This window comes from Pinus tabuliformis, chromosome 2_2 (genome assembly GCF_031772625.1).
Source record: "Pinus tabuliformis cultivar Carrire ecotype Pingquan chromosome 2_2, CPIR1, whole genome shotgun sequence".
NCBI lineage: Eukaryota > Viridiplantae > Streptophyta > Pinopsida > Pinales > Pinaceae > Pinus > Pinus tabuliformis.
Window position 1 is genome coordinate 1,034,778,939 of NC_142300.1, and position 72,089 is coordinate 1,034,851,027.

At 34.8% G+C, this 72,089-nt stretch overlaps 1 pseudogene; it reads left to right on the forward strand.

Annotated features, from left to right (window-relative positions):
* The first annotated feature begins 25,271 nt into the window (after positions 1-25,271).
* Positions 25,272-50,993, forward strand: LOC149196892 (potassium channel AKT1-like; annotated as a pseudogene).
* Positions 50,994-72,089: the final 21,096 nt, after the last annotated feature.

The following is a 72,089-nucleotide window of genomic DNA, read 5'->3' on the forward strand; positions in this document are numbered from 1 at the left end:
TAATTGTTTGAGATAAGAAAAGATGTTGAGAAATATTTTAATCACGTTAAATAAGCTATAAAAGTCATAAATATGGAATAAGTCATAAATATGGAATATGGTTGTAAATATTAGAGACTTGTAAATATTGTAAATTAAGACAAGAGTACCAAGTTTAATTTAGGAATTTTGTAAGGTAAAAAAAACCAAGAAGAAAGAATAATATATAGTAATTATGAATGAAAAATATGTTATTATGGATAGATACTAAATAACTTATAAGAAATAATATTTTGGACATTCCAAAAGTTGTTTTGAATATATTAGGATTTTTTATATAACATCGAACCTTATGTAAAATTGATATTATACTTGTTGAAAAAAGAGACTATGAATAGTGTAGGATCCCTAAAATAGATTATACGGAAAAATATGAACAAGCATAACAAATTACTTTCGAGACTCTCATTATTATTTACCTTGATTTTTCCAAATTTCACGACTTACGGAACCACTCTATTCTTACTATTGATGCTAAAAAATGTCAGGAAATTACATCTTTAGTGAGATTTACATACTCCCAAGATCATTAGTTTTATTAAATCTATAAAAAGGAAAGAAACAAGCATATGAAAAAAAACACTTACTAAAAAAGAAGATTTTCATGTTCAATAACAAAAATTCATCAGAACTTTTACGTCTCTCTATCCTTCAGGCTTATCGACACTTATTAGATATTGAAACTTTTAAAGGTTCCTCACTTTAAGAAGTTTTTGTATTTTTATCCGAGAGGTCGATGTTCCGATACACCGATCTCTGGGATTCCCATATCCTCCAAAATCCGATACAACCTACTCTGATGTATCGAACCTCTAATATTTCAATATCACTGATATGTTGACATTTGACATTTTGATGCGTTTATATGTTGATCTCCTGGGTTCTGAGATCCTAATGCACTGATACATCAATCTCTGAGGTTCTGATATCTTGATGCACTGATACATTGACCTCCCATATTTTGAAGTGTTGATATGTTGGACTTTTGACATTGCACTCTTCGATATGCCGATATGTTGGACCTTTGACATTGTGCTCTTCAATATGCCGATATGTTGGACCTCTAACTTTTCGATCTCCAACTTTCCAATCTAGGATATATTGATACATCAATGTTCTAATCTTCGATATTCAGATACTTCAATCTCTAGGGTTTAGATATCAGGTCTCAATGGGCTCCAACCTCTGATATTTCAACCTTGTCAGGACTTCATGCCCCATAACATCAGCAAGCCAATTTTTTTTATCTAGAAGTCCATTTTGGACTTCCATATATCATTGGAAATATTATTCAGAGAACTTTCCAATGGAGAGGGTCTTATGTAGGCTTTCAGCCCATTTACTACCGACAAAATTATTGCAAAATCTCTTCCCCTCAATTATGCAGACAGTTGAACTCACAACCACTAAGGTGATCATTCTATGGCTTCTTTAGTAAGCTTGCTACTGTGATGATTCTCTACATGAAACCTGTAGCTAGCATGAGATTCCTCCTGGGCCATCACTACCAACATCTACTGTGACAAGCATCCAAGCTAGTCTAGTTGACATCGATGCCAATGCTCCTACAAACAGTTAGGCAATTTGAACTGTACAACACATCTTCCCAGCATGACTATTGAAATCAATTCCAAAACACTTGCAGATATATTCACTAGGCCACTGGCCATCTAGACAATGCCAATTGTCCAAGGCACCAACAGTAGCCCACAAAGTCGAGGATCGAGAGAGATATCCTAGCGTATGGGTCACCAGTAGTAGCCCACCAAGTGGGAGATCCGATGAACCTCCTAGCCTCCCGAGCACTAGCAGTAGCCCCTAAGGTGGTGGACCAGGCGGAGGAAGCTCATCATGTCCTTTGCATGCATTGAAACTGGGAGCATGCATTGATTTGTTGGGAAGGTTGGTGCACTTAGGCATTGGCAACCCTGTTGTCAACCATTGCTTCACATTCATACAAGGTATTGCAATCTACAAATTTCATTATCATTAGTAACATCGAAAGATTCACTTTTATCTACAAAAAACAACGATGATTTAACAAAGAAATTTTACTCTCACTTTCATACCTCATAGTAGACAAGGATTCAAGTTGTCTCCTAGGTATGCTTCCAGTAGGTTTGTGTGAGCTAAAAGAATAACCAAAATTAGGAATGTACACCAAAGCCATGATTAGTTAAACAAATTTTAAAAAAAGACTCTACATATAAAATCTATATGTGGCCCTCCTTCTAGCGCCAAAAAATTTGATGGCGAAAAATTACCAAAATCAACATTGAGGAGACCACCCAATTAAGAGTCTCTTCAGTTTGGACTTGTGGTTCCAACTGGTTGTATTGGGTTCAATTAAACCCACCTCCTTCTTGTTGCCTTATTATGTCCCTAATTACTCATCACCAAAAAGAGAAATATCAGATATACCCTCTTGCATAACTCTCACGAGAAAGAAACCCTTAAACTAGAACAAGGGCTTAGCCAAGGTACACTGGAATTTTCTCCCGCATACAGATATTTATACAAATTTAGTGAATTAATTCTTAATTCAAATCTACCCTAGGATACAAGTAGCAAAAAGGAAATATTATGTATGCCATATTGATTAGGACAAGATATATATCTCATCCCAATAAATAACAAAGTGATAAAAAATAATGAGGATTTAACATGTGTTGTGTGATAAATAAAAAGTTTTTGAAAAAATTCTAACACACAACATTTTAAGTGTCATACATGCTCCATTTTAGAAATTGAAAATAATCAAAGATAAGTTGATACATAAGACATGAAATTGAAAAATAGTTCATACAATTAAATGACAATTAAATTTATTTTAAATGGAATTTTTTTTAGAAAACAATTATTCACAAATCTAATTAAAGCCTAAAAGGAAATTCGGAAATCAATAACAGATCAATGAAACTACAAGATCATATAATTAAAATTATAAACAACCTTTCTCATATCCAACAAAAATGAAAAACATGAAACAATTGACACATATTTGCAATTAAAAATCATATAAATTTCATTAACAAATAAGAGAATTTGAATAAAAAACCTGAAGCCTATTTCTCTATTTTACAATAAATCTTATCATCAATCTTCCCAAAACTTTGAGCTTTGTCATTAAAGAAAAGTATGCAATAGTGGAAGATTTGCTCCAAGGATAGAGATTGGATTGTGAAACGAAAATCCCACAACACTCATATATGAGGATTCCTCTCAATCTACAACAAAAAATGTCCTCCTAAAAGTGCCTAGAGTCTCTACTTTGCATAAAGAGTGACAATTTTCTCCTCAAAATTGTTTCTATAATTTGAAAAAATCTCGCAAAAAGAGAGTTTTTGAAGGATGTTTTGGTCCATGATCTTATAGCTAGATAAATCCATATTTTCCCTCTCGATGGTTCAACTACATTTCACCAAGATTTCTTTGCCTCATCCTCTTCAACAAGTTCACTAAAAAATCAATTAAAATTAAAACCAATCAGGTTTGAACATCAAATATGAAAATATAAAATTGTGAAAACAAATTCATAAACTAGAATAAATTAAATTAAATTAAAAGAGATGTGTGCTTCCCTTTGCTTGCTGCAATGATTTTTTTGGGACAAGAGGATAGTTTCGAATGAATTTGCAACAACACCAACTTTCAACAAATGAAATTCTAAAATCAAAGCACACATAATTAATTAATTTCAAGTTGCAAATTCGTAGTATTCACTTTCACTATTTTTTTGTCATAATAAATGTTCTAATTTTCTTAAGTTAATATCTCTATATTATTCTCCATGATTTTAGCTTCCAACAAGCCATCCCAGCCACATTTGGCTAAATAAAACTTTCTAATACCTAAATTCCAAAATTCATCATTTCCTAAAAAAAAATTCAAAATACTAAACCATTATACTTTATATTTTTTTTTATGTTTCTAATTTTACTTTTAATTATATAAAACTTAAAATTTTAAAAAATATTAAAATTAATTAAAATCAAACTAAATAATATTTAAATAAAAAGAAGATTTTTAAAACTAAAATTTTATATATGTATAAAAGCATGGTTCACATAAGAGGTAAACGTACATAATGATGAAGAATGTGGCTGATTGTACCCCTCATCCTACTAAAATAAACCTACTGTATTATCAAACCTTCATTAGTTTGATTCGAAATTACTTGCCACTTCAATACACTTATGTAATAAATGACTTTCGAGCTTTCCTCGGTCCGTGGAGTGAGGTGTGTATAAATCTGGGTATCTTATTTTATTTTATATTTTATTATATATGCTATATTATATTAATAATTTAGAAATTCTTTTAATATATATATATTTTGGTAATTAAATTAATAAAATAAATAATTAATTAATTTAATCAAATAATTATTTAAATAATTATAAATATATATAAATTAATTGTTATTAATCCATTAGAATTAAATTAAATCAATTTAATTAATTAAAAATATTTTAATTAAATATATTAAAATTAATTTTATTTATAAATAACAAAAATTCAATAAAATACAAATTTATAAATTTTAATTTTAGCTAGTGAAATTGAACTTGATTTTGAGTAAGTTTTATTTTTAAACTCAACAAAATCTTAGCTATTAGGAAGTTGCCAACAAACTACATGCTATAGAATCATTAAATTAAAAATTCAAACAAATGGGAAATATGGCAAAATAAATCAAATCAGTAAAAGTGATTTCAAAATTTATATGGTCGAGTCCTCATATCCGTTCCAAAAGAAGAATATAGGGGGTTTTGGCAACAACAATTTCGTAGCTACACATGCATATTGTTGGTTATCTATACTACCCTATCATTAATTTGATTTGAATTGTGTATTTCCATTGTAACCACTTTTGATCTCTTACCATTTGCATTAGGATGCATATTCTAAGCAGTTTTTACACCCATAGAGAGAACTACCACAATAAATGCTTTATTTTCTAGTGTTGCTTTACATAATATTTTCATAGGTTCATTCCACTAACTTGGAAAATTGATCTATGCTATTATTTTAATAGTTGATCTTACTTTCATAAAACATTTTTTTCTCATAAAACTATGTAAAAAACACTTATTTAGTGAACTTTTAACTCTTTTAGTGCTCATTAAACCATCATGCACTATATTATTATCTTTATTTCACACTTATAAAACCATAAAAGTGACACAAAAAAAATAATAAAATGTGAGAAATCATTCTATATCTATATATATATATATATATATATATATATATAATATGAATGTAGTAATAGTCAATTACATTAACTTTGAAAATAGAACTTATTTTCATATTTTTCTTATAATTCAATTATATCTTACTTAAAATATATAGCATATTTTATGAAAAAAGCACTACTCCAACAAATTCATACTACAACAAATTATTCTTCCAATAAAAATAAACAATATTGTTCTTGGCATAACAATACTTCACATAACTACGAACACTGTTTTAGTGCCTTAACCCCATTTAATATAATGCTCTTGAATCAACCTTTGAAAAATAAGAGTAGTTACCAAATATCATTTTTTTTAAATAACATCCCTTATCATAAAATAATTTTATATAAAACAGAGTTAAATATAATTTACATATTGTTTAGTTATAAATAGTGTTTAATTATATATATTGTTTAATTAAGTATAATTATACATATTGTTTAATTTACCTTAAACATGTAATATAGTGCTCTTGAGTCAATTTTCCCATAAGAGTACTTACCAAACATCAATTATAACAGCAGTTACTATAAAATGTTTTATATAAAACAGAGTTAATAGCAAAATTGAGTGATAATGCGGATGGCTGCCACCATAAGTACTTCCAACGTTGCTTTTTCACATATACTTATATAAGAATGTTATATGAAAAAGGCAAAATTATATGAACTCATGGAACCTTAGTTGATCTTCTTGTTTGAAAAGAACGTTCTAACAAAACATGGGTGAATAAGGTGCGCTTTTCAAATTAGTCATATACGAACTTTCTTTATCTGTATTTCCGGAAATGTTCGAGAAGGTTTGGTAGATTTTGAATTAATTATCTTCGAGTTGATTTCACGTGAATGCATCTTGTTTCAGTTGGAAGCTGTCATCCACAGAAGAGTTTCAGGATCACGGGGAAATGTGTAGTTTGCAAGATTATTATAAAACGTAGAGCGAGGACTAGATACGGTTTCCGATTGAGCTTCCGGCGCCATATGGAGTGCTTCAGCTTTTGCAATCAGGATTTGCTACAATAACAGAATTAAGAAGATTACTCATTGAAACAGTTACCGCAGCTGCTATAAATTCCATATCCTGGGACCTCAAACATGCAACTCCCTTATTTTTCCTTTTCGGTTCTTTCTTTCCCTCCTCTTTCATTCAATTTCATTTCGAGTAAGGGAGCAGCATCGCATTTGGTTGAAGATGGGAAAGGCTGCAGCAATGCTTTTCATATATATGATTAGTGCTGCAACTACCATGCCCATGCTAGTCCTCTCTTGTGACTCACCTCCTGCTGCAACACCTCCTAGCGTTCCGGGCGGCGGCAGTAGCCCTCCGAGGTGGGCGATCCGGCGGACCTCCTAGCGTCCCGGGCAGCGGCAGTAGCCCCCCAGGTGGGAGATCGGGGGGACCTCCTAGCGTGCCAGGCTAGCCCACCAGATGCTGGATCATGTCCTTTGGATGCGTTGAAAGTGGGAGCGTGCGTTGATTTGTTGGGAGGGTTGGTGCACTTAGGCATTGGCGACCCTCTTGTCAACCAGTGCTGCCCACTCATACAAGGCGTTGCGGAGTTGGAGGCAGCCCTGTGCTTGTGTACAACTATCCGCCTCAAGCTACTGAACGTCAATGTCATCCTACCATTGGCTCTGGATCTCTTTGTTCAATGTGGCCTTACCCCTCCTCCCGGATTCACATGCCCACCTCTCAATTAGGGCACTATTTGTTTCATTTAAACGTTCTATTTCCTTTAACGGTGTAGTGTCAATCGTATGTCCACAGTGATTATGGATTGCGCTCAGGTGAAATGTAATGTTGTGACAATAACCGGACCGACCAATAGAATATGTGCCCGGGTTTTGTTATTTTTGTTTCTTTAAGAAAGACCAATGATTTCCTTGGTTTTATGAGAGATGAGCAGAGCAGTGTAGCACAGCATTCAGAATAATAATTCAACTTATAAATTATAACTATAATCAAATGTAATCGTTAATCTTTATGAGGCCATGGTTAATCGCAATTTGAAGCTTAACCTATTTGATTAACGTAATCATGTTCTTCTCAATTTGAATTTCAGTAATTCGTACGAACAGGATCCATGTATTGGATCATCGCTTTAAAATATAAAACGATCTCCCATTCTAGATACTGGATTACATCTTTTAGAATATAAAATGATATCTAATTTTCCAAAAAAATATTATATATCAAATAAAAGTTTGTCGCATTTCCTAAAATTCAGGGTTTCTAAAATTCAGGGTTTCTAATTAGGAAGTGGGTGAATATATTTATTCGCCTGTCATATATATTATGAGATTTTAAATTCAAATTTGTAACATTTCCTAAAATTCAGGTGTTCTAATACCTAACATCGGAGTGATTATATCTATTCGTCTCTCACAGATATTATGAGATTTTAAATTTAAATTTCATAAGCAGGATGTTAGCTTAATTGTAACATTTGTAAAAGTTTACATGTTTAAGAATTTTTTTATTATATTATTAAAAGCGCATAGTTTAGCGATCATTATTATAAGTACATGAAAAATATAATAAATAAAAAAATTGGGTTTTATTTTTTTGATGGTAGGAAATTTATCATAACTTAGTTGTTGAGTTAGAAGTGAGGACAATTATTTCTGGTTATTATTTAGGTGACTCGTCCTCATTATTCAATGAAAACTACTTAATTGTCCATAAAAAAGTAGGCTTACTCCTGCTATATGCTTTTAATCTTTGGTTGTTAACCTATTTCCTTTATGTTCTAAAAAAACAAATTATTAGCTCAGCAAAAACAATTTTAAAACGTATTCCAAGAAATCCTTTCCTTTTTGTTTGTATTGATATCCTAAACCTCTCCACCTTTATTACACTTTTTTTTCGAAGTATAGAAATCGTTTGTCTACCTTTATTGCACTCTCCTTCGAAGTATAGAAATCATTTCATCTGTTACTAATGTGACTATACTTCCGATAGCCCCTCGGTTCCACAATTTCGTCACCGAAGGCCAACTTTAAAGTCACCCGAAGTTATTTTCCTCATTATTTTCTTTTTCAATTCATAGCACTTATATGTTGAATACTTGGCATTATTTATTTTAGATATATTATGAATCAAATTTAAGTGGACTTTAATATGTACGGTAACGATTTCCAGGTGGTACATTTTAATTGTGCACTCAATTGATTGAATGAACGAATAATAATGGTGAATTTTGGCTTAAAATATTAATTGAATTTGAAACGTCGTGATCCACACAAAAGAATTTGGTTAGTTTTAGATATTTCTCTCATTGCTGGTAATAAAAATCAATTACTTATAAGCACTAATCCACTACAAAGATAAAAAGATATTTTCTATACAAACTCCTTATTATTAAATAGATTTAATTAAATATTGAATATTATTAATTAATTACTAATATTATTATGGTTATGTATGTGATTCATATATGCTTATTAATTATATTGATTAAAGTGGCTGTGCTATTTATATAAATAAAGATTTTTTAAATACATTTTAAATTGTATTATTCACATCAAATAATGGTATAATATAAATATAGGAAATCATGTCTCCAAATAGTTAGTCTACGTTGGACATACAATCTCTCTGTTGAGTGAATGAGTGAATATCTGAACCATACACCAATCTAAGAAGCTAACTAATTGGAGAGAATCTCTCAACCAACTAAACCTGAACAAACTCCTATTTCTAGAATTAATGAACATCACATCTTTTAGACTAAAAAAAAGATATCTAATTTTCTAGAAAATATTATATATAAGTCGAAGTATATCTAATTTTCAAGAAATTATTATATATCAAGTCCAAGTTGGTTACATTTCCTAAAATTTAGGTGTTTTTATAAGCAACATATTATTACGGAGTGAGTATGAGTATACTAATGAAAAGTTAAAGTGATATAATACAAATTTTAAATGAGAATTTATGATTATGTATATCACACCATTAAAAAAAATATGAATTCTTCCCCATCATGTAATCATAATTTCTTTATTGTTATTATTATATTAATATCCTAACACTCTCTACATCATTTATTACAATTTCTTTTCGAAGTATAGATATTTTTTCATCTCTTACTAATCCGACAATCCACTTGTTGCAGATAATTGAGAATATGTAAATTGGTTCATACTTCTTAGGAAGTTGTTCTAACATCCCTACTTGTGTGAAAACTATATATATTTCCTATTGTAAGAAGAAATGTGTAGAACATTCTGTCAGAGGCAGTCACCAAATGGAGCTCCTACCTGTGAGTTGCCCAGTTTATTAATAAAGTTGATTATTCAGTTTTTAACATGGTATCACAGCTCTGAGTTTGGTGAGTCAAAGCTAGTATGCTTTGATAGCTGAGTAAGTGTCTAGGTGGCGGAAGAGAGGCCCTTTGTGGTTGGTGTGAAGAAAGCCTCATATGGTGAGTAGGCAGAGCAACATGGAATTTTTTTAATCTTATTCATAGTAATGATTATTCTTCCTGAAGGAAAAAGAGCGTTGATCATCGCAGATTCCAGAGGGAAAAGCACGATGATTTCTCATTTCCTTTCAACGATTTTCATCATCGCCCACGAAAATCGCGGATCTGAGAGGAGAAATTACACCTACCTATGAGAACAAAATGCGGGCAAAGGAGACCGCCTTGAAGAGTAATGTGGAGGTTGCTTGATCCATTTGCCACAAAGGTTGTTGCATTAAGCGAAGTATGTTATATATGTTCTAGATGATCTATGTTGTATCGCTATGTTTTCGAGTGTGTGATATTAGTCAATTTTTATCACTGTTCACATTAATTCCATTGATCCCACACTTAGCCAAATTTTAGAGATTCCTTATCAACCTTGCCTAATCCAACTTTCCTGAACTATGCAGTTCACATATGTAACCCTCAAGCTTTTCCCTTGCCTGTTGGAACCGTGCAATGTGTAGAAATTCCAACCTCGCATAGCATTCAGAATTGTGTAGTGGTTTCTTCCAATGTCCTTCCCTTAGCCAGAACCCACTGCCTCCGGAAAATGTGTAGTTTTGTCCCTTGACTACCTAGTCTCCCTTGCATCCTGAAATTGCGTAGATGTGTTCTCTTAGGGCCTCATCCCATAGCAGTGCCTTGCATCCTAAAACTGTGTAAATGTGTCCTCCTAGAGCCTCATCCCACAACAATCACTGCCCAATGTAACTACGTAATTATGTCTCTCAGGGGCCACGAAGAAAGATGACATGATAGATGACTCTCAAGGAGCTAAGGAGAAAATAAGTAGGCCAAGGAATCCAAAGTATGATAGAATATTGGGACCACATGAAGACTCCATCTGATGCATAACCCTTTGGAGGCTCGGTATGGAAAACAAAGCACATCTTTTGAAATACACCTCTTACTGTAGCTTAAAATTTTTCTTATCATTGTCGTATCGATCCATCTTCAATGGCATGCATGGTTGCAAGAACTAAAAGTCATTCCATGTGTTTCCTCTATGTGTCTTGCTCCTTTTCACTTATTAATTACATAGCTTAGAAGATGAAGATCATTACCACTTGTTTATTTAAGCTACGGAGGTTGTGACCAACATGATCTTATGATTAACCAGGCACGATGCAAGGCATCCTAAGTGGGATCAAATATGTTTTTTGATATGTATATAGTAAGTACACTCCTTTTCATTAATCCTTGCTTTGTATCTTGCATGTACCCTCACTGCTTGTCAGATTTAGCTACCTGCTACGAGTAGTCTCTTAGCTCTTTCCTGACAAAGCAGGGGAAGGAATTTCCTTCAACCTGATTTCTTCAAGGCTCTTCATAGAAATTATAGAGCTAAGAGAAGGAGATGTGGAATCTCACTATCAAACTCTTGAAAATACTTTGCATATTTGAATCTATCTAAATGATTAAGCTACCACTAAACAACATTTCCAATCTTGGAAGACTCAAGAAATATCACATCTCTAGATATTATAAACTTTTTATTCACTTCATCATAGAGATGGTATGCTTTGGAAGTATGAGTACCCAAAGAATATACATTTGTGACTCCTTTCTTTGAGTTTTTTCATCTGTTCCTCAAGTTTGAAGGTATATTAGGAGGAACAAAAATCCTCGAGATGTCTCACCGAAGGAATGTGGCCATACCACATTTCATAGGGAGTATTGTTTCTAATAGCAAGAGATGGACACTTATTCTTTATATACACAACACACAGAGCCACATCAACCAAAAACCTTATGAGCTTAACATGTGAACTATGCTAAGTTCATATTGAAAGTAATACATTCTAGTGAACTATGTGTTGAAAAATGCCATAAGAAATTCTCAATTTGATTTTTCCTTGATTAAATTGAAAAAATTTCGAATTTCCATCTCAACATACAACTTGGATGATGTTAACTTGTGTGACATGGCTTGTGTCACCTAGTTTACTCAGTAAGTTTGAGTTAGAGGAGTTAGAGTTCAGTTGTGCATCTGCGATTGTTAATTTGTAGCAATTAAGGTCAATTATCTCAGATTGTTGTTAGTTAAACTAGTTCTAACTTTTGGAGGAACTAGTGGAAGGTCATTTAAGCAGTGGGACTTCAGTCAAAGTTAGTGATCATCCAGTTAACTAATCAATCAACCCAAAATAGTTGGGGCATGTAGAGAAGTCAAGTTCCCTAAGATTGGTGGAGATTCCAAGGCAGTTTTAATTTCTTCTAGCTCACACAGTTGCAAGAACATAGTATAACCATAGTGGACGAGGTATCTTGAGTAGGAGCTTCGTGTGAAATTGGAGAGGGAATGAATGTTGGTAGCATTAATAGCCAACCAGCAATTTGTTTTGCACCACACTTCAATGTTCTGGGCAGAGTTTTTGAGGGTGGATAATTTTTTCTGATGGTTTTTGGTCATGCGCGTCCCCACTAAGTATCTTGGGAGGTCTGTAATAGTTCATTGCATGCAGGTCCTCACTAAATATGTTTTGGGATGTCTGTACTAGTTCCTTGTGAATTTCTGTTTGTCAAGGCTTAACTACTTATGATCTTAGGTGCTCACAACAGTCTGACAGTTTATGGCACTCTCTAAATCACCATTCCTGAAAGGATCCAACACAAAAACTTGAGAGGAAGATAAGAAGGGCACACTCTTATTGGAACTAGCCTAGAGTTATACTAGTCTAGTTTGGTGGTTCAGATTGGCTAATGTTGGTCTTGTATTGAACTGACCTTAAAACACCAAAGTGACTAGTTCTCTACTAAACTGACCAACTCTGAAGAATGTAGTGCAACATAGCTAATGATGACCAAGTATTATTTTTTAATAAAAAATACTTACAAGGAAAAGAAATATCTTAAAGCTAGGGCCCTACAAAACCTAACCCTGGTAATTCATGGTAATATTTAATATTTAAAGTTAAACCAAAAGTTGACATTCTCATTATCTTTCCTTTTTGAAAAGGAAAGATAAAGATAATGTAAGATAAGGATAATGTCAACTTTTACTTAAATTTTGAATGTTAACAATAATTGTTTCGAGTTGTTTCAGAGTGGTTCCAACTTCATGTAATGAGTACTAGACTTTGACTTCCAATTTTTCATGTGCATTTATTGCATAATCATATTCCTTGTGAGACTTTGGAGCAGAAGTTGATCTTTAATCTGTTGCAAGAACTTGACCTAGCTTAGGGAACCATCAACTACCCCTCCCAAGTTTCTCCACAAAATTGAAATTTTCCTTGGAAGCAGGCATTCATTTTATCCATTAGGTCATTTTTTCCACTGTGACAGTCCAACAACACCCCTGCCAGCATATGCTTGACAATCCTTATCATATTTATTGCTACCTTATAAACACTCTTAAATCGTGTGTCTCCAATATAAAATAGGAAGAAAGAAAAAGGGCCTTCTTGGCCCTCTTCTCAACTGACAATATGTTTAGCTTCTCTCTTGTTCTTACACTCTAGTCTTCTCGCAGCTTTAGAATGGTGAATCTTAAACACGGTCTCATGATGTGCATTCAGGGAGGCATAATTCACTTTTGATTTGCATCAAATTACCCCCCTAATGTTCCCTTTACCTTTACATGAAGGCATATATTTTCCTTGTGGAGGACTATTAAGCTTTCCATCCCTATTGCACCTCCCTCTCCTACACTCATGAACCTGATAAGATGAATTTAACCCATCTCATTGTATCTAAGACAAAAAAACCCATCCAACTGGGTACATTGATTTTAGATCCTTTTAGAAACTAAATCCATCCCTCCACAATGATATGTCCCTCTCCAACAACATCATCATGTTGTCTTCGAGATTTATCATTCCCATGATCACCATAAACTTCCCAATCCTTCACTTACATCTTTGGTAACGTTATCATTCAGATCACCTATACTTTGTTGTATTGTTGCTTGTGTTATGATTTCCTTTAGTGGAGATATCTCCCTAGTATTCATGAGTAACCAAATTCAAGTTCTTATTGAACTCTTGTGTTAACATAGTTAATTTTGATTTTGACCTATTTAGTTCCAAATTCTAGTGTGGTTGGTTTACTCGTTGACTACTAGCATTCACCAAGTGGCTATTGATGATCATAGTTAGTTTAGAGTGAATGTTGGACTTTGCATTGAAAACCAAGCCCCAAGAATATGCAATTATCATGGAACATTTTAGAGTTCATACTTTTCTACAAAGGAATACACTATTTTCATTCATCAAGAAAAGTTATATGAGAAAGAACCAAGTGGCTATGCTTTTCAACATTTTCACCTACATTTCCTATCTATCATTTTCTTATTGAATGGGAAAGTTGGGATTTTGAGATTTTCAAATTAAATTTCTATGCTGGTGGTGTTCATCTCGCATTTTGGTCTCCTTCTAAAATCTTGTTTGGTATGTGCAAAACGAGCATTTGTGAAACTTTTAGTGGTGCAATTTTTAAAGATATATCAAATTCTATATTGATTTAAGACATGCAATGTTCAATATCTACATGATACCTTTTCTTGACATTCCATTCATAAATTTGAAATTTGTAACAAGTATAAATTTTAATAATTAATTATTATATTGAATATTACAAAATTGAAGACAAAGGAAGAATAATATATGATGTAGGTTTATGTGAATGGAAAATTTTAAGACAAAGGAATAATTATATAATGATTGGTGGACCATAGGGGTTGGGTTCCTTACCATCGATGTATTCTATATAAATATGGAGAAGAAGTAGAAGATGGCATCACTTTTTCTTGTGTAATTGAGGAGAAGGCTAAGAAGAGACAACATAGTAATGGATTGATGGCTCATGTGTGACTTGGTTTTGAAATATCTAGAGCAATAAGGTCTATGGCTAGGTGAAGAGTGGAACTCCAAATATTCTTTTGCAATAATCAATCTTGAGTGAATAATATCATATCTACATAGACCTTTGCGAGAGTACTCTATTCTAGGTGACGATAGAGTACATTATTTTGGAAGTAATTAAAATTTTATCATGGTATAATTTAATTATAAATATTTAAAATACTATATGTTTACAATCAATTCTATAAAGGGTTATGGGTGTCTTAATATTTTTACTGGAATTTTAAATATTGATATAGAAATTTGTAACGAGAATATAATGACCTCAATTCCTTGTGAATGCTATAAGTATCTACTATGCGTATTTTTCTCAAATCGAGTAGAAATATGATCAACTTTGTTTTTTCTAATGAAAAAACACACAAACATATTCTATTATACAAGATTTTTGTTATTGTTAACAAAATTATTATCAACCATGGTTTATTTAGAAAATAACATATATTAAACTATATAATGAATTATTAAATTGATAACTATTTAATATGGGTTGACTTTTAATGATGTTTCTATGGATCATCTTATGATGTTGTGGACTATTTAGAAGTCACGTCACTAGTAAGTCATGTTTTCATGTCTCCTTCTCATGTTTATACAAAATAAAGTAGAGAATGGATGGGAATATTTAATTCATGATAATAAAAATGGGATCACAAATTATCTTAAGTTTACACACAATATATTGATAACATATCCATGTGAGAAGTACTAGAGTAGAGGAATTGGATCAACCAAGCCTTTTCAATATACGAAAATATTAGGCTTCAAGAGTTCATGTGTTGTAATGATGGATGCATTAAAGAGGGACAGTCAAATTAACTCAAACTACTAGAATGGGATAATGATCGGTGGAGATTAAGTTGTACCTATTATGGGAGCCTCATCTTTAGTATCTCCTTCGTCTATATGTTCTCCTTAGGTGATGGAAACTTTTCACAAAACTATTTTGAGCATCAACATTTGTTGATTACATAGTCATATTGTTTCATTAATAGAACTATATTTCTTGATAAAACAAGTAGAAAAAATCACATTGGTGTCTTAGGATTCAAAGTAATTTGTCCTTCCCCTAATATTTTTTTTTTTAACTTGAGGAGGTGGAGGATTTTGAGGATGGCATATTATGTTCTTCTAAGCAATGTGAGCAAGCCTTGATGAAATTTAGGGCCTCAATCAAGAAAGCTGGTGAAAGAGATAGTTGTTAGGTAAAATATGTTGATATTGCTATGAGGATCTTAGATGGCGCCTCCTACCTAACCTAGTCACAATAAAACAAATTAAACTTTGAAGTTCCACCTTAATTCTTGCTGCTGAGTTTTTACCACAATCTTAAGGGACCTTTCTATAATAAGTTCGCTGATGATTAGTCATGACATTATGGTGTAATAATACTTGTACATACCATAGAGTACATAACTCCATATCAATAACTAACCTTTTGTATCTATGTGGATGATATTTTGGTTATGGATGACATAGTATCTTGGTGTAAATATGTTTTGATCCATATGACCATGGTGATAATATTTAACAAAATCCTCATGTCTATTCATGAATTTCATGTGTGATTAGTTAGGACCCAACATGCACACATGTACCTAGGATATAAGATTATGTAATCCTTTCTTGGATGATATCATTATCAACATTTAAGGAAATGTTTATACTTGATAGTTGGATTTTTGGATGCATTACTTGGATGACTTCATTCTTAGTGTGGAGTGTAGTACTTGTACATGGGACCTTGGTTTCTGGATGATCCCTTTATGGATACACTTCTTGGACTACTTAACTTTTAGGGTTGGGGGAACGCCCATAAATAGGAAGTTGTCTTACTGAGATACATCATAGATATAAAATTTGAGAGAAATGCATTTCAAATGGGAATAAATAGTGGGATCCCCCCTAGTGATGTAATTGGCTCCATAATGGTAATAATATTATAAGTATGGTGGTCATTTATTGTAATGTATACAAAGTTTGTTATGTTAGTTATTACTAAATAATTCATACTAGGTAGTTTTCATGCGAAAATGTAATATGGCCTATTCATTAGCATAGGCACCAATAGTGGTTAAAATTTAATTTTATAAATGAATAATATTTGAGTCGTCCTTATTGGATTTGTTAAGTATAGTGACTGTATTTCAGCATTAGTTCATTGGGAGGTTGCCCTTGAAGAGGAAAATGAACAAGAGTTTATCTTTCCATAAAATGATTACTATAACATGTTAACTTACCGTGATGGTTTTGGATTCAATGAAGTAAAATAAATTTTTATCATATTATTGGTTATATTCCTTGTTATTCATCTTCAACACTAAGAAAGATAATAAAAACACTAGTGTAACTAAAGGAGGTAAAACATGTCCAATGAGAATATTTTGATGCATTGCATGTGGTAGTCTGGACCATAGGTGGAACTAATGAAAACCCTGAAACAAGCTTGTTCACAAGGTTTACATATAATTTGTGTGGGAGAGAGTGAGGGAGGTAAGATGAGTTTGGTGAGAACATATGGTTATAGTGTGTGATGAAGGAAACCTTAAGATGGATTTCGTAAGAAGGTCTAGATGTAGTTTTTATGGGAGTGGATAAAATACTAGTGGAACTAATGATTTGGTGAGAATGTTTATGAATAGCTCTCGGAGCTAATGAAAGAAGTAATATGTGTTTGAGGAGAATGTGATCTAGACCAATAGTGGAACTAATTATTTGGTGAGAAGGTTTAGATATAGTGGAGTGAATGAACTTTGAACTAATGAAAGAGGTAATAAGGCTTTGGTGAGAAGGATTTAGTTTGTGATGAAGGAAGTAATACAATTTTGGTAGGAAGGATTAGATCTAGCACTTGTGGAAGCAATTACCACTTTCATGAATGGTTGACTCCAAAGGTATTGATTAAGCTCATAGTAATGGTAATGGTGAATGCTATAAAAGAGGTAAGATGAATTTAGAGAATACGTTGGATCTAATGCATGTGGTAATACCAATGATTGATTTATAAAGATATTGTTTTAGCTAATAATAATAAGTAAATCAAGGTTTAAAAGTTTCATTTTCTCCTCCAAAAAAGCAACCAACATCTCTCAACAAACTTTAAAGATGTTTTTTAAACTTATATTAATGAGAAAAGTCTATTCTCTTGGAAATAAACATTTCTAGTTAGAGCTTAACCATAGTAAAACTAGATACTCGATGGGACATCACTTGCTAGCTTAAGGATTAAAGAAAGAGAAAGGAAAGAAGAAATATATGACCGAATGATGTATTCATACCCTTCAAGCAATGGACTGATATTCCAATAACTTCAATCTTAGACAAGTCTTTAAGAAATGATAAGACCCCACCTTACTAAACATGAAAAGAAAATATTGGAAAAATTAAAGGCAACGCAGAATGGGGGTATAGAAATTTAGTGCTTTTGTAAAAGAAAGGACCCATGGATTGAGAGACCAAACTCATGTGATAAAGCAACTCACATTGATATTTTTTTGTATATGATGATTATACCTTTTCCCTTGTGCTAAGCTACGCAATTTTGATGTTATCTGAGTCATTTGGACGCCATAAATTAACCATGTTGTTTACAACTATTATCGATTTCTTAATTTTTGCCATAGAAGTGAGGTATTAAATTTTTATCAGTTTCATAACTTTTGGACACAGAAGTGAGGTATTAAACTGTTATCGATTTCATAATTTTCACCATGGAAGTGAGGTATTAAGAAACTTTCATAGTAAAAGGTGAATTGTGAATTGAAGAGGATTGATGTTACTCGTATGTCTATTCATATTAGTTTTTGAAACTGACTACACAGATCCAGATCGAGGTAGTTTTAAGACAATTAAAACTAGTAGAGAGGATATAGCTTATGAAGGGCTGGAATCTTGAAACTCATATCAGATTTTTTTTTTGCATATGTTGGCAATATAGACCTCAAATATGTAAGAGACTGGTTTTTTGAAATTACAAGGCATAGGGTTTTTAGAAAATGACGTTATAATGATCATTACAGAAACAAGGTCTAATACAAATTTGTTTCCACTTAGAGTTTGAGAGCCTCCAGAAATATTAAGAAATTATATGCAAACTCCGAGAGCATAAAGGACTCCACTTAAATTGGTTTCTAGCTAAAGTAGCTGGGGAAAATATGAGTAGCGTCCATATAGTTAGGTGATTTATACATTAGTTTTATACCCATTAAATAATTAAAAAAACAATAATCGTATTATACACTATTTTTATATGTTTTATGTTATATTCAATATACCTTTTAAGATTGTATTGGTCAAGGGGTCATATTCTCTTTTCACTATTATACAGGCAGCGGTTGTGATCCCTTCGCACACTTATACCTTAGTAATTTTTCATAGAGCTTTTCCTTTTTAGGATTATTTTTAAGCTTTTCCTTTTAATGATTCACATATAGCTATTCCTTTTTAGGGTTCTTTTAACATATGGAAAAATTGTAATGAATGTGAAAAGAATCCAAATACAAGTTGTTATGTTTCCATTACCATAACGATTTTAGTTAGAAACTTATTCCTTTACAAGAATTTATTGGGATTGAGTTGAAGTTCAGAGAACTGCACTACTGACATGTTATTGATTCCTACTTTTATTCCCCATCAAACTTGTATTAATAATATTAAAATTCCACACTTTTCAATGTTGAGTTATAGCTTAACTAGTAAAACAAGTTTCCAATTTGGCATCCTCCTCCTAAGGGAAAATATCTTAATTATATTCACCTACATGCATGTGATTCCTTCTCATCTCATATTCATGGGACGCTCATGTTGGCATAACTCTCATAGTTGGTGAGCATCTAGGTGGGAAAGTGTTTGATGAGGACTTAAACCTAGAACAATGAAAACATGTGGTCACTCACAGCTTAGGATATAATGGACTGATAGAGAAATCTATTGTTTAGGGTTAGGATTGTGCAAACTTCACAATGGAGCATGAAAGAGCACTGTGTCCTGTTGCAGATTTTGTATGTTGAAATGGGTGTATTCAAGGAAATTTCGTAGACAAATCAGTTTCTTCTTGTGAACTTGTTTGGATGTCTCAATATTGCATTTGCAGTGCTTGAAGAGACTAAAGCAGTAATAGATTCTAATAGTATTCTACCTGCAGCGATCATCTACCTACCCAATCTCTTACTAATTATTCATAATCATGAGTGTGGAATGGATGCCTGGAACACTAAAACGAAAATATCACAGTCATGATTGCTCATGAACTACAAGGTTGGGGCCCAAATAAAAAGATAGCAAGAAATAGATCTCTGTAGCTCTATTGTAGCAACCAGGGCAATAAGACATTACTTATTGTACAGTAGAGGAACTGGGTCTGCTACAACACTTTAGTAGTGAAAATTGAAATAATCATGAGTTGTGGACAATAGAGGAAGCAAGTAGTTTGTTGTGAATGTGGGTATAACTAGAGATCTAGTCAATATCAGAGAACTTGTTAGATCTTGTTTGCCATGTGGTGACCTTGAGAGGTTGTCTCCATTGGTATTTTTTTACCCATGGATAACCTGCATATGTATCTGAACATGATATTGATGGTTTAGGACCTTAGGTGAATTAGGGATTTGGGAGCCTTCAAAAGTGAGTTCTCTTACCAAACTTGCTTGGTAGTGTGCTTCAAGGGAATAAATAAATAGCTCCTTGCTTATGTCAAAAATGTTGCATGAAGCACACTCCCTAACCAATTTAATTCTAGAACCAAATGGACACATCCTAGCACATACTGAGATACCTAGATTCCTATTCATGGTGCTCGCTATTTGATTCAATGAATTTGTGGGTTCTCTAAGCTGTCAATATGTGGTTGTAATCCTATAATCAAACTTTCTAAAATTGTGAGATATTTTGAAAAATAAATGAATATGAAAGTGAGAGCTTGTCACATAAATTGTAGCTTATATTAACAAAATGTGTCAAGTTTATTATTGAACGTATGATAAACTAGGAGTTGCATACATATGCATGTTAACATGGAATCCATACTTTCATAAAGCTTCCAATGTTAAAATATAATTTTATCTCCTAGAGTGGGTGGTGAGTTGATTTGGTTTCTAAATATTAAAAATAGCGATTAGTAAATAGAACACTTGTCATTGACCAATTGGAAAGTTGGCCATAGAGGAACCAAAACCAAAGGGTTTAATTCATGCTGCCATATCAAATTCTGTTTCACTTAAGAGAATTGTTGTAAATTCTATTCATATCTTTTCAACAAACAACCCTAAAATACTTGACTTTTAGAAGTTATGCTTTTCTATGTAGTTTTTTTTCAAATGGCCCTCAATGTCTTGACTTTTAGAGGCTGTGCTTTTGGAGTGGGGTTTAAAAAAAACTAGGTAATGCTGAAAGGGACACTATAGCTACCCCCTATAATCATTAAAACCCAATCCCTTTCTTGTATGGTTACATGCCACAATGCTTTGCTGATATCGAACCTTCTTCAGTCTTGATGTGATTTCCTTTTCTTGGAATGCTACAACCCCCAAACATTTTAATCCCATGTTTTCACAATGAATTATCTATATATGTTGACCCTTTTCAACATTTAAGGCGTATCTAAAACCAAATTACTACCAATCAATCACCAATCACCACGAAATTAACAATTTTCACATTGATTATTAACTATCAATTCATCAACTATTGACTATGATACCAAAAGAGATTGAGAACTAGAGTTAGACAACAAAAATATAGGAAATAAAAGAGATCAAAATGATCTTGTCCATCCATAGTATAAATTAATATATCTAGATAACAATATAGTAAAACTCATTTCAAATGCAATCACACAATAGTTTATAGGAACATGAGCTAGAAGTTGTGTCCATTCAATGAAACTACAAATTTCTTTTCTAACCATTCCCATTGCTACATTCTCATGACCAAAGGATTTATTTATACATTATGAGACAATAAGACTGAAAACTCTCGAGATAAATTCAGATCCCCTAAAATTCAAACAACATCCTAACTTCTACTTAAAATTGCTAAAATTTCCTATCCTAAGGATGCAATTAGAAATTATATCAAATTATAGGGCAACAAGGAAACCAACATCCTCTTGTAGAAATCTCTAAGACCTTCTCGAGGGCAAATACAAATTTTGAAATAAATTGTTGAAATTATGCTCTTGCATCAATAGCTACCAATGTATCCTTGTAGGCCACCCCCTTTAGCAATAGTAATACCAATGTCCTTTACCTATAAGGAACTCCTTACGTAATTCTCTCTTAGATCCTACCAAGCATGACAATTTTTAGTAAAATGGATGTTCACCCTAAAATATTCTATCCTCATAGCCTAAGATAAGGCATCCCTCTATGTCACCCACGACTATTGCATTAATGGTACACTATTAAAGAGCAACAAACTTTGAATGGATCATTCTTTGTGTTGCGTTTCATGGATAGTATAGGAGAGTTTGCTGATCAAGTGTTGTAATTTTTCATCATGCTCCTAAGAAATTTCTCCAACAATTTTCTTAATTTCCTTCAACTTAGTGATTTTTTGTTGCTAAATGTTTAGCATGTAGAATTTAGCTATAAATACCACCTTTATTTAGTCCAAGGCCTTAGCTACAATCTAGGGAAAAATCTATATGAAGTTCATGGACCATTAGAGAAGCTTTCCCCACAATGTGGTTATTATCTTTGTCAACTTAGAAACTAACACTTTAATCATGTTCACTCTTGATATGAATCCACATAGAAATCAATGTGGTTTTCCATCACCATCACCCTTCATAAAGTTCTTGGAACTAATATAACCATATCATTGGTTGGATTGTTCACCAAGATAAAACCTTATGGACATGTTTGAATAATTAGCCCTACTCCCCCACTTGAACTAAAATTCAAACATAGCATATTCCACTTCTACTTGTATTCCCACTTTCATTTTTTTTTCACTATGACTATATCCCAAAATGCTAAGAGAAGGTGCTTTCAAGTCAAAAGTAGAATAAAAATTTGGGATTACCTCTAGGATTTTAAAATTCATAGGGTGGTTGGCTTGGATTGGATCTACTTTTCTTAGGCTATATCATGTCCACTACTTGACCTTCCTCTAGCTCAAACAATTAGAACACATTTCTAACTATTTCTTCCTCTTCTTTCTTTGTGATGATATCTATCTCCATAGGCTAATCAATACCTTACAAATCGAGGCTTCCTTTTAAACAATCATGATCCATCTAACTGAATGTGCTCACCTCCTTGTGCGATCACTTCTTTTTTCTCTTCCAAATTTATAGGCATATTGTTCCCTCCTATTATTCTCTCCAAGCTCTTTCCAATTATTAAATCCCCCTATTTGAAAAAATCTTTGGTATTTTCTTGACACCTTTGAAACCTTTTGAGCTCTTTCACTTATGCCTATATGTTTCAATCCTCACTAATACTCATTTTCATTACCATATTATTGTGATTAATCCCCTTCATTCTATTCATCCACCACTTCTTAATTATTTCATTTTGATTAAAATCCTATTTCCCCCTATTTAATGCATGTGCTTCCTCCATGGCACCTTATTCCCTTAGTTATTCAATATCATTCAATCCATTCTAGGTTGCCTCTGAGCATTGGCGTTTACACTTCCATGGTTGGAGAACTAAAAGACACATAATCATCTTCCACCACAAAATTATTTATCCATGTCAAAATCTTATTAACCAACCTTTTAAGAGCTCCTTTCTCGAACTACTCCTCTTCTGCTGCTTTTGAAGACCTAGTTCAACTCTACTACAATCTCAATATTCTAACTCTATGTGGTAATAATACCCAAATATCTTTTTCTCTTGAGACTTTCTGATCAAACTACTACAACAAAAGCAAATGATGGGCATTCCATTACATCTCCCTCCTTATGTTCCAAGCCTCTTCCATGGGTGACAAATCAATATCATCAAGTTCCATATCGTATAAGGTATCTTGCTCAACTACGTTTTCCACTTATGTTATGATTGCTTCATTACGCAGGGGTTTTTCCTTATTTTCCATATTATATAGGAGACATAGGGGACAACTATATTTTACATATTAATCAATGTTATGCAAATGCTAAGTTATGTACCTTTCAAAACCGTAATTTGTAGACTATATTGGTCGTTGATATTTGCCGTGATATATCCCTAAAACTTGTGCCCTTCTAAATTTGAAGTTCCCTTATTTTCCCCTCCATTAATCTTGTGAATGTCAATTTGATGTCAATTTTATATTGGTTAACTTATTTGTAGTGGACATATAATGAAAACACTACTACAAAAAGGACCTTTAGGGGTGGTTTAGGCTTTCAAAAGTCTTGTCAAAACTATCTCTAAAAGTTTTTTAGATATTTAGTGGCGGTTTTGAAAACTCCTTTGGAAACTCATGAAAATTGAATCTTCTTTTTGGGGGAGCGCTAGATACATCTAATATAAGAGAATATCACATAGTTATTTTGCAACATCTCACCACAACTTACAAAATCAAATCAATAAACATCAATTGTCACTAGATTCATTTAATTTGAAAAATCTAACATACTCTTTTTGCACCATTTACAGGATCAAACATACAACTATATAATTTGCATACATAAAATAACAATGCTCAAATAATTAGAAACTTTTAACTTTTCATTATTATAATGTATTGTTATAATCTATTTCTATATTAGTTTTATCATACCAAATAATAATTTTAGTAAATATCACTAACGCTAAAAAAATTATTTCCAAACAAAAAAAAACACAACAATAACATACTAAGCCAATATAGATTTGTCATTTGACCTTCCATATAGTCGTATTCTTTTAATGGGCAAAAGCTACAAGAAATTGCAATCCCTCATGCATGTGAAATTGAAAGAAAGAGCAAAAGATAGAATATTTGGGGAGGACTCTTGCATAATGTATGTCCAATGTTCATATTTGATTATTATTACATTTTATGCAGATATTTTCTTATTATCACATTTGATGTTTGAGATTAACTTGAACAAACAACATAACTATACAATGATATTAATTTTAGAAAATAAAGATTGAATTATGACCTTTTTGTAAGATGAAAGATGTTTATATTTTAACATTTTGTTTTGGTTGGGTTGTTTTCTTTTTCTTTTGTATGGAACATGATAATACGACTTTTTCACAGCTGAGAGATAGGACTGCCCCTATGCTCTCTCAATACAAATCCAAATTTGTTGTCTTCTCCAGATACTGCCAGTAAATAATCCTATTTCTCTATGTATCATCCAACCAGGACTTCGGTTGCTTTTCCTATGGCACAAAGTAGGGTTTCCAGGTTGGAATTCCCCTGTTTTTCCTATGGCATATAGTAGGGTCTCCAGGTTGGACTTCAGTTGTTTTTCCTGTGGTATAGAGCAGGATTTCTAGGTTTACAACTACGATCCATTCAGAGAAACCTTTAGAAGGGACTTCAACAATGGCGGTATTGCTGTTGTGGAGATGTTAATTCGAAGTAATATTTTGTCCCTCGTGGTCAGGGTTTTAAATCCCCAATACCACCCAATAAGGTCATGATCTGGGATGATCATCAGGTCATTGTATTAGGGAATTATCCTTCAGGCCTGCAGTTCAAGTTGTGAAGCTAAGACGAGATAGAATTATGGTCATGTTGGGGAACACAATTTTTGTGTACAATTTCGTGGATTTGAAGTTGGTGCATGACATTGATACGAAGGCAAACCCTAAGGGTTTGTGTGTTGTTTCTCATGCTCCCAAGAGCTTCATGTTGGCCTTCTCAGGCTGGCACTGTGAGAAGATGAGAGTCAAGCACTATGACCTCAAGAGGACCAGATTCATAACTTCCCATGACTCTAACATCACCTGCTTTCTGTTCACCATTGATGGCAGCCTCCTTACTCTATTCTCAAGACTGGAGAAGAATATCCGACTCAACTATTTCTGGACATGCTGTTTTCAGCTTGTTTGTGTAATTTAACACCAACGACTTCATTTTTATTGAATTTAGTGGAAGGCAATCTTTAATTGAAAATAGTATTCACCGCCATAATGAATTTGAAACCATATTTGCTAAACTCTCCAGGTGACACTTTTTACAATTCACTGTGTTGGATGCCTTTCATATTTTCTTGTTGCTAGATATCATGATCAGAGTAGGATAGGGATTGGTGCTACCGCATTTTATGAAACAAAGCCTTTGGATTCACTATATTATTGCAGTCTATTTTTCCATTACCACTCTGACTACTGTTGGATATGGAGAGTTGCATGCTGAAAATACGAGAGAAATGATATTTGATATCCTCTACATGTTATTTAATCTGGGTTTGACTGCATACTTGATATGAAACAAGTCAAATTTAATTGTAAATGGCACAAGCCCGACCTTGAAATCTGTAAGGAATATATTTTTAATAGATTTGTGTGTAGAAAAGTTATAGCTACATAATCTCTCTTTTCAATGAAAAAATTCTACGTCATATGAGGATTTCACTTTAATTTTAATTGCAGAGGGACAAAATTCAGGCAACTTCAAGATTTTATTTTAGGAATTAGCTGCCACTACAATTGCAAGATCAAATGTTGGCACATATATGCTTGAAATTCAAGGTAGAGTGATTGCTGCAAGAAGAAACATTAAATGATTTGCCAAATGGCATCCACACAAGCATTGCAAACATCTTGTTTTTTCCTATTGTTGATAATTGTATCTTTTCCAAGGAGTTTCACATGATTTTTTTTTCGAGTCGATAAGTATTGTCTAATTATGGTAAGGATACGCTATTTTTTGTCTTTCCTAGTGGGCTTCAATACAACAACTTGTATGAAAAAATAACCTAGTAGTCACCCTATGCTTGCAAGGTTTCAAAGATGAAGGCAAAGTACTTCCCCCCAAAGGAAGATGGCATTTTAATAAATGAAGCACCCACATATTTTTATGTGTTAGTGTCTGGTGCTATGGTAGGTATCTTTCTGAACATTACAGAGTCTAAAATTTAAAATTTCAGAGCTTTTAGGTGATTCACTTTATTTCTTTTGTCGAATGTGTGTCTTCAAATAGAGAACTGCAACAAACCATTGTAAATGTTGATGTGGAGCTAGACTAACATTGAAATTTTGTTTACTTTGCAGGACATACTAGCAGATAAAGACAAGGGTAAAACGGAGCAGGAAAGCTAATTTTTTTTTAAATGAAAGTGATTATTCAAGATTTTAGTATCTTCCTATTAGGAGTGTCATTACATAACAAGCATGAATATTGTAATGTTTGCACCTCATTTACAAATAAATTTGGAAAAACCATTTGTTTAACTTTATATTTTATTCACATTGGAAAATTTGAAGTACATAAATGGCATATCTCATTCCAAATAACTTGTTTGTTTTACCACAGGCATTAGTAGGACATACATTGTTTTGAAATCACAAAACTAACTCTGAATTTGGATATTTTCTTTTTCGGAAATTTTGTGCTGGATTCTGGTTCTTTTCATTCCCTTTTAATGTATTCAGTGCACATGCTACAAAATTTGTGAATTCTTAAACAGAGCCCTTTAACAAAATCCTCAAACAGGGAATAAGATAAATACACTCAGACTACTCTAATAACATCAATCTATTCTCGCAATTGCATAAAATGGGAAGCTTTTCCCCATGGAAGGTTTTGTGAGTAGCAGTTGTGGGGCGAGGGTGGGTATGTTGAGGGAGTAAGGTGACTACTCAGGGGTTGTTTCCAATTTACACAATCTGGAAAGTTTGGGTGTAGAAAGGGATTTAGGGTTACTGGTGAAATTGTAGACGAGTTGCAAATAAAATACAGTGTTTGCAGATGGGGCTATGTTCTTTTCATGATTACAAAATTCATGCAATGAAATGAGTTTTTTCATCTCTACAACTGCACTCCGGAAGTGTAATGATAGAAATCTATGATACCAGAAAATCGACCAATATGCCTGTTTCTTGTTCTTGTTTCGGTTACCATCTCGATACTACATTAGAATATTGCCAGTCAATTTCAAATACGTAATATATTCACGCATATGGAGGGGGGTCAAGTATCTTGTCCCTTGAAACCTTCTATCATCGTTTAGTTTCCGCCCACCCCACCCCCCTTTTCATTATTGTCTCTTATTTTTGGTAACACTAGCTGGAGCCATTTATTTGTGTATATGTGTTTTCTTGTGTCTGATGTAGATGCATCAAGTGGTCAATAGGCTAGAAAGTGTCTATATTTGACTCGAAGAATTCCTTTAGTTACTTTGATCTCTGTGATGCAAATGAGGGAGGGGTCATATATCCCGGCCATGCCAGAACCTGGGTAGCTAACACGTATGACTAGCAGTTTGGTTTTAAACATTGTATCTCACCAACATTCAAAATGAACAATAATACTGTAATAGAGTTATGGAACAAGAAGTCATGGTAGATATGACTTTTTAAATAGTATTGTTATGAAATTAGCTCACAAAAATATAGAAAAGATAGATAAACGCCTTAGAAATAAGCCTCTTTGAGGTGTGAGCCTCCTTTACATTACACAAATGAACAATTATTGGATGATACAAATGACAAGACCTCCTTTCTATATATAGGAGTCTAAGGGGTCATAATATAATCAAAGCCGACATAACAATAATAATGTAAGGGCACAATAATAACAATAATGGGCTTCTATGGGACACAATAATAACAATATGGGGACTACATGGGAAGAAAACTATAATAAGGGGGTTGTACTAATAACAATAAGGGGTTACACTAGTAGTATAGGGACCTAACATGCCCCGCTCATTCAAAATGTGTTGTCCTCAATACTTGAGTAGTTCTTGATGCTTCTATATAAAATTCTTGTCCTCCCATGTGGAATCTTTAGCAGGTAATTTCTTCCACTTGATGAGATACTCTAAAATTGACCGATTTCGTAGCTATCAGGTTCTTGTTCTGTGACCGCACCAAGTTCCAATATTATTTTTCCTTCCTCATCAAGTTCTGGCAATATTGTTTGAACTGGGATCTTCTACAACGTTTGAATGTGTGGCCACACTTCTTCATCCTTCTTCCATTCATCCCTTGCTTCATTTATCCAATCTGGTCGGATAATACAAATATCACAAAACAAAGCCTCCACATCCTCATCCTTTCTTGAGAATGCATCTACAACAACATTTTTCTTCCCTTTTTTGAAGATTATTTCAAAGTCATAACCCAACATATTTGTGACCCATTTTTCCTGTTCTTCTAAAGATAATCTTTGTTCTAAAAATTATGTCATGATCCATTTTTACCTTGAAGTGTCTTATCATTAGGTAAGGTCACCATTTATTAAGTGCATGTAGTATTGCTGACATTTCCTTCTCATAAATAGCTTGCTTGAGATGTAGTCATAAAAATACCCAATCGCCTACATCAAAACTTCTTTCACTGTGATGTTGATTTTCTTGTTGTTTCATTCGATTCTTGACCAAAGTGGTATTATCCTTTATAAGTTGGAGAACTTGTTGTTAATGCTCGATCTGATATTTCACTGCTCGATATTTTTCTTCTTGATATGTCCTTCTATCTTGAGAGTTTGAGTGGTAATTTCTTCCAATGCATTACAAGATATGGTTGGATTCATTTCTTGATTCGTGATGTGATCTTTCACTTCTTGAACATTTTTCTTCTTGATATGTCCTTCTATCTTGATAGTTTGAGGAGTGGTAATTCTGGCCAATGCATTACAGGATATGGTCGGATTCATTTCTTCTTTCTCGATGTGATCTTTCACTTCTTGAACATTTTTCTTCTTGATATGTCCTTCTATCTTGAGAGTTTGAGGAGTGGTAATTCTTGCCAATGCTTTACAAGATATGGTCGGATTCATTTCTTCTTTATTTGGGGTTGGTTCTTGGTGTATATCCTCTTCTTTTGATGTTTCTTGATCCTTTTCTTCCTCCTATTCACAATCAATGTAAAATAATTTCTTCTCAGCACACTTATGAGCTTTAATGTATTTGTTATCACAATTGTAACAAAGTCCTTTTGCTTTTTTTTCTTCCAATTGTTGTGGTTTCAACCTTGTAGGTTGTGGGAGGCTAGGGGAAACAACACCTCCATCTTTATAGTTGTGAGGGGTAGAATTCCTTGTTGCCATAATTTTGCTTTCCACTTTTCTTTACAACCTGAATGCCTTCTCCAATGAATCAGGTTCCCAAAGACGAACCTCATGTTGAATGTTATCCTTTAAAGTCCCTATGGAGACATCAATACTCTGATTCTCTGGAATTTCATTTTCAATTATATTCAATTTTTGAAAGTCCTCAATGTGCTCTACCATTGAACACTTTTGTTTGAGATTTATCAATTGGGTAAAGAATGTGTTTCTTTTTGTATCCTCATAATGTGCTATCATTTCCTCCGTGAAAATTGACCATGTAACAAGTGGTTTATGAGAATAAAGCCCTTTATACCATAAAAATTGATCTGGTTCTAAATATGAAGATGCAATACGTACCTTTTGTAACAGTTGCACTTCATGTAAATCAAAATATTGCTCCATATGTAGTATCCAATTTACCGAATCATTTCCATCAAACTTCCTCATATCGTATTTTCTTTATTTTAGGAGCTCAATCTTGAAACAACTGTAACTTTGTAATTTCGGATCTTCCAATCTTGAAATTCTGATCTACAGTAGCCCACTACGTCCTCTTTCCAATGCCATCATTCTGGTCAAAATTGTATTCTCCAAGAAAGCGTTATGTACAATCCCCCAAGATGGATTGATTATATACCTTCTCAAAAGATCAAACTTGTATGAAGTTCCACATGTCACTATTTTGACCTTCGGATCTGAAAAATATACACACAAAACTATAGTCCATCCTCTTTCTGTAACATCTTACGAAATTTCAATATGATGCTCAGAGAGACAGTTATGAATGTTTTCCCCCGGTCACCTGTTTGGGATTTAATTCAGGATCCTGTAGAAACCCTAAATGTCTCAAATTATATCTCTAAAAATATAGCGAGACAAGATTGGAAATTCTGACCTGAGCTTCACCAAGATTTCGGATCAAATGGGTTTTAATTTCAGAGTCTGGACCTTAGTAGAAACACAATTATAGCAAAACATACATGATGACTTGTTTTAGATGAAATTCTAGATCTTTCAAAAACCCTAACTTCCTCAGATAATATCTCTGAAACTATAGAGAGAAAGGATATGAAATTCGGACCGAAGGTGCAGATCTATTTCTTCTCAAATGGTTTTTTTTTTTTTTTTCTGAAACCTTGCAGCAAAAAAGTTATAGTGAAAATTCCACCATGACCTGTTTGGTGCAGCGAAACCATAGAATCCAAAGCTCTGATACCTAATGTTATGAAACCAGCTCACAGAAAGGATAGGAAAGATAAATAAACGCCTTAGAAATAAACCTCTTCGAGGGGGCAACCTCCTTTACATTACACACATGAACAATTCTTGGATGATACAAATGACAAGACCTCCTTTCTATATATAGGAGTTTAAGGGGTCATAATATAATCAGAGCCAACATAACAATAATAATGTAAGGGCACAATAATAACAATAGTGTTCTTCTATGGGGCACAATAATAACAATATGGGGTCTACATGGGCACAACAATATAATAAGGGTTTGTACTAAAAGAAATAAGGGGTTACACTAGTAGTATAGGGACCTAACAAGTATCTTCTTTGAACTTATATCTCCCATTTAAAAGTACAGTGAAAACAAATTTCAAATACATAACATAACTAGGTTGGTTTGCAATGGCTTCTCTCTCTCTTACACACGCGCACACACACATTCACATGCACATGTCTCTCCTTGTCTAAAGATGTACAAGGTTTGTTGATACTTACATATTTGTTAGCATAGTTTGAAGAAGAACAAAAAGAAATATAACTTTGCTCACAGGAAAAGTTGATCAACCGAAAACACCTCCCCATGACTCTGAAAATGTCTAGGCTTGTTACATCCAATTCACACTTCCGAGTGTTCGTTAAATTAAGGTGAATGGGACTAAATAATTCCTTCCCTTTGAACCAGAAATTGTTAAGTTTTGTTATTGATACTATTTAGTAACATCCATGACACACATATGCCATTATTTTTTAACTTAATCCCCACTATGTTTAACTTACTATTGGAGGCAATCTTGAATGGAAAGAGATGGAGGTGCTGATGAGACTTGGTCACTAATTCCTAGTGTACTTAAACCAAATATGTATAGAATGGATTTTTATATTTTGTATCCTGCCTGCCTCATTGTGAATATCTCATGTACAACTTGGTCAACGATGATCACTCACCTAACTCTATAATTTTTATTTCGTGACCCTCAGAATCTTGGCTGAAGATGATCACTCTCCACCAATTTTTTTCTTTCATAAATACCTAATACAATATAGAGTATACATCATGCATAGTTGCAACAATATTCTTTTATAACTCGCATTATCTTTTTCACATTTGTAAGTAATTTGCATTGTTGTTGACTGTACTAATGTCCATTAGTATCAAAACCTTAGATTAACTACTTTGGGAGTTCTTCAATTCCAGCTTCCTTGGTGTCCCTTTTATTCAAAATTATCCTCAACATCTCACCTCCAAGCTACTCTAGGAATCCATAGCACATGAATGCTCTCTTCTCCTATTAGCAGGTTAATAGACATGCATGCAGCACCTTCCCACTCCATCTTCTTTATCCATTTTTCCACGACTTTCCATACATTTTCTACAATCATAGTACTCTTCACAACTGTTAAAACCACATGTTTAATTGCCATGCTAGAGTGGATCCATATTGTGTCTATCATGGATTCTTGGCACAAATATTATCATAGATCATAACTAAAGTACTACAATTTTGGCATTCAACTTGCAATTTTTTCATGAAACTCTCCTCGACACAAATTCTTCCTGTGGTGCCACACTTAAAAACTCCAGGTCAATGTAGCTGGTGTTTCAGTTTTGTATCATGACTTTTAAACTTACCATTTCTCTCCTGGGGTCTATGATTTTCCAATTTTGTGCCTGACAAAAATACCTTGCCATATATGTCTCTTACTCTACATGTTGTTTTTTGATTAATTTATGAGTTAGGACTATTCAATATCTTCAAATATTGTAATGGAAGCTAGCAGAAGCTATTAACAACAAACAAATCAACTTTTCCAAGGAGTGTCAAAATGATTTTCTTTTCCAGTTGGTAAGTACTGTCCAGTTATGGTAAGATACCCTAATTTTTGTCTTTTCTAGTGGGCTTCAGTACAACAACTTTGAGGAAAAAATAACCTAATAGTCACCCTATGCTTGTAAGGTTTCAAAGATGAAGGCATAGTACATCCCCCCAAAGGAATATGTCATTTTAATGAATGAAGCACCCATAGGTCTTTATGTGTTAGTGTTTGATGCTATGGTAGGTATCTTTCTGAATGTTACGGAGTCTAAAATTTCAAAATTTTTAGTTGGTTCATATGTCTTCAAATAGATAACTGCAACAAAGTGTTGTAAATGTTGATGTGGAGCTAGAATAACATTGAAATTTTGTTTCATTTTGCAAGACATACTAGCACATAAAGACAAGGGTAAAACAGAGCAGGAAAGCTAATTTATTTTAAAGGAAAGCTATTATTCATGCTCTTAGTATCTTCTTGTTAGGAGATTCATTACGTAATAAGCATGAATATTAAAAGGTTTTCATTTCATTTACAAATAAATTTGGAACAACCATTTATTTCACTTTATGTTTTAGCACATGCATTATTTTGAAATCATAAAACCAATTCAGTTGGTTTCTTTACTATAAACTTGTCTCCTGCTACATTCCAAACTCTTGGGTAGTCCCAACATTACAATTCATAATGCTCATAATCAATGTTGCATTCAAAAATAAATGATAGTGTCAAATAATGTTTCAATTTTATTACGAAGTATATTTTATGCACATGTTTATTTTCATTAGCATTTATTGAATGAACCATTGAGGTCCAGTGATTTCTATAGGAGCCCTAGGCTACATCCAAATATTTTTATGGGATAAGGCTCGCTGATCTAAACCTATTGGAGAATTCAATAGGTTAAACAATATTTAATTTTCTTAGGCCAAGGGGTTTGACAAATCCCATCCATCCATAAGCTTGCAATATCCTACACCCCGAAAATAGTACATTTGGAGGATCTACAGACGTATGAATATCTAAACTAGTTAAAACTAATTTATAAATCCAAGATCCTTGATTGATTATACATAAGCATGTGCATGGTTATCCAGCTTGAGATTCCAGCTAACAATCTTAACTAGACTTGTAGAGTAGCATGAGCTTTTGTATCAAGAGTTTGTTAATGCCTGCACCTTGAGTGCCGCATTGCAATTCACGTTGTTAGGAAAAATGAGCAAATTCTACTACATTCCAATTCATGATCTTAGGAAAAACAGGAAAATTCAGCTACACGTATTTAACGAGTATGTATAGAGAGGAGATTCTAGATTTCATGTTAGAGAATAGAGTAGAGAACAGTTGGACTCATATGGATGCATCGGTTGTCTTGGTACTCTTAACAGGAATTTTATATGATCACACAAATATCTCAATATAATTGAGCATAAAGTTTTATTTTCCTAATCTATGATAGAAAACTATAACAAAGGGAATGGAGATACTTATCTACTCATACGTATTGTGAACAAATGCAATTAAATTACTTACAACATACATGAATAATGGTGAACATTCTCTTTAGCTAATTGAAATAATTGCAACATATTTTAAAACCATTTTGCAGTCAAGAGGTTATAAAAAATACCCATAGTAAAACAAAACTGAGCCGCCTATTTCCCCAATCCAATTTCAACATGGTATCAAAGTTATTTATGTGATTGTGATTCTTAGGAATTTCAAACGTAGGGAGAAAGGTATAGAAATCAGAGGTATTCAAGTTATTTTTTAGATTTGGGAGTTTGTGCAGACAACCTAAGGTATGAGGACAGATTGGATGGAGAAAGGAATAACAATGAGTCTATCAAAAGGAATTCAAACTAATTTTTAGATTAGGGAGTTTGTGCAGCTAGCTTCGGGTGTGAAGACAGATTGGATGGTGCCTCAAATTTATTATGGTGAATGGTGAGGGTTACATTTGTATTAGAAGAGAATAATCTCAAGGACATTGTGACTCTAGTTATAGATCTATAGCAGTTGAAAACTCATGACGAAAGGGAAGTGAAGGCTAGGTGGATGATTATGGATGATGCTATATTGGATCATTGGATCCATTGCATATCCAAGAAAAATATGGTGAATGAGATGTTTCATGGCTTATTTTTTGTACCTCAAATGTTTTATCCCTAAGAGATTAGAATTTTGTGATAGAATGCCAGGGATTAATTGAACTAGTTGTTCGAGTTGTTGTTGGGCACTTGGCTAATTTCATGCCCACATGTGTATTGTTCAATTTCTCCTCAGTAAGGCTCAATAGGGAAACTATCCACCAAAGTGGACAAACATCTAGTAGGTTTCCCTGCAAAGTATTCCTTGGAAAAGGAATCCCCGAGGGGTTAGTTCATGTGTATATCTTTATATTTGGTAATACATAGGTTTAGGTTTAAGGGTAGATGGCACAAATTCTATACCCAAATTCGCAAGGGGATTTGATTGTGAATGCATCTGATATTGATTAATGACTCTCGGGAAAGAAACTTTGACAACCATGTCAGCTAGGGAAGTCGTGTAATTGCAAACAATATAAAGTGCAGAAAATATGGTAGCTTATTTGTATGATTAAAGAAGAGTCTTGGACCTTTTCCCCCTGTATTATATTTTTGATAAGTTTGCAACCAGTTCATACAACCATGTCAACTAAGGAAGTCGTGCAATTGCAAGCAGTATAAAGTGTAGTAAATATGATAGCTTATTTGTATGATTAAAGAAGATTCTTGGATCTTGCCCACATGTATTATATTTTTGACAAGTTTGCAACCAGTTCATATCGAAGTTCACATTTTCTAAACCACATTTTGTTAAGGATATGATTCAAATACTATTGGATCTAAGTTATGCATTGTGTTCAAAATTTGCATCTACTGGATAGCTTTCTCCCAAGGATGGGTATTTTCTTGCTCCCATCAAATATCTTTGGATTTGAGGTAGAAAATGTGCTTATTTCTTACGATTCTAATGAGTTTTGCACCTGTGGCAGTGTTCTTAGTAACTTGTATGGAGGAAGGGTTTGTGGTCATATCCTCCATGTTTTGTTGGACTTCAAAGGACCGAATACGTTTGAGCTTGGACTTCAAAGGACTGGGTATTTTTGAGCAGACGAAGCTATTATTTGTTCTTAATTTAGACATGTTACTATCTTTTCTTGATTCTGCTAAGAAATCTAGTTTGAAAGAAGATTTCGATTTAAGCTTGTTTGTGTTGCTCATCCTCTGAGCACCTAATGTAACTCTTCATCCTTGATGGCTCTGACAAATTCCTTGACATCCCATGCCTCTGATGTGATATCTTCCTCTTTATCATGGAAACTTGCCTTCCCATCCACTTCTTCCCACTGTTTCTATTCTTCTTCTTCTCTTACTCCTTCCAATAGTCCTAGCAGCAGTGGAGGACTGAATTTAAGGCCAATCCAACTAGCCTTCAAATTTTGCATTGAGTGCTTATACCGGGGCACTCTCCTCATGGCTTCCCTCATCCTGTTTGGGGAGTGATACTCCCTAATCCGTAGGATGTATGGCAATGTATTCCACCTTCTCATGCAGGCATGAATGCAGTCATCTCCAAATAGTCTCTCCATGTCCTTGAAGTGAGCAATAGCCTGGGCCTGCTTATCAACATAGTCTAGGACAACTTGAGGATTAGCTGAAAGATGTTGGTGGGCATAGATGAGAGCTAAGGGGTCTGCTAGTTATGTTCTAATCATCAGGGGTTCACTCAGCTCTTTTGCCATCATTTTCTGGATTTCCACTGCCCTTTTCTCTTCATGGCTCATCCAAGATTCCATAGCCATCAGCTGTAAGTCTCCCAACGTAGCATTTGCATCCCACAAGCTCATGTCATTAAGTGCCATGTTGTGCAAGTAAAATTCTGCTAGCTTTGGTTTGTCCTCAACTGAACTGTGATCACATAAATGCATAAATTGGCCATAATCCTGAAAAGGTATCGTGACCCTCTAGGCCAGTGTCTTAATTCAAAATTGGATCCACTGATCCTTGAGGTACAGTGCATATGATTTGGCTGGTTGCTTGCACTGTAATGCTTCCATTTCCCAGCTGGCCATGCAGGCTAACTAGGCTTCCTCTTCCTGTAGTTTCCTTTTCAACATCAACACTTCACTTTCTACCTAGGATTCTCTTTCTTGTTGTTGTTTCATTAATGTCTCACTGTCTGTCTGGGGTTCCTCTTCCTGTTGCTGTCTTTTTAAGACAGACAGCTCATTTCCTCATTGAGGTTCCCTTTCTTGCAGCTACTTTTTCAACATTTCATTTTCTTCCTCCAATTGAGCTCTTCTGATGCTTTCTATATGCCTGACCATGCTCAATTCTTTACCCATTTCTCTCAACTTGTTTTCCCTGTTCCCAATATCTTCTACCCCTTTTGATTTTGAAATCTGCATCCATGTATGGGTCCTAACTCTTTCCTTTTCTAGCTCGAAGAAAAAATGCACTGCAAACTTTTGTGGGATGATCTTCCCACCTTCCAGAAGGTTGTACTAGGAGCCTAAGTTAGGCTGAGGTCTAGGCTCTGGTATCTCTTTTGTCTTGTCTTCCTCCTGGGTCTGTTCTTCTACCTTCTTTTCAAGTTTTTTAGTTTCTTTGAGCTTTACTAATGTCTCCTGTAGAGAGTTTTGTGCCTCCTGTAGGACTGTTTTAGAGTCCATTAATTTGATCCTTTCTTTCCAAGTGGAGGTCTTAGGACTTCCTCTCTCGTAAGTGATTATGCTTTTGGAGGGAGATTCCTCCCTTGTTGCAGTAGATACATCCTCAATGATGATGGGCTCCTTTGAAGGTGGCTGAGGCTTCCTCATCTTGATTTTGGTGCTCTTTCAAGCCTTGAAGTACATAGATGGATGTCTCTTTCTTTTCCTTTGGGCTTGGCTGGAGTACTAAGTGCAACAAAAAGAGCTGTTGCTTCTCTTGCTAGTGTCTCAGGAGACACTTCTTCTTGTTGTGCTTCTTCCTTTCCATCTGATATTTTTCCTGTGTCTGTTGTCTTTGATTTTGTTCCTGTTGTCTCTTGTGTTGTTTTCTCCTCTCCTTGCTAAGTTTCCGACTTTCCTGTGGCAGCCTTTTTCTGAGTTGTCTTGGGTTTCTTCTTTTCAGTTCTTGTCCTCTTCTTTTTCTCTATTGTGGTTTTCCCTTTTTCTGCTTTTGATGTTGTTTTCTTCTCTGCTTTAGGTTCATCTGTGGTGGTGTCATGTTTCTCCTCTCCTCTCTATTTTTCTTCTTTTTCTTCTTCCAATTGAATGTTCTGTTCTTCTTCATGGATTTCCTTCTCAGCTTCCTCTTTTTGTTCCTCCTCTTCACTTCCAGATGGACTAAGGTCATCAGTGAGAGTTTTTATGTCATCTTCTTTAGTCATGTTCCTGAAAATCTCCCAAGCTATAGGGATTGTGTAAGTGTGGAGGGCATCCTCCACCAGCAATTTAATGAGCCCATGGTGAGCCAGCTAGTCTGGAACCCCTGCATTCAATTTGGTGCTACACTCTATCAAGGATTGGAGGAGAAAATATGGAAGACTGAGTTTTCTAGATGCAGGCAGATCCACATGTGCCATATATTAGTTCATGTAATAGTCTGAAATGATAACCATAAACGATGCTTTATCTTCCTTCACAGGAGATATACTTCATGATCTGATAGTTGACCTCACCCCATGGATAAGGTATACCTGTCCTTCTGATCCCATTCTTATCATCCACAAGATGTTCATCAGGCTGGAAAAAGGTATTTTTAGCAATCTATCCTAGTGGTTTTTATTCTTTGCTCCAGGGGAGCCCAAGTGGGAGACTTGTAATTGTAATGATGAACTCTGGTGTAAGTTATATGGTTAGACCCCTGACACTGACTGTAGCATGGGATTTTGAGTGGGGTTTTAAAGACAATAAAAATTCCTTAGTGACTTCCTCATCATACCCATGAAACTTCTCAAAGAAAGGCATCCAATTTGCCCTGGTAAAGAGGGCCACCACTTCTGGATGTTCATGCAATTTAGTTGAATTCAGAGGCTCCTTCCTCATAAAACCCCCTGTCATGATGTTCAGAGACTACTGGAATGTTTCAGGTGAGGAGGAAGGCAGCAAATTTTCAAACATGAAAATAGAGGAACAACTAAGGTTTTTTCTGGAACCAGAGAGAGAATTTTTTGTCTTCTTCCTTTTTAACAAAAGCAATTTGAAATTTTCCTTCCCTTCAAACTCTATTCTCAAACTTAATTTACTTCTCGGTCTGTTTGAGGGAAACAATATCTTTTAAAAAAACAGAGAGTATACAAGATAGTGTTTCTTTCTTTTCACAAAGTAAGCAGACCACCCAATGCAAATTCACTATTTTACAGGCTTAATTTCCTATGGTTGCATCCTTTCTTTACATAGCAGAATACCGCGGAGGAGAAAGGGATAGAATTTCAGTTCAGAGAGTAAATGGAGAAACTATATATATTTCTCAAACACAGAGGTAGACTTCTGTTCTTACTTTTCCTTTCTTTTCAACTCATTACTTCGCTTCAAATCCACCACCTTCTGTAGATATATGAAATGTAGAGTGGGTTTTACTGAGCCTATCTTTTCGAGCTCGAATTTGGTATAGAAAATCCTGAATTTTCCTCTGCTACTCATTGGCCCTCCTATAGAAGGGCTCCTGTAGGACTTTGTTTTTCGCTCCTGTAGAGTGTGATAATGCTCTTGTAGAAGGCCGATAAGTGGAAGGGTTTTGAAACTGACAGAAAGCGACTACTTCAAGGTTCTGGAGGTGGTAGGTAGGTTGTTGCAGTCGAGAGCACAATGATGCAAATGAAAACAAAGGTGATGAGGACGTCGATTGTAGTGTACTTAAGCTTACGGGAGCTTACAAGCATGTTTTGTGGTGACGAGGTGAGGTGGCAGGAAGGGTACATTACCTTCATCCGGACCGTTGGTCCCTACTCTAGTTCCATTATGATACTTCATGTTGCCTACCTGGAATCACTTCTGTTATTCTCGTTATACGCTGCCACCACTACTTGTTTTGAGTTTTTCTTCCCAAGTTGACTGAACACACATGCCGATACACCCACTGAACACTGTTTGAATTGGACAAGGCACTCTTTGAACTGGATGAGGGGTTCTGTTTGAAATGGATGAGGGTGGCCAATTAGCTGGCCACCAATTTCGTTTAATCGCAACCATCTCAATTGTAACATGACTTAAATTACCATGACACTTGCCCAATAATTTTTGTTATATTATTTATTTTTCCTTCCTCATCAAGTTCTGGCAATATTGTTTGAACTGGGATCTTTTACAACTTTTGAATGTGTGGCCACACTTCTTCATCCTTCTTCCATTCATCCCTTACTTCATTTATCCAATCTGGTTGGATAATACAAATAGCACAAAACAATGCTTCCACATCCTCATCCTTTCTTGAGAATGCATCTACAACAACATTTTTCTTCCCTTCTTTTGAAGATTATTTCAAAGTCATAACCCAACATATTTGTGACCCATTTTTTTTGTTCTTCTAAAGATAATCTTTGTTCTAAAAATTATTTAAGACTGTCATGATCCATTTTTACCTTGAAGTGTCTTCCCATTAGGTAAGGTCACCATTTCTTAAGTGCATGTAGTATTGCCGACATTTCCTTCTCATAAATAGCTTGCTTGAGATGTAGTCATAAAAATACCCAATCGCCTACATCAAAACTTCTTTCACTGTGATGTTGATGTTCTTTTTGTTTCATTCGATTCTTGACCAAAGTGGTATTATCCTTTAAAAGTTGGAGAACTTGTTGTTAATGCTTGATCTGATATTTCACTGCTCGAATATTTTTCTTCTTGATATGTCCTTCTATCTTGAGAGTTTGAGGAGTGGTAATTTCTTCCAATCCATTACAAGATATGGTTGGATTCATTTCTTGATTCTCGATGTGATCTTTCACTTCTTGAACATTTTTCTTCTTGATGTGTCCTTCTATCTTGATAGTTTGAGGAGTGGTAATTCTTGCTAATGCATTACAGGATATGGTCAGATTCATTTCTTCTTTCTCGATGTGATCTTTCACTTCTTGAACCTTTTTCTCCTTGATATGTCCTTCTATCTTGAGAGTTTGAGGAGTGGTAATTCTTGCCAATGCTTTACAAGATATGGTCGGATTCATTTCTTCTTTATTTGGGGTTGGTTCCTGGTGTATATCCTATTCTTTTGATGTTTCTTGATCCTTTTCTTCCTCCTATTCACAATCAATGTAAAATAATTTCTTCTCAGCACACTTATGACCTTTAATGTATTTGTTATCACAATTGTAACAAAGTCCTTTTGCTTTTTTTTCTTCCAATTGTTGTGGTTTCAACCTTGTAGGTTGTGGGAGGCTAGGAGAAACAACACCTCCATCTTTATAGTTGTGAGGGGTAGAATTCCTTGTTGCCATAATTTTTCTTTCCACTTTTCTTTACAACCTGAATGCCTTCTCCAGTGAATCAGGTTCCCAAAGGCGAACCTCATTTTGAATGTTATCCTTTAAAGTCCCTATGGAGACATCAATACTCTGATTCTCTGGAATTTCATTTTCCATTATATTCAATTTTTGAAAGTCCTCAATGTGCTCTACCATTGAACACTTTTGTTTGAGATTTATCAATTGGGTAAAGAATGTGTTTCTTTTTGTATCCTCATAATGTGCTATCATTTCCTCTGTGAAAATTGACCATGTAACAAGTGGTTTACGAGAACAAATCCCTTTATACCATAAAAATTGATCTGGTTCTAAATATGAAGATGCAATACGTACCTTTTGTAACAGTTGTACTTCATGTAAATCAAAATATTAGTCCATCTGTAGTATCCAATTTACCGAATCATGTCCATCAAACTTCCTCATATCGTGTATTCTTTATTTTAGGAGCTCAATCTTGAAACAACTGTAACTTTGTAATTTCGGATCTTCCAATCTTGAAATTGCGATCTATAGTAGCCCACTACATCCTCTTTCCAATGCCACCATTCTGGTCAAAATTGTATTCTCCAAGAAAGAGTTATGTACAATCTCCCAAGATGGAATGATTATATACCTTTTTAGAAGATCGAATTTGTATGAAGTTCCACATGTTATTGTTTTGACCTTCGGATCTTAAACATATACACATAAAACTATAGTCCATCCTCTTTCTGTAACTTCTTATGAAATTTCAATATGATGCTCAGAGAGACAGTTATGAATGTTTTCCCCAGGTCACCTGTTTGGGATTTAATTTGGGATCCTGTAGAAACCCTAAATGTCTCAAATTATATCTCTAAAAATATAGCGAGACAAGATCGAAAATTCCAACCGGAGCTTCACCAAGATTTCGAATCAAATGGGTTTTAATTTCAGAGTCTGAACCTTAGTAGAAACACAATTATAGCGAAACATCCATGATGACCTGTTTGAGATGAAACTCTAGATCTTTCAAAAACCCTAACTTCCTCAGATAATATCTCTGAAACTATAGAGACAAAGGATATGAAATTCAGACCCGAGGTGCAGATCTATTTCTTCTCAAATGGGTTTCTTTTTTTCTTTTGAAACTTTGCAGTAAAAACGTTATAGTGAAAATTCCACCATGACCTGTTTGAAGCAGCGAAACCATAGAATCCAAAGCTCTGATACCAAATGTTATGAAACCAGCTCACAAGAAAGATAGGAAAGATACATAAACGCCTTATAAATAAGCCTCTTTGAGGGGGCAACCTCCTTTACATTACAAAAATGAACAATTCTTGGATGATAAAAATGACAAGACCTCCTTTCTATATATAGGAGTCTAAGGGGTCATAATATAATCAGAGCCAACATAACAATAATAATGTAAGGGCGCAATAATAAAAATAGTGTGCTTTTATGGGGCACAATAATAACAATATGGGGACTACATGGGCACAACAATATAATAAGGGGATTGTACTAAAAACAATAAGGGGTTACACTAGTAGTATAGGGACCTAACAAGTATCTTCTTTGAACTTATATCTCCCATTTAAAAGTACAGTGAAAACAAATTTCAAATACATAACATAACTAGGTTGGTTTGCAATGGCTTCTCTCTCTTTTACACATGCGCACACACACATTCACATGCACATGTTTCTCCTTGTCTAAAGATGTAGAAGGTTTGTTGATACTTACGTATTTGTTAGCATAGTTTGAAGAAGAACAAAAAGAAATATAACTTTGCTCACAGGAAAAGTTGATCAACCGAAAACACCTCCCCATGACTCTGAAAATGTCTAGGCTTGTTACATCCAATTCACACTTTCGAGTGTTCGTTAAATTAAGGTGAATGGGACTAAATAATTCCTTCCCTTTGAACCAGAAGTTGTTAAGTTTTGTTATTGATAATTTTTAGTAACATCCATGACACACATGTTTCTCCTTGTCTAAAGATGTATAAGGTTTGTTGATACTTACGTATTTGTTAGCATTGTTTGAAGAAGAACAAAAAGAAATATAACTTTGCTCACAGGAAAATTTGATCAACAGAAAACACCTCCCATTACTCGGAAAATGTCTAGGCTTGTTATATCCAATTCACACTTCCGAGTGTTCGTTAAATTAAGGTGAATGGGGCTAAATAATTCCTGCCCTTTGAACCAGAATTTGTTAAGTTTTGTTATTGATAATTTTTAGTAACATCCATGACACACATATGCCATTATTTTTTAACTTAATCCCCACTATGTTTAACTTATTGTTGCAGGAAATCTTGAATGGAAAGAGATGGAGGTACTGATGAGACTTGGTCACTAATTCCTAGTGTACTTAAACCAAATATGTATAGAAATAGATTTTTATATTTTGTATCCTTCTTACCTCATTGTGAATATCTCATGTACAACTTGGTCAACAATGATCACTCAGCTAACTCTATAATTTTTATTTCGTGACCCTCAGAATCTTGGCTAAAAATGATCACTCTCCACCAATTTTTTTCTTTCATAAAAACCTAATACAATATAGAGGATACATCATGCATAGTTGCAACAATATTCTTTTATAACTCGCATTATCTTTTTCACATTTGTAAGTATTTTGCATTGTTGTTGACTGTACTAATGTCAGTTAGTATCAAAACCTTAGATTAACTACTTTGGGAGTTCTTCAATTCCAGCTTCCTTGGTGTCCCTTTTATTCAAAATTATCCTCAACATCTCACCTCCAAGCTACTCTAGGAATCCATAGCACATGAATGCTCTCTTCTCCTATTAGCAGGTTAATAGACATGCATGTAGCACCTTCCCACTCCATCTTCTTTATCCATTTTTCCACGACTTTCCATACATTTTCTACAATCATAGTACTCTTCACAACCGTTAATACCACATGTTTAATTGCCATGCTAGAGTGGGTTCATATTGTGTCTATCATGGATTCTTGGCACAAATCTTATCATAGATCATAACTGAAGTACTACAATTTTGGCATTCAACTTGCAATATCAAGCACACTTGCAATTTTTTCATGAAACTCTCCTCGACAAAAATTCTTCCTGTGGTGCCACACTTCAAAACTCCAGGTCAATGTAGCTGGTGTTTCAGTTTTGGATCATGACTTTTAAACTTACCATTTCTCTCCTGGGGTCTATGATTGTCCAATTTTGTGTCAGACAAAAATACCTTGCCATGTGTGTCTCCTACTCTACATGTTGCTTTTTGATTAATTTATGAGTTAAGACTGTTCAATATCTTCAGATATTGTAATGGAAGCTATCAGAAGCTATTAACAACAAACAGATCAACTTTTCCAAGGAGTGTCAGAATGATTTTCTTTTCCAGTTGGCAAGTACTATCAAGTTATGGTAAGATAACATATTTTTTGTCTTTGCTAGTGGGCTTCAGTACAACAACTTTGAGGAAAAAATAACCTAATAGTCACCCTATGCTTGTAAGGTTTCAGAGATGAAGGCATAGTACTTCCCCCCAAAGGAATATGTCATTTTAATGAATGAAGCACCCACAGGTCTTTATGTGTTAGTGTTTGGTGCTATGGTAGGTATCTTTCTGAATGTTACAAAGTCTAAAATTTCATAATTTTTAGTTGGTTCACTTTATTTCTTTTACCGAATGTATGTATTCAAATAGATAACTGCAACAAAGTGTTGTAAATGTTGATGTGGAGCTAGAATAACATTAAAATTTTGTTTCATTTTGCAAGACATACTAGCAGATAAAGACAAGGGTAAAACAACGCAAGAAAGCTAATTTATTTTAAAGGAAATTGATTATTCATGCTCTTAGTATCTTCTTGTTAGGAGATTCATTACATAATAAGCATGAATATTAAAAGGTTTTCATTTCATTTACAAATAAATTTGGAACAACCATTTATTTCACTTTATGTTTTAGTCACATTGGAAAGTTTGAAGTACAGAAATGACATGTCTCATTCCAAATGACTTGTTTGTTTTACACAAGTTATTAGTAGCACATACATTATTTTGAAATCATAAAACTAATTGAGTTGGTTTCTTTACTATAAAACTATCTCCTGCTATATTCCAAACTCTTCGGCAGTCCCAACATTACAATTCATAATGCTCATAATCAATGTTGCATTCAAAAATAAATGATAGAGTCAAAGAATGTTTCAATTTTATTACAAATTACATTTTATGCACATGTTTATTTTCATTAGCATTTATTGAATGAACCATCGAGGTCCAGTGATTTCTACAGGAGCCCTAGGCTACATCCAAATATTTTTATGGGATAAGGCTAGCTGATCTAAACCTATTGGAGAATTCAATAGGTTAAACAATATTTAATTTTCTTAGGCCAAGGGGTTTGACAAATCCCGTCCATCCATAAGCTTGCAATATCCTACACCCTCACAATTCTACATTTGGAAGATCTACAGAGGTATGAATATCTAAACTAGTTATTTAACTAATTTATAAATCCAAGATCGTTGATTGATTATATATAAGCATGTGCATGGTTATCCATCTTTAGATTCTAGCTAACAATATTAACTAGACTTGTAGAGTAGCATGAGCTTTTGTATCAAGAGTTTGTTAATGCATGCACCTTGAGTGCTACATTGCAATTCACGTTCTTAGAAAAATGAGCAAATTCTACTACACTCCAATTCATGATCTTAGGAAAAACAGGAAAATTCTGCTACACGTATTTAATGAGTATGCATAGAGAGGATATTCTAGATTTCATGTTAGATAATAAAGTTTTATTTTCCTAATCTATGATAGAAAACTATGACAAAGGGAATGGAGATACTTATATGCTCATACGTATTGTGAACAAATGCAATTAAATTATTTACAACATACATGAATAATGGTGAACATTCTCTTTAGCTGATTGAAATAATTGCAACATATTTTAAAACCATTTTGCAGTCAAGAAATTATAAAAAGTACCCAAAGTAAAACAAAACTGAACCACCTATTTCCCCAATCCAATTTCAACATGGTATCAAAGTTATTTATGTGATTGTGATTCTTAGGAATTTGCAACGTAGGGATAAATGTATAGAAATCAGAGGAATTCAAGTTATTTTTTAGTTTTGGGAGTTTTTGCAGACAGCCTCAGGTGTCAGGATAGATTGGATGGAGAAAGGAATAGAAATCAGTCTATCAGAAGGAATTCAAACTAATTTTTAGATTAGGGAGTTTGTGTAGCTAACCTCAGGTGTGAAGACAGATTGGATGGTGCCTCAAATTTATTATGGTGAATGGTGAGGGTTACATTTGTATTAGAAGAGAATAATCTCAAGGACATTGTGACTCTAGTTATATATCTATAGCAGTTGAAAACTCATGACGAAAAGGAAGTGAAGGCTAAGTGGATGATTGTGGATGATGCTATATTGCATCATTGGATCCATTGCATATCCAAGAAAAATATGGTGAATGAGATGTTTCATGGCTTATTTCTTCTACCCCAAATGTTTTATCCCTAGGAGATTAGAATTTTGTGATAGAATGTCGGGGACTAATTGAACTAGTTGTTTGAGTTGTTGTTGGGCACTGGGTAATTTCATGCCCACATGTGTATTGTTCAATTTCTCCTCAGTAAGGCTCAATAGGGAAACTATCCACCAAAGTGGACAAGCATCTAGTAGGTTTGCCTGCAAAGTATTCCTTGGAAAAAGAATCCCCGAGGGGTTAGTTCATGCATATGTCTTTATATTTGGTAACACATAGGTTTAGGTTTAAGGGTAGATGGCACAAATTCTATACCCAAATTCGCAAGGGGATTTGATTGTGAATGCATCTGATATCGATTAATGATTCTCAGGAAAGAAACTTTGACAACCATGTCAGCTAGGGAAGTCGTGTAATTGCAAACAATATAAAGTGCAAAAAATATGGTATCTTATTTGTATGATTAAAGAAGAGTCTTGGACCTTTTCCCCGTGTATTATATTTTTGATAAGTTTGCAACTAGTTCATACAACCATGTCAACTAAGGAAGTCGTGCAATTGCAAGTAGTATAAATTGCAGTAAATATGGTAGCTTATTTGTATGATTAAAGAAGATTCTTGGATCTTGGCCCCATGTATTATATTTTTGACAAGTTTGCAACCAGTTCATATCAAAGTTCGCATTTTCTAAACTACATTTTGTTAAGGATATGCTTCAAATACTATTGCATCTAAGTTATGCATTGTGTTCAAAATTTGCATCTACTGGATAGCTTGCTCCCAAGGATGGGTATTTGCTTGCTCCCATCAAATACCTTTGGATTTGAGGTAGACAATGTGTTTATTTCTTACGATTCTAATGAGTTTTTGCACCTGTGGCAGTGTTCTTAGTAAGTTGTAGGGAGGAAGGGTTTGTGGTCATATCTTCCATGTTTTGTTGGACTTCAAAGGACCGAATACGTTTGAGCTTGGACTTCAAAGGACTGGGTAGTTTTGAGCGGATGAAGCAATTTTTTGTTCTTAATTTAGACATGTTACTATCTTTTCTTGATTCTGCTAAGAAATCTAGTTTGAAAGAAGATTTCGATTTCGAGAAGACAGAACAATATAGTTTGAAAAAGGATTCTATTTTGAGAAATACATGGGTAGTTTTTGATCACCTCCAGAATGAGAATAACATTGTTAATCAGGACAAAGAGTAAACACTATTCAAATGAAATTTTAATCATTGGTATCAAATACTTTGACTCTTCTAATACTTGGGAGATTTGAGGCATGAAACTTTCCAAGAAAAAAATCTTCCAACTCAAATGTTTCAATGCTTTGTTCTTAAGACTCCAGATCAGTGCTTGACTCTCAAGACGAGAGAGGAATATCCGACCCAACTATTTCTGGACATGTTGCTTTAAGCCTTTTTTTGTAAGTTAACACCAATAAATTTATTTTGCTTGATTTTAGTGGAAGGCAATGTTTAATTGCAAATAGTATTCACCGGCATAATGAATTTGAAACCATATTTTCTCAATAGTGTAGTTAACACTTTTTGCAGTTCACTATGCTAGATGCCTTTCATATCTGCTTGCTGCTAGATATCATGATCCAAGTAGGACATGGATTGGTGCTGCATTTCCATATTTTATGAAACAAAGCCTTTGGATTCTCTATATTATTGCAATCTATTTTTCCATTACCACTCTGACCATTGTTGGATATGGAGACCTGCATGCCGAAAATATGAGAGAAATGATATTTGATATCGTCTACATGCTATTTAATCTAGACTTGTCTGCATACTTGATAGTAAACATGACAAATTTAATTGTACATGACACAAGCGAGACCATAAAATTTGTAAGGAATATAGTTTTAATAGATTTGTGTATAGAAAAGTGATATCTACATATTCTCTCTTTTCAATGCAAAAATGATATGTCATATGAGGATTTGACTTTTATTTCGATTGTAGAGGGACACAATTCAGGAAATGTCAAGATTTCCCTTTAGGAATCAGTTGCCACTGGAATTGCAAGATAAAATGTTGGCACATATATGCTTGAAATTCATGACAGAGGTATTGCAACAAGAAGAAACATTAAATAATCTTCCAAAGGCCATCCGCACAAGCATCACAAACGTCTTGTTTTTTCCTATTGTTGATAAATTATATCCTTTCCAAGGAGTGTTGCATGATTTTCTTTTCCAGCTAGTAAGTACTACCTACTTATGGTAAGGATACCTTATCTTTTGTCTTTGCTAGTGGGCTTCAATACAACAACTTTGAGGAAAAATTAAACTAACATTCACCCTCTTCTTGGAAGGTTTCAGAGATGAAGGAAGATTACTTTCCCCCAAAGGAAGATGTCATTTTAATCAATGAAGCACCCACGTATTTTTATGTGTTAGTGTCTAGTGTAGTGGTGTTGTGGTAGATATCTTTCTAAATGTTACAGAGTCTAAAATTTCAGAACTTTTAGGTGGTTCACTTTATTTCTTTTGCCGAATGTGTGTCTTGAAATAAAGAACAACAACAAAGCATTGTAAATGTTGATGTGAAGCTACAATAACATTGAAATTTTGTTTCATTTTATAGGACATACCAAAAGACAAAGACAAGCATAAAACATAGTAGGCAAGCTATTTTTTTTAAATTTAAGTGATTATTCATGCTCTTAGTATCTTCTTGTGAGGAGATTCATTACATAATAAGCATTAATATTATAATGTGTGCATCTCATCTTCGAATAAATTTGGAACTACCATTTGTTTCACTTCATGTTTTAGTCACATTAGAAAGTTTGAAGTACAAAAATGACATATCTTATTCCAAATGACTTGCTTTTTTGACCCTGGAAATTAGTATCACATACATTGTTTTGAAATCACAAAAATAAGTCAGATGGTTTCTTTATTGTGAACTCGTGTCATGCTGCATTCTAGATTCTTGGGCAATCCGAGCTTGGAGATGTTTTTTGAGAAACTGAAGTGCTCTTTTATAGACCACAAAAATACACAGTCCATACAAAGAGGCTTTCTCAACTTTTACGACTGAACCACAATTCATTCATGAATATTTTACAATCTAATAATGCAGATGGATTGACCATCATGAACAACCTTCTTAATGTTTACAAGCAAGAATTACGATAAATATGTCGAATGAACTTACCATAATAGGTTTTTCTGGGAAGAGGATCAATTAAATGTATTATTGTAAGGTCTTGGTTAGTATTGCAGGAAAACTTAACTTCGTGTTAATATGACTCTAGCAATTGAAGGAACTGAAGGACCCAAATTTTGGACAACTTTCAAAAGAAATAGATCAGTTGCTAGCTAAAAGAAGAATGGATGTTCCTGTTTGTCTATGTTCTATTGCTCCAATAGGGGATGCCCTTCTAATGGAGGAATTATTGAAGAGAGGGATGGATCCTAATGAATCAAACTACAATTGTTGCACACCCTTGGTAAATTTCAAAACTAAAATTCATTTTGATCAATAGAGTTTCATGGTCTTCACAACACTTTCTTTATGTTTTTGTGGTTCCTGACTTAAGTACATATTTTAGTTTGAAGGCATACACTGCTATGAGTGGGATAACTGATTAAAACTTTCCATTTTGTTTTGTTTTGTTATAAGCACATTACTACAACAAATGGCTTTAAGGATTGTGTCAACCTTCTTTTAGAATATGGAGAAAATGTCAATAAAAAGAGTATATTTTCGCCTCCCTTGTGCACTCGTTAGTTGTTTTCCCAATCAAGGAGTGTATTTCTTAATATAAACACGAGTTCTAAAATTTTCTCTCAAGCTCAATGAAATCAACATATTTTTAAATTTCAAAATGTTGCCACCATTAATAATATGAAGAATTTGACCACAGTATATTTAACATTTCATAAACTGAATAGATGAAGATAGAAGTGTTCCTCTATGGGAAGCAATACTGATCCAACATAAACCAGTTTCCACATTACTTTTTGATAATGGTGCAAATATTCAGACCGGTACTATTGCCAGTTTCCTCTGCACTGCTACACAAAATAAGGATTTCGATATGTTGAACGATTTACTAAGTTATGGATTAGATATAAATCCAACAAATGGATATGGGAACACATCCCTCGATGTTTCCATCAGTGATGGATTGACAGAGGTAGTGAAATATCTTTTGGATCATGGAAGAGACATGAACAAAACAGATTGTAGTGATTGGACACCAAAAGCTTTGGTCAGAGAATCAAGGACATGAATAAATATGAGAATTATTTGAAGAAAAATCTCAGTCAACATATTCACACTTATGTTTATCTATCAGAGATTCTTCTGTCCCATTGAACCAAGATGACAAAAATCATGGGGAGATCATGAAACCTTTAGGATCTGCGGAGGAAAATGGCATTCATCATTTTATAAATACAATTTCCACTCCACCTAATGGATTGCAGAGTAAAAGAGTTTCTGATTTTGATAATTGTGTTTTTGATATAGTCACAATGTCTTCCAACACTGATCCTAGTGTTGGTGGCATGAGTCACGCAATTAATTGTTCCTGTTGAACAAGCCCCTCTCTTCCTAAAAGAGTGACATCTACAGAAATCACCCAATTTACAACAAAGAAAATAAGCAAGCAGGGAAAGTGATACTCTTGCCAAATACAATTCAGGAGCTACTGCAAATTGGCGAGAAGTATTTATTTTATATATGAACTCATGATTTCATGAGTTCAGATTTCCTATAATATTTGAAATCAGAGTGATGCAAAAGAACTTAAAATTAGCCATCATAGAATTGTTGTTCTCACAGGTGAAAATTTTGATTATTTGCTTGTGAAAGTTTTGAGTGAAGATTCTACATAAATATATGATATCGATGTCATTAGAGAAGGGGATCATCTAATCCTTGTTGAAAATGAAGAGAGTGAAGAGATATATCAGATGTATTATCAATGAAAGTTGTAGAAATTATGTCAACATGCCTAAATGATAGTTGTAGAAATTTAAGGCATTAGATTTGGTAATTATTTGGCTAGATTTGGGAGGCCTTTCAAAAATATAATGAAATATTTCTAGAAGTACAAGGCTTTCAACAAATGAATACTATACTCATGAAAAAACTTGACTGCAAGGAGAAGCATATAGGAAAATATTGCAAGGCAGAGACATGGTGGTGGATTTCTTGTTTATTGTTAATGGTGATATATCAAGACTTCTAATATTTTTTTGGACCTCATCCAAGTGTGATGTTGTGGGCACAGACAGAAGAATTCATTATGCCCCCTTTCTTGTTCCCAAACAAGGACTTCCAGAAAAAGTCAGGCCCAAGATTGAAAAATCGATTCCACATGATCCTCCTCATCACATACTTCTCAGTAGTTCCAATGATAGCAATAGTGGTAATAGGAGACACGATATGCAATATTTACGCACTACTACACAAGGGGTTGTTTAAGAAAATTAATTAAGATGAAATCCATATTTTGTTTGAAGAATTTAATTAAATTATTTTTCATCTAAGATCACATATGAGACTTTTCAATGTTTTCATTTTTATATTAAAATCGGTTGACATATATGAAAAATCAAGGCTTTCATATAGACATAGAAGGAAGGAGCGCAGGTTGAGCTAAAGGAGCTATTCAGTTTGCTAAATGAGCTTTTCATACAAACACGAGTGTTCAAATGGGTTAAAAGAACTATTCATTTTATTGCAATCAATCAAACCAAGTGGTAATGGTGTCAATGAAGCAATTTGAAGCCTTTTTGGGACCCTTTTTTATATTTCTTTATTGACAAAATCTGATGTAGAAAGCAATATCAAAGTTAATTGTTGTGGCAAGATATTAAGAGTTTGTGCTAATTTTAGTTACTTTTCTTTCTAGGACTTGTTATCACTCAAGTTTTCCCAAAAGTTGTAAGAAAAGGAAGGATGCCGAGGTAATCACAGACCAATATTTTAGATACAGAATCTAGCCAATCTGTATGCAGAGAGGGCTCTCCCTTTATAATTTAGGTTTGTTTTTAAATGTATTAGGCTAGTTATGAAGTTCAAGGGTTTTGTTTGAGTTTGGGTGGTGAGATTTGATAGAACAGAGAGGTAAAACTGAGCAGTTCATTCCATTGGGCTAATGGAGTCAAAGAAGATGGCTTTCTGGATTAGGTTTCTTAATAGAGGATGGCTTCACAAAGCAAGGTAGTCAAACAGGGAACAAATGAAGACTGGAAAAAGTTGGAATGGGCTCAAATGGGTGAAGGGCAGTTAAGAATCCTTCAACCTATTTTAAAGAGGGGAAATGGATGATTACTGATAAGGAGTAGTTAAGAATTCTTTAGCAAATAATCAACATGAAAGAATTAGAAAACAGGAGCAATTACGAGTTCACTGTTTATCTAAATTCTGAAGAAAACAAAGAGAATAATAAAGACTAAAAATAGAGTGCAGTCAAGCATATTCTGAAATTAACCTTTTTCTTTATTATTCAGATTATGAAACAAAGATGATATAGTAAACCAGAAAACTGTAAAACACAAGATATAGGGGACTTATTGATGTGGAGTTTGATTCAATAATTCTGTGACAAGTCCTTTGCTTCAATTCTTCATCCAGTAGGCCAGAAAACAGATTGTTTCCAACAGCTCTTTATTCCAAAAATTCAGTATTACAGCAGAGTCTAGGAAATCCACACACCACCAAGCACCTCCAAACTCTAATGGAGGGGGTACTTATACTACAAATTTGTACAACAAATATCTCATTACAGCTGTGAGATAATATCTAGTTTTAACTAATAAGAGTTTACAAGTAAAATAGAAACAACTAACTGATGTTGTGTTGGGGGCAGGCCTTTAGGGTTCAGCATTGCAGTTGTCTTCTGTAGAAATTTTACGCCAACTGCCTATCTTAACTGATGCATTAATTCTGATATGCTTTCTTTAATTCTTCTCTGCTGCTTTTAATTCTGCTCTGGCATCTTTAATGCTGATTTGATACACTTTAATGTTGAAATGATACTCTTTAATTGTTGTTTTGACTCTTGCTCACCGCTCTCTGGCAAAATAGAACTGATACTGTGCCTTTTGATTACCTTTCCTTTATATTTTCTGTGGCTGGTATGCTAATTTCCTGCGGAGATTGCTGAGAAGGTCTGGCAATTGATGTGCTGATAGCCATGTAATGACAAAATTTACAGGTACCTATGGCAAAGGAGGAGGAAACCATACTCTCGAGGGTCGGTTGAGAGGTGAAGGAGCTCGTTGATGGAGCCTTTTTTGGTCTGGAGGCAGTTGAGAATGAAATGTGAACTCGATAGATATCATGCCCAGAGTGCCGTTTGCAGCGAAAATATAACAAAAAATGATATTTTATCCCTTTTTTGACAAAATGAAGCTTGGCAGGGATTTTTGACTTGAAGGATGGCTGACGTCAGCAGGATGACGGGACAGATGATGTGGCAGTGACATCAGTAGAAGGGTGATGTTAGCAGATGATGTCAGCGGGGGGGTGGTAAGCGGTTTTTCCCTGCAACACTTTTGGGGTTTAGTGGTTTCGGGCGGGGAGGGAGCGATCTCGCTGGGAGAGCAATGCGTGTCCTTGGTACGGTGCCAAAACTGTTGGTTCCCCGCAGGTTAAACATCGGCTGAAAGGGGGGTCGTGAAATAGATGCGGACCGTCGGATGGTGGAGCAGATATCTGACAGTGGACGAGTTATGATCAAGGCGGAGGTTTAGTGTGCGAGCACAATACAAATAAACAATGCTTTTTAATGTTTTTAGAGGTTATTTTCATTGGTGGGGCTTGGTTATTAATTGACCCAGATGGTGATTAATCCTTTTAGTGCGACGGTGGGGAGTTTATTAATGAAAAAATAAATCCATTAATTTCTTTCAAATAGTGCTATGGCCGTAATCGACCGAGGTGGGGATATTAATTACTTGGGGTTTTTGTTATATTTACATAATATGGGATAAGGGTGATATTTACATGGGAGTTTATATAATAAATGTTAATCGTTAATATGAAAATGAATGAAAGTGCCAAGTTCTAAAACACTTTACATATATTTAAAACTTGGGCTAAAGCGAGAAAATGGTTTTTATGGAGAATATGGCCATTTTCCCAAGTAAAATAAGGTCTTATTTAGGCACTGTTTATGAAATGAGATGAGTGATTTTAGTGGGATTAAGCAGATCTTAATACTTTAGGGGGAAATTAGTAAATGATTAGGGAAAAATATGAAGGGAAGTTAGTTATGAATCTTGTCTTGCTTGAACTGCATCAAGTGTAATATCTGCCTAGAACTTGTGATAGAAGTGAAATTTAACACATTGAGAGATATGATCCATCACAAGTATCATTCTGCAACACCAATCTACGTACCCAGCCTACTTTGCCTAGCATTTTTTTCTCTTTCTTGGGTGCACTTAGACTTGCAAACCCCCCTCAATTTTTCTTTTCTTTGCATAGTAAGCCTACCTAATTCTGCACTTATTACTTCCAAGGGCTTAGATTAAACTATTGAGCTCCTTTGTTTCTCTACCTATCTACTTATCTACCAAGATTAAGCTATTTTTCCATTCATCAATTGTGGCAAAAAGTTCAGCAAGCTGCACATAATGCTTTATTTGCAGAAAATGGAAAAGTAGTGGCATTTTGGACTTGCACATTTTCTTGGTCTTTCTTTTTTTTGGGTTCATTTCAATATTTCTAATCACTACAAATAGTTCAATGATGGCTAGAAGTAGTTATATCTTAAATTTGTCAAGTGATAAGCAAGAATATCTAGTTGAGAAAGAGCGCAATCCCACAGATTCCATAGTAGGTATAAGCATTAATCAAGGCCATATTAAACAATTCTGACTTGAATTTGGATTATATGTGTTTCCTCTATTGTGTTTTTTAATGTAAACATTTAAAGGGAGCGCTGGAGATAATGTTTTCACTAATGCGGTGTGTTAAGTCTAGATTTGATTTTAGATATTGTTGAGTGAACATCTAAACCTCCATAACCATCTTTGAAATTAGGAAAATATGATACCAACTATTTAAATATATTATATTTGACTTCGAAATATAAGAAATAGTTTTAATGTGTTCAATTCTATATCTCTATATATGTATATTCATCACAAGTACAATTATAAATTATAAATTTTATATATATATATATATATATATATATATATATATATATATATATATATATAAATAAAAATCATTTAGGTTTTTCATTGTGAAAAAGATTTTCACCTAAAAAGATTAATTCCTTTTTAAACTCGCTAGATCAATGATAAATATATAGTGGTATATAAGTATCATGGATTTGGTTTTATAGTTTCAACATATAGATTCCAATGGCTATGCTCCACCATTGGGTGTTCATATATTTTAGAGCAAATTAAACATATGTATAAACAATTTTACTTGAAGAAATGAATTTTAATATTATAATACATATTCATATGTCACATTTACTTGTGCCGGTTTATTTGAATTTTTATTTTATTTTTCGTTTTATTATTTTTTTCTATATTATTTTAGAAGATACATATTTATATATAATATTACCTTTTAAGTAGAGTGCATTTTAAATATATTTTAATATTATAAATTAATAGTATATACTTTATATAAATTTAAAATCATGATATTAATTATGATTATATAATTTTGTATCTCAATAATAATAATGTTTGTTAATTTCATTGAAACTTAAATATCTCAAATTGTAGTAAAATGAAAGTGTTATAAATTGGTAGTAAGGTTTGTTGAATATCTCATCATATCTATTGAAATAGAAGTTGTGTATATTAAGTTGGAAATGATTTAATAATAAGTTAAATTATTTTTACTACATTGAAATGTAGCACTAATAAAAATTATTTATTTATTGAGTTATTGAGTTATTGAGTTAGATCATTAGCACAACAAAATTTCCTTCAACACCATAGAAAAAAGACCATGAAATTCTACCACTCATTTAAAGGAACTAAAAAGTAAATTTTGAAATGAATTTACTTGTTTGAGATAAGAAAAGACGTTGAGAAATATTTTAGTCATGTTAAATAAGCTATACAAACCATAAATATGGAATATGGTTGTTAATCCTATAGATTCATAAATATTGTAAATTAAGACAAGAGTACCAAGCTTAATTTATGAATTTTATAAGGTAAAAGAAACTAAGAAGAAAGAATAATATGTAATAATTATGAATGGAAAATATGTTATTATGGATAGATACTAAATAACCGATAAGAAATAATATTTTGGACATTCCAAATGTTCTTTTGGATATTGTTGGAGAGGTAAATCCCCTCTGCGGACAGAGGCGATCCCACTAGCCCAAAATGGGTCTAGCAACAATCAATCAACGCTACCATGCAAGTTCCTAGTTGCAAATTGAAAGTGGATTATGAGAACCAACCTGGAGTCCAACGCTAGTGTCGAGGAAGAGTTGATACTACCGTTCCCTTGCTCCGGCAGGTCACGATCCTCACGATCTCCGCGAATGGATACCTGCACATGCAAAGAACGAAGCGAATACCAGCATAAAATCCACTAAATACAACCATATATCGGTCAGAAAAGATATAGATCAAACATTATCATAATGAACAATAAGATTGGAACCATAATGATAGTCGTTTATTAATGAATAATCAACAGAGAAAAGTACAACCAAAGTTCTGACGTTGAATCCCTCCTCTGGCTGGGCGAGCAGCTACATATGTCTTGCAATAAACCTTTCTCTCTCTTTGATTATGAATACATAGCTCAGACTTCTGACAGCATAACCTCCCTATGCTCCAAGACTCTTACTATCACTCAAAACTAGCATTATCACTACTCCCAAGACTAGCTTGTCAAATGCATGAGGACAGACTTTTATAGATGGAGAAGGGGAAGAAAATACAATGAATCAAGACACCAATTATGGATTGGCATTATCTCCAAAAAGCCACTATGGATAGATGTAAGGGATAGATGATGAATCTCGACATCTAGAAGATTAGCTTTATCCTCAAAAGACTTCATGACTTGAAGGGAAAAAAAATCCGGGCACGCGTTTGTTAAAAATCTTTTCCAAACTCGGTTGGCGCGGGTGTTACTCTAAGACAGAGCGCCAATGGGCGCGCCTTCTTTTGAGGATCTCGTTCATTGGCGCGGGTAGTACATTGTGGACCCGCTCTAATGGAAAAAGGGCACTTTTCAGGGATATTTTGCAGGAGGTGTCTTCAGAGCACATGAAGTCCGTACTTAGGGGAACATAATGCAAGTATTTTTAAGTTATGTCACTTCTCACAGGTCCTGGAATGAGTCCTCCAAAGTACGGGAAAGGGGTAATAGGGACGGTGACCAATGGTGACAAATTACTGTGTAACAGATGCCCCCTAAAGCATGAGTCCCGAGAGAGAGAGAGGGGTGAAATGCTTTACAAGAACACATGTAGCTGCCGCCGAGAATCTGCATCGAGAGATACAACTGATAGCTCAAGTACATGATATATGTGGTATGGTCGCAGCCATCCATAACAGAGTACATAATAATCTAGATCCATGGTATGGGCGCAGCCATCCAGTTAGGATCGATGAATAGACTCAGGTATGGTCGCAGCCATCCAGTGAATGAGTCATGTAACAAGAATCCACAAAATCACACCTGGATTACAATAGACAAAATCTAGGGTCTTGCGCTCCATCTTGACCCGAACAAAAGTACAAGTTCAAGCATGCGAATACATGAGCTGAAGTCAAACATGCATGAACATCGTCTGATTACCAGTCAATAATGAAAACTGTTAACAGACGTGAGAGGTACCACCAATAATGACAATGGCCCTCAAGGTACTATAGGTACAATCTACGGCGTGCGAATTAGTGAGCTGGCATCGAACACCCGTAGAATCATTCGATCAAAGGCCAATGATGAAAACCTCACGTCGAACACGAAGAACCTGCCATTGAGGCATGCAGGCTCCAAGGCACCGGAAGGGAGTCTTTAGATCAGCTTCCTGGATAATGAGTTGAAGTCGACAGGAAGTGACCTTGATCGAAGGTGGGCCATAGTGTTTCCCACATCATCGACACGAGACAGAGAAAGTTGTGGTGGATCAAAATTGTGTGAGCTATCAGAAGGAGGTTGTTATTCTGCAGAGGTTAACTTCTCTTGAACATATCGGCGGCACGATAGTGGAATTGGCAGTATTTGACATCAATGGATCAAAGGTCATGGTGACGAGGCAATGAGCAGATGAGAGGTCAAACAGGATTACCCAACTCCAGGGAGGCAAGTGAAAAATAAGATGAGATATCCCCACCCAGACACGAAAGCAGACAAGTGCCATGGTCAAGAGTGACACACTGCCGACACGACAATAATTATGGTTCCATTTTTCCCCGCCATTTCTGGCGAGTACCCCAGTTATTTTTAACAAGCTTGATGGGGATAGCATATGCTTGTAACGTCATCTTGACGGACTCCAATGTCATCAAGTTTTAACGAGTCTGACAAAGGAAGAACTCGGCGTCTTTTCATGTTTAGAGAGTTTGAAAAGACAACAGAAAAGGAAACTCCAGGGGTGTCCTTTTTCGTAGAGTTGTGTCTCTCGAGCCTGAAAAAGTATAAAACAATGCTCGAAAGAACCGCCCGACCATTACGATCGAGGAGTACTTTTCATAAGTAGTGATTTCGACCTGAAAAAGTAAAAAAGCGATCAAAACCACGTCGTTTCGAAACCGTTAACGAACCTGAAACGACAAGGGTCCGACGATCTTTTCGTTTTTACACAGTCGGAAAAGAGTTTAAAGATGACCGCCTCTTATTTACGTTTAACGAGTCAAGAGGGATAACTCGGCAATCTTTTCGTCTTTAAACAGTCGGAAAAGAGCTGAAAGTAGACCTCCATTTTATTCTTTTTAACGAGTCAAAAGGGAAAAAATACTCGGCAATCTTTTCATATTTTACGAGTCAGAAAAGAGCTTAAAGGAGACTCGTCCTAGAGGAACGAGTGGTATAACGGGTAGCAACTGGTTCCGGTAATGGCGGAACTGCTCAAAACATATGATGGTCGAGAGGCTGGCTAATAAAACCACTCATCGCTGCGGTTCCTTAGGAAAAGATAAACAACCAAGTGAGAGCATATGATCGGCCAAAGAGATGGTGCCGATGGAATGAAACAACCAAGGCTCATCTAGCAGAACTTAGCGGATAAATGGCAATGGGTATGGGTTCATTTTTACATAAGCTTGAACCATGGAGAACTCTGCTTGGATTCAGTTTCATTTTTACACAAGCTTGAAAGGAAAAACTATGCTTGTTATAAGTTCGTGTGCCCCCAGCATGATAACGCAAATCGAGGTACATGCCCCCCAAGCTTCATTGCATTCAACGAGGTGGATGGAATGAAGGTTCACTCTCGAGATCTGTGAAAGAATCGACTTGTATTTTACGATATCTTAATCAAAAGACTCGATTTGGAAAGGGAGTTGTTTCATTTTTTAAGGAGCTTGACATAGGACAATGAACTATGCTCCGACCAAATCTAGTTTCATTTTTTAAGGAGCTTGACACAGGAAAGGAACTATCCTCCAACTGAACTTCATCATAATGAATAGGAAGTCGGGGCTTCCAAGAGTGCCACTCCCGGTGGAAGGACAACATCTCGGAAGTCAGGACCCAATGCCCCCAAGACACTATGCAGGACGGCGACATCACTGGATACAGGCACAGGATAAGTGGCCACGTAGTTGATCTATGGTGGGGCGGATGCAACTGGTGGATGAAAACCAGGAGGGGATGACAACTGCACAGGAGGCACCCGGGGACGAACGAACGATAATTGATCGATAGTCACAATTCTTCCATCGTGTGGAAAGCAAACCACACGGAAAAGTGAAGAGACAAGGGCCCCCATGGCATAAACATAGTCATGGCCAAGGAGAAGACTGAAATCTAAAGCACCTGGGGTAACCGATACGTCTATATAGACGGTTTTTCCTCCCAAAGTAATAGGGAACTTTGGAAGAATCCCTAATGGTTGACTAGTTCCTCCGTCAAAAGCCGTCATATTCGATGCGATTGGCACAAGCTGTGGGGAACCCAAAGCTTGCCAAGTAGTGGTAGGCATAAGACTAACAGATGCACCCTCATCCAAAACAGTGCCAGGTATTGCCTTATCATAGGCGTGTATCGTGACCCAGAAAGACACATGGGATGGGAGGCGGAAGGTAGTCAAATGACTCCAGTCGAAGGAAACGACTGAATTACTTGGTGGGGGAATCGTATGATTGCCCCCCTGCTCTAAAGGAACCGAAGCAGGACTCTCGGGAGCAGCTGGGATAGGAGAGTCATTTCTGAACTCAGGAGAATTTGAGGAGACGAGAAGAACATGGGAATGATGCTCTTCTGAAATAGAGTGGTCAACGGGTGGTGAACTCGAGTCGACACTCTTTCCGACCAATGGTTGGTCTGGAACAGGCTTGGCAGAGCCAGGTTCGGGAAGAGGAGGCTAGACAAGAGAGGAATCTTGGTCGATCTCTTTGTTAGCAGGGGAACGATCTGCGGCTGCAGAGAGACGTTGATAACCAGTGGGAAGTTGGGGTGAGGGAGCTGTAAGACTTTCCAAGACAACAGAGGCTTTATCCATGAGTGGACAAAGGTGAAGGGGATGATTGCCTTCACAAAGTCTACAGGGGATTCGAAGCTTCCCTTTTCCCTTACCATTTCCGGCTGATAGGGTAGCATCGTCGTGAGCTCCAGAGGATGATGAGGGGTGGGCCGTATCGCGAGACCATACTTCTAAGACCTTGGGAATGCCAGGACAATTGCGAAGAAGATGGTCCTCCTTGCACAACTTACAAGGAAATTTGACCTTCCGCGGAGGAGCAGAAGGTGGCTCGACTTGAGTTGTACTTTTAACCTCTCGCTTAGGAGTCTTCTTCTTCTTTGTCTTCTTCTTCTTCTTCTTAGCCACCTGGTTACTTGAATCCAGACTTTCGCCAGGTGAAGTAGAAGATGAGGACGCAGAAATAGGCGAAGAAGGGGAGAGGTCCACCTTGGAATCAACATGATGTTGTTCGGGTGGAGGAGACGGTGGAACAGGAGTCATCACACTCGGGACTACCGAGGTCGAAAACAACCATACGGGCAAACCGATGGTTAACCCAGGCAAAGACAAAGTTGCCATATACGGAGCACCGACATTTCCAAAAGAAGGAAATGGACTAGGGTTTCCATCCGGGGGAACACCTTGGCCGGTAGACTCGGGGAAGGATGCCATTGAAAACAAGAAAGAACCTTACTCAAGCTAATGCAAACAAGATCTAACTAGGTAAATGTGAATCGTGGCCGAATAAATTTTAAGACACACGGACTTAACTTGACCTCTTCATGTTTTAAGAGTCGAGAAAAGGACGAAAAGATGACTCTAGTCTCCTTCGAATATTTAGTGAGCCCGAAGTGACAAATGCTCAGGTGAACCTTTTCTTTTAGGGAGTCCGAAAAGGGTCAAAAGTGACTACTCTGGAGAACTAGGCAAAAAGTTTACCAAACAATCCGTAAAACTGCTTATACACCTTGGCAATCAGATGAAAACCAAGGACTTCTCGTACGGCAGTCAATCTTCCCGAATGCTGTGTTCAGTGCATTACGGCTTGTAAGGCGGCAGACACGGTTTCCTGTGGATAAAGGATAATAACCTAGTGGGGTCTCCACATATACTCGACGGTACGTGGGAGCACAAATCCGTGCTAGACCACTACCGAGTCACAAAAGGAGGAATCACTCAACCGTAATGTGAAACAATAGTGGCTAGGTTTAACGACGCCGGAACACGTCTCTAGCCTAGACCTCTAGAATGTATGCGTTAAGTTCCAATGCGTTGTTAGATTCATTTAGTTCATTTTACAGTTGATCTTTGATTAGGTTTCAGTTTCCAGGTCCTACCATATGTGATCTCTCAGAATTCCTAAATGCAAGCTATATGCCAAAATATATCATTTCATTCAATGAATGCTAACTACAGAAGAGTTGAGATCTTTCAAACAAACAAAATGATCATCAAACAATCAACAAAGATCCTAATGCAGCTAATAGCAATAAATGAAACTTTTCCTTTCTTTTTTTTTTTTAAAAGTGACTAATTGCCAATAACAATGAAGAATGCTAACTAATATAATGCAAAAAGATCGTTTGTTTTTTCTTTTAAAATGGCATAATGCACTTAAACAAATCTTGAGAGATGTTAACAGGCGTAGACAGGCAAATTTCACTCAATGCAAATAGAATCAAGTCTGAAACACCAAGACAAACTGTCAAAACAAGGAGAATCACAAAGACCTCAAACGAAGCCAAGCAACATCCAAACGAGCTAGAGGTGAAATGCTCGAAGCACAGAATAATAAGTTTCGACAACCACTAGACAAGTGCAGAAAACAACCAAAAAGTCGACTGGACAATCAAAGAACCAAAAACTCCCACGGAAGGCTCGATATACAAAGCCACTAGATGCTCTAGGGCTGGGATATAAGATCGATGGAAATAGGCAAACACCCGAAGGATAAAGGTAAAAAAACCAGTCAAACAGAGTTCTGACACACTCCAGTAGCTGAAAAGGATGTAAAAAGACAGAAATCTGAGTTTAAAAAGCTTCCAACAAACAAACTGGCAAAGTTCACAGGACTGGCACGACTGTCAGCCTGTAACTCGCGCTATCAAGGAATTAGCGCGAGTTGCTTTTGTGCAACCTGCGCCAACTGGCGCGACTGTCAGGTAGAAAAACGCGCTAATAAAGTTTGTTGGCCTAAAAACTAAATCAAGCAGTCTAGGGTCTGGTCGACAGTATTCAGATAGATCAAACAGCAAGAAACAACTTAAAAACTAACCCAGAAAGCTTATTTATGCAAGCAAGCAAGAGAAAACCAAAATGCAAGACAAACTCGAAGCTGTTCGGTTCGTAAACCAAACCGGAGATTGACTGAAGTGGCGTTGATCTACTTCGCTAATGCAAAGCAATAGCATTTCGAAGGCTGCCTGGCCGTACTTCAGGCTCCATCCAAGGTTTATGAATCAAACAACAAATAGCTCTTCCCCCAGTGGAGTCGCCAAATTGTTGGAGAGGTAAATCCCCTCTGCAGACAGAGGTGATCCCACTAGTCCAAAATGGGTCTAGCAACAATCAATCAACGCTACCATGCAAGTTCCTAGTTGCAAATTGAAGTGGATTATGAGAACCAACCTGGAGTCCAACGCTAGTGTCGAGGAAGAGTTGATACTACCGTTCCCTTGCTCTGGCAGGTCACGATCTCCGCGAATGGATACTTGCACATGCAAAGAACGAAGCGAATACCAGCATAAAATCCACTAAATACAACCATATATTGGTCAGAAAAGATATAGATCAAACATTATCATAATGAACAATAAGATTGGAACCATAATGATAGTCGTTTATTAATGAATAATCAACAGAGAAAAGTACAACCAAAGTTCTGACGTTGAATCCCTCCTCTGGCTGGGCGAGCAGCTACATATGCCTTGCAATAAACCTTTCTCTCTCTTTGATTATGAATACATAGATCAGACTTCTGACAGCATAACCTCCCTATGCTCCAAGACTCTTACTATCACTAAAAACTAGCATTATCACTACTCCCAAGACTAGCTTGTCAAATGCATGAGGACAGACTTTTATAGATGGAGAAGGGGAAGAAAATACAATGAATCAAGACACCCATTATGGATTGGCATTATCTCCAAAAAGACGTTGTGGATAGATGATGAATCTCGACATCTAGAAGATTAGCTTTATCCTCAAAAGACTTCATGACTTTAAGGGAAAAAACATCCGGGCACGCGTTTGTTAAAAATCTTTTCCAAACTCGGTTGGCGCGGGTGTTACTCTAAGACAGAGCGCCAATGGGTGCGCCTTCTTTTGAGGATCTCGTTCATTGGCGCAGGTAGTACATTGTGGACCCGCACTAATGGAAAAAGGGCACTTTTCAGGGATATTTTGCAGGAGGTGTCTTCAGGGCACATGAAGTCCGTACTTAGGGGAACATAATGCAAGTGTTTTTAAGTTATGTCACTGCTCACAGGTCCCGGAATGAGTCCTCCAAAGTACGGGAAAGGGGTAACAGGGACGGTGACCAATGGTGACAAATTACTGTGTAACAGATATATTAAGATTTTTTATATAACATCGAACCTTATGTAAAATTAATATTATACTTGTTAACATAAGAGACTATGAATAATGTGGGATCCCTAAAATAGATTATATGGAAAAATATGAACAAGCATAACAAATTACCTTGGAGACTCTCGTTATTATTTACCTTGATTTTTCCAAATTTTAGGCCTTATGGAAGCACTCTATTCTTACTATTAATGCTAAAAAATGTCAAGAAATTACATCTTTAGTGAGATTTACATACTCCCAAGATCATTAGTTTTGTTAAATCTATAAAAAGGAAAGAAACAGGCATATGAAAAAACACACTTCCAAAAAAGAAGATTTTCATGTTCAAGATCAAAAATTCATCAGAACTTTTACATCTCTCTATCCTTCAGGCTTATCGACACTTATCGGATATCGCAACTTTTAAAGGTTCCTCACTTTAAGAAGTTCTGGTATTCTGATCCCCGAGAGGTCGATGTTCTGATACACCGATCTCTAGGATTCCCATATCCTCCAAACTCTAATATAGCCTACTTTGATGTATCGAACCTCTAATATCCGATATCACCAATATGTTGACATTTGACATTTTGATGCATTGATACGTCGATCTCCGGGGTTCTAATATCTTGATGCACTGATACGTCGATCTTTAGGGTTCCGATATCCTGATGCACTAATACATTGACCTCCCATATTTTGATGTGTCGATATGTTGGACCTTTGGCATTGCGCTCTTCGATATGCCAATAGGTTGGACCTTTGACATTGCACTCTTCGATATGCCAATATGTTGGACCTCTGACTTTTCAACCTCCAACTTTTCGATCTAGGATATACTGATACATCAATGTTCTAATCTTTGATATTTAGATACTTCAATCTCTAGGGTTCAAATATCGGGTCTCAATGGGCTCCAACCTTCGATATTTCAACCTTCTCAAGAGTTCATGTCCCATAACATTAGCAAGCCAAATTTTTTTATCTAGAAGTCCATTTTGGACTTCCATATATTGTTCGAAAGATTATTCAGAGAACTTTCCAATGGAGAGGGTCTGATGTAGGCTTTCAGCCCATCTTCTGTCAACAAAATTACTGCAAAATCTCTGCCCCTCGATTATGCATACAGTTGAACTAACAACCACTAAGGCGATCATTTTATGGCTTCTTTAGTAAGCTTGCTACTGTGATGATTCTCTACATGAAACCTATAGCTACCATGAGATTCCTCCTGGGCCATCACAACCGACGTCTACTGTGACAAGCATCCAAGCTAGTCTAGTTGACATCGATGCCAACACTCATGCCAATAGTTAGGCAATGTCAACTTCCCAACACATCTTCCCAACATGACTGTTGAAATCAATGCCAAAACACTTACAGATATATTCACTAGGACATTGGCCATCTAGACAATGCCAATTGTCCAACAATGGTGTCCGAGGCACCAACAGTAGTGGCCAAAGTGGAGGATCAAAAGAGATATCCTAGCGTCTGGGGCACCAGAAGTAGCCCCCAAAGTGGGAGATCTAATGAACCTCCTAGCCTCTCAAGCACTAGCAGTAGCCCCCGAGGTGGTGGACCAGGCAGAGGAAGCTCATCATGTCCTTTGCATGCATTGAAACTGGGTGCATCCATTGATTCGTTGGGAAGGTTGGTGCACTTAGGCATTGACGACCCTATTTTCAACCATTGCTTCACATTCATACAAGGTATTGCAATCTACAAATTTCTTTATCATTAGTAACATCGAAAGATTCACTTTTATCTACAGAGAAAAAAAAAAATGATTTAAGGAAGAAATTTTACTCTCACTTTCATACCTCATATTAGACAAGGATTCAAGTTGTCTCCTAGGTATGCTTCTAGTAGGTTTTCATGAGCTAAAAGAATAAGCACAATTAGGAATGTACACCAGAGCCATGATTAGTTAAACAAATTTTAAAACAAGACTCTGCATATAAAATCTATATGTGGCCCTCCTTCTAGCACCAAAAAATTTGATGGCCAAAAATTACCAAAATAAACATTGAGGAGACCGCCCAATTAGAGCCCCAAATAAGAGTCTCTTCAGTTTGTACTTGTGGTTCCAACTGGTTCTATTGTGTCCAATGACACCCACCTCCTTCCTACTAACTTATGATGTCCCTAATTACTCATCACCAAAAAGAGAAATATCAGATATACCCTCTTGCATAACTCTCGCGAGAAAGAAACCCTTAAACTAGAACAAGGGCTCAACCAAGGTACACTAGAATTTTCTCCCGCATAAGGATATTTATAAAAATTTCATGAATTAATTCTTAATTCAAATCTACCCTAGGATACAAGTAGCAAAAAGGAAATCTTATCTATCCCATATTGATTAGGACAAGATATATATCTCATCCCAATAAATAACAAAGTGATACAAAATAATGAGGATTTAACATGTGTTGTATGATAAATATCATGTTTTTGAAGAAATTCTAACACACAACATTTTAAGTGTCATACATGCTCCATTTTGGAAATTGAAAATAATCAAAGATAAGTTGATACATAAGACATGAAATTGTGAAATAGTTCATACAATTAAATGACGATTAAATTTATTTTAAATGAATTTTTTTTTGGAAAACAATTATTCACAAATTTGATTAAAGCCTAAAAGGAAATTTGGAAATCAATCACAGATCAATGAAGCTACAAGATCAGATAACTAAAATTATGAACAACCTTTCTCATATCCAACACAAGTGAAAAACATGAAACAATTGACACATATTTGCAATTAAAAATCATATAAATTTCATTAACAAATAAAAGAATTTGAATATATATATATAACATATTATATTAATAATTTAGAAATTCTTTTAATATAATTTACATATATTTATATATAATTTTTTAACTCACTACCTTAGTAATTAAATTAATAAAATAAACAAATAATTAATTTAATTAAATAATTATTTAAATAATTAGAAATACATATAAATTAATTGTTATTAATTAATTAGAATTAAATTAAATTGATTTAATTAATTACAAATATTTTAATTAAATATACTAAAATTAATATTATTTATAAATAACAAAAATTTAATAAAATACAAATTTGTAAATTTTACTTTTAGCCGAATGAAATTGACCGTAATTTTGAGTAAGCTTTAATTTTAAACTCAACAAAATCTTAGCTATTAGGAAGTTGCCAACAAACCATATGCTATAGAATCATTAAAATAAAAACTCAAACAAATTGGAGATAGGGCAAAATAAATCAAATCAGACAAAATAAAAAGTGATTTATCCAAAATTTATATAGCAAGTCCTCATATCCCTTCCAAAAGAAGAATATAGGGGGTTTTGGCAACCACAATTTCATAGCTACACATGCATATTGTTGGTTATCTATACTATCCTCTCATTAATTTGATTTGAACTGTGTATTTCCAATGTAACCACTTTTGATCTCTTACCATTTGCATTAGGATACATATTCTAAGCAGTGTTTACACCCATAGAGAGAACTACCACAATAAATGCTTGATTTTCTAGTGTTTCTTTACATAATATTTTCATAAGTCCATTCCACTAAATTGAAAAATTGATGTATGCTATTATTTTAATAGTTGATCTTACTTTCATAAAAAAAAAAAAAATTCATGAAACTATGTAAAAAACACTTATTTAGTGAACTTTTAACTCTTTTAGTGCTCATTAAACCCTAAAGAAAACAATTGTGCACTATAGTATTATCTTTATTTCACATCTATAGAACCATAAAAGTGACACAAAAAAAATAAAATAATAGAAAGTGAGAAATCATTATATATATATATATATGAAAGTAGTAATAGTCAATTACATTAACTTTGAAAATAGAACTTATTTTCATATTTCTCTTATAATTCAATTATATCTTACTTAAAATATATACCATATTTTATGAAAAACCCACTACTCCAACAAATTCATACTACAGCAAATTATTCTTCCCATAAAAATAAACAATATTATTCTTCGCATAACAATACTTCACATAACTACGAACACTATTTCGTGCTTTAACCCCATTTAATATAATACTCTTAAGTGAACTTTTACAAAATAAAAATACTTACCAAATATCATTTTTTTAAATAACAGCACTTATCCTAAAATAATGTTTTATTAAAACAGTGTTACATATTGTTTAGTTATAAATAGTGTTTAATTATATATATCATTTAATTAAGTATAATTATACATATTGTTTAATTTACCTTACCCGTGTAATATAGTGCTCTTGAGTCAATTTTTCCCATAAGAATACTTACCAAACATCAATTATAACAGCAGTTACTATAAAATATTTTATATAAAACAGACTTAATAGCAAAATTGAGTGATAATGCGGATGGCTGCCACCACAAGTATTTCCAACACTACTTTTTCACATATACTTATATAAGAATGTTATATGAAAAAGGCAAAATTATATGAACTCATGGACCCTAAGTTGATCTTGGTGTTTAAAAAGAATGTTCTAACGAAACATGGGTGAATAAGGTGCGCTTTTCAAATTAGTCATATCCGAACATTCTTTATCTGTATCTCCGGAAATGTTCGAGAAGGTTTGGTAGATTTTGAATTAATTATCTTCGAGTTGATTTCACGTGAATGCATCTTATTTCAGTTGGAAGCTGTCATCCGCGGAAGAGTTTCAGGATCACGTGGAAATGTGTAGTTTGCAAGATTATTATAACACGTAGAGCGAGGGCTAGATACGGTTTCCGATTGAGCTTCCGGCGCCATATGGAGTGCTTCAGCTTTTGCAATCAGGATTTGCTACAATAACATATTGAAACAGTTACCGCAGCTGCTATAAAATCCATATCCTGGGACCTCAAACATGCAACTCCCTTATTTTTCCTTTTCGGTTCTTTCTTTCCCTCCTCTTTCATTCAATTTCATTTCGAGTAAGGGAGTAGCATCGCATTTGGTTGAAGATGGGAAAGGCTGCAGCAATGCTTTTCATATATATGATTAGTGCTGCAACTACCATGCCCATGCTAGTCCTCTCTTGTGACTCTCCTCCTGCTGCAACACCTCCTAGCGTTCCGGGCGGCGGCAGTAGCCCCCCAGGTGGGCGATCCGGCGGACCTCCTAGCGTCCCGGGCAGCGGCAGTAGCCCCACAGGTGGGAGATCGGGCGGACCTCCTAGCGTGCCGGGCACCGGTAGTAGCTCCCCAGGTGGTGGATCATGTCCTTTGGATGCGTTGAAAGTGGGAGCGTGCGTTGATTTGTTGGGAGGGTTGGTGCACTTAGGCATTGGCGACCCTCTTGTCAACCAGTGCTGCCCACTCATACAAGGCGTTGCGGAGTTGGAGGCAGCCCTGTGCTTGTGTACAACTATCCGCCTCAAGCTACTGAACGTCAATGTCATCCTACCATTGGCTCTGGATCTCTTTGCTCAATGTGGCGTTACCCCTCCTCCCGGATTCACATGCCCACCTCTCAATTAGGGCACTATTTGTTTCATTTAAACGTTCTATTTCCTCTAATGGTGTAGTGTCAATCGTATGTCCACAGTGATTATGGATTGCGCTCAGGTGAAATGTAATGTTGTGACAATAACCGGACCGACCTTCACGGATTAAATAGAATATGTGCCTGGGTTTTGTTATTTTTGTTTCTTTAAGAAAGACCAATGATTTCCTTCCTTGGTTTTATGAGAGATGAGCAGAGCAGTGTAGCACAGCATTCAGAATAATAATTTATGGCAGCTTTTCCACTGTGTTTAACTTATAAATTATAACTATAATCAAATGTACTCATTTCTCTTTATGAGGCCATGGTTAATCGCAATTTGAAGCTTAACCTATTTGATTAACGTAATCATGTTCTTCTCATTTTGAATTTCAGTAATTCGTACAAACAGGATCCATGTATTGGATCATCGCTTTAAAATATAAAACGATCTCTCATTTCTAGATACTGGATTACATCTTTTAGAACATAAAATGATATCTAATTTTCCAAAAAAATATTATATATCAAATAAAAGTTTGTCTCATTTCCTAAAGTCCAGGGTTTCTAATACCTAACATATAATTAGGAAGTAGGTGAGTATATTTATTTGCCTGTCATAGATATTATGAGATTTTAAATTCAAATTTGTAACATTTCCTGAAATTCAGGTGTTCTAATACCTAACATCGGGGTGATTATATTTAATCGTCTCTCATAGATATTATGAGATTTTAAATTTAAATTTCATAAACAGGATGTTAGCTTAATTGTAACTTTGGCAAAAGTTTACATGTTTAAGAAATTTTTATTTATTTATTATATTATTAAAAGCGAATAGTTTACTGATTATTGTTATAAGTATATTAAAAATATACTAAAAAAAAATTGGGTTTTATTTTTTATGGTAGGAAATTTATCATAACTTAGTTTTCAAACCGGAATTGAGAACAACCATCTCTGATTATTATTTAGGTGACTCATCAACATTATTCAAGGAAAACCACACCAATTCGAATAAATCTTTAGTGGTTCATGAGAGTGCAGGCTTTGGCTCCTGCTATATGCTTTTGAATCTTGGATTGTTAACCTATTTCCATATGTTCTAAGAAAACAAGTTCTTAGCCCAACAAAAACAATTTTAGAACATACTCCAACTCATAACATAACAAAAACAATTTTAAAACATACTCTAGCCGATTTTAATATTTTTTGTTAATTAAAAACTATAAATAATTTTTTTAATTATTAAGTCATTCTTTAATTCTCACCATCCAATTTATCTTTAATTCTCACCATCCAATTTACACTTTCCTTTATGCTTATATTGATATGCTAAACCTCTCTACTTTTAAACCTCTCTACTTTTATTACACTTTAGAAATCCTTTCCCTTTTGCTTATATTGATATCCTAAACCTCTCTACCTTTATTACACTTTCTTTCGCAGTATAGAAATCCTTTCCTTTTTGCTTGTATTGATATCCTAAACCTCTCTACCTTTATTACACTTTCTTTCGAAGTATAGAAATCTTCTCTACTTTTATCAGACTCTCGAAGTATAGAAATCATTTCATCTGTTACTAATGTGACACATTATACTTCCGATAGCCCCTCGGTTGCACAATTTCTTCACCGAAGGCCATCATTAAAGTCACCCGAAGTTTTTTTTCTCATT